This window comes from Delphinus delphis, chromosome 4, assembly GCF_949987515.2.
Source record: "Delphinus delphis chromosome 4, mDelDel1.2, whole genome shotgun sequence".
In the NCBI taxonomy this organism is placed as follows: Eukaryota; Metazoa; Chordata; class Mammalia; order Artiodactyla; family Delphinidae; genus Delphinus; species Delphinus delphis.
This window is the reverse complement of record NC_082686.1, coordinates 65967811-66028758: the sequence shown is the minus strand read 5'-3', so window position 1 is coordinate 66028758 and position 60948 is coordinate 65967811. Positions and strand designations below refer to the sequence as shown.

Below are 60948 nucleotides of genomic sequence, written 5' to 3'. Positions count from 1 at the left end.
TCAAATGTTAACAAATGCCAAATTTAATCATCAAAATAAGCCTATAAAATGGGCACTATTATTATCTCCATTTTTTCTCTTTTTTACTATCTCCATTTTATAAGTGAGGAAAATAAGGCATAGAGAGGGTAAATAATTCATCAGGGGCACACAGAACAAAGACACTCATCTTTCAGGTTAGCCGAAGCCTGTCACGTCACCTAAATTCTGTCTTGACAAACCCCTGCACTGTCGCCACATACCATGGGAAGTCCCATCACCCAGGGTGCCCACCAAAAGAACAGGAAGCTCCTGGCCGATGAAGCAGATGGCTTGTGGAATATTACAATAAGTCTCTTTCCTAGAGGCCTATTGGACCCTGGAGAATATGTGCTCTGTGGGTTGAATATTAACAGATACAGAATTCTTCAGAAGAACAAGAGGATAGAGGAGCCCCTGCCAGCAGATGTCCAAGTAAAGCATTTCTGGGGTCATTGGGACAAGTGGAAAGATTCTTTGCCAAAAGTATATACTCTGACTAGGAATATGACTAGTGATTGACAACAACTAATGATTTAGAAAATATTTCTCTGTGGTATATGTAGGAAAAAATTTTAAAGACATATCTAAAATAATAAAAAATATAAAAGGTAATATGCCAGATAGCAGCTACTAGAGCTACAGATAGTCAATAGAGAGAGACTGTAGTCAAATGTCATAGAGATAAGAAGTTGTAGGAATATAAAATGCCTTTTCAACTCAATGAAATTTCATTATCTATTTTCAAGATTGAAAGTTTTGCATCATTATTAAAGACATAAATCCTAAAGCCTTCCCAATTCCCCCACCTCAGTGAGATATAATCTTTGCTCCTCCATAATTCCACTGTATTTTGTACTTTTATGCAGTACTCTCACACATTTAATAGAGCGTATTTTTTAATGATTCTAGTAGTAACACATACTCATTGTTTTAAAATGTTAGAAAAATGGAAAAGAATAAAGAAGAATACTACAACCACTTTTAAGTCCATCCAGACAACCACTGCTACCATTTTGGTAGTACGTACACATACTCAGTATGTGTAATTTTTTTTTTTTTTTTTTTTTTTTTTTTTTTGCGGTACGCGGGCCTCTCACTGTTGTGGCCTCTCCCGTTGCGGAGCACAGGCTCCGGACGCGCAGGCTCAGTGGCCATGGCTCACGGGCCCAGCCGCTCCGCGGCATGTGGGACCTTCCCGGACCGGGGCACAAACCCGCATCCCCTGCATCGGCAGGCGGACTCTCAACCACTGCACCACCAGGGAAGCCCAGTATGTGTACTTTTTAAGAGAACTAAATTTGTATACAGTTTAGTGTCCAGTTTAATTTTCCTCTTGACACTGTTTTGTGAGCATTTCTTCATCATTAAAAATATCCCTATAATCTGGTCTACTCTGTTTTATAGTTATGTGTATGCATATCTTATCATGCCTACTAGACTGCAAGTTCCCTAAGGGCCTGCCTAGGTCCTCTTTGTCTTTCATATGTCCATCATTGTGTTCCATATGTCGTAGAGGCCCAATACGTGTTTATTGCATTAACTAAATTAAATTTAATTTGGTGTAACATTCTTACAAATTTTCACTCTATAACAGAAAAATGAAAAAAAAAAAGAAATTCATACACTACTAAAGATGAGCATCAACTATGCCAAAGCAGAAAATTCCAGCAGTGCAGCCCGGTATTGTCTCCAGGGCTTGTACCCTTTTCACCTCTCGTCTGCAGAAGAACTATGAGAAGACTATGAACTAGCTTGATATAGAGGCACATGTGTAAAGGGACCACATACAGTTGGAGTAGATACCTAAATACTTCAGTCACATTATCCAACATTTGACTCTCCAGTTCACAAGGCCAACACTTTCTCGCAAATAGTCTATTTATTGAAAGAGCTTACCTGTATCACAGCTGGTCCCTCTGATCAGCCAGGTGAGAAGCAAGTGAGGTGGAGTCAGCATGTCTTTCAGAGGGATGGTTGTGTGGCAGTCCCCAGAGAGAAGGCTTGGTGATTCTGTTATTACCAAGCTGTTGCAGCGAAAGCTCAGCAAAGAACCTTGTGAGATTTAATATTTCTAATGGCTATATTTGTTGGCTAAAAAGTGCTTGCAAGGCATTATGGCTGAAGAGCGGAACTAGTAGAACACCATAATGTCCAATATTGGAGAATCATTCTACACGCAGTTTTTAAAAATCACATTTTTGGAGAATAATAACACGGAAAATGCTCACTATACAATTTTTAGTGAGAAAAATCAAAATACAAAACTTAATATATGTTTATACACATGCATAATTTCAACTTTGTGGGAAAAAGTATGTGCACATAGAAAAGGGAGGAAATACACCAAAACGTCAGCAGTGGCTACTTCTGAATGGTCAGATTATGTGTGATTTTAGTTGTTTTCATTACACAGCTCTGAATTTTCTGTAATGACCTTTTACATTTACATTACAATAAATACTTTATAACTGGAAAAAATAATGAAATGGACAGACAGAACTTACACACATAATGCGGTTCAGAGAGTGAGGGTACAGGAAGGAGAGCAAATTAGATTTACTCTCTATTCTCTTCCCCTTAGGGATGAGTATGGCTTGTGTCTCCTGTTTAAAACCTTTCTGACTAACCTTTAAACTCAAGTTCAGTGGTGGCCAGCTCTTTATTAGGGTGCCTTTCCCTCTCCCATCACCACAGCAAATGAATTACTGGGTCTGGGTCTCAACTGGATTGCCCTAGTTCTTACACTCAGCATGCAACCCAGGTGAACTACAGACAAGGGTTTGAGGGAACACTTGGCAAGTAAGATAAAGACATAAACAGGAGGTCTCCTGCTGGGGATCAGTGCCAGAGGCATCTGGATCCCTGACCTCTTCTGACTGCTAATGAAGCAGTTAGTTCCTCCCTTTGCATCTCCAGAACCTCTCAGTTCTAATCATCTTTAGTGGTTGAGTGAAGGCAACACCCATGAAATGTCGAAGTGAACTTAAAGCTACACCCACAAACATGAACTGTTGAAGAATGTCGTTTTTTTTTTTTTTTTTTTTGAAAGCTCCTACAACATCTAACATAGAGTTTTTACACAGTTGCTCAATAAAATAACCCTGGAATGGAACATAATGGAATGAAATAATTGTAATCAGTTCATATCACTTCTCTAATTCCTGTTATGGGGCTTGAGGCTTGGTCTATTGGGCTGGCCAAAAAGTGCCTTCGGTTTTTAAGTAAAAGTAAAAGACACATTTTTCATTTTCACCAAGAACTTTATTGAACAACATATTCACCCTTTTGTTTCACTACCTTCTGCCATTTTTCAGGCAACTTCAAAATTCCATCTTCCCAAAACTTTTTACCTTTTTGAGCAAAGAACTGTCCCAGGTGCCTTTTACAGTCTTCCAGGGAATTGGAATTTTTCCATTAACAAAATTTTGTAAAGACTGAAGTAAATGGAAATCCGAAGGTGCAATGTCTGGTGAATATGGCGGATGAATCAGAATTTCCCAGCCAATCTGTAACAGTTTTTGCCTGATCATCAAAGAAACATGCAGTCTTGTGTTATGCTGATGGAAGATTATGTGTTTTCTCTTGACTAATTCTGGATGCTTTTCGTTGAGTGCTGCTTTCAGTTGGTCTAATTGGGAGCAGTACTTGTTGGAATTAATCATTTGGTTTTCTGGAAGGAGCTCATAATAGAGGACTCCCTTCCAATCCCACCATTTACACATCACCTTCTTTGGATGAAGACTGCCTTTGGTGTGGTTGGTAGTGGTTCATTTCGCTTGCCCCACGATCTTTTCTGTTCCACATTATTGTACAGTATCCACTTTTCATTGCCCATCACACATTTGTTTTAAAAATGGAACGTTTTCTTTACATTTCAGTAGAGAATCGCCCTCGGAAGTACAGTCAAGTAGGTTTTTTTCACTTAACTTAGTGGAACCCAAACATCAAAGCAATTAACATAACCAAGCTGGTGCAAATGATTTTCAGCCCTTGATTTGGATAGGATGTTTTGAGTATGTCAGCTATCTCTCACATGGTATAACATTGATTGTTCTCAATTAATGTCTTGATTTGATCACTATCAACTTCAACTTGTCTACCCTAAATCTCCAGCATGAAACTGCACAAACCACTTTTGACACATTCGATCAGTCACAGCACCTTCTCCACACACTGCACAAATCTTTTTTTTTTTGCATTTTGGTTTCATTTTCACCTTTGATGAAATAATAAAGCATAATATGCTGAAATTGTTGCTTTTTATCTTCCATTTTCAAAATGAAAATGGCTACACAAAAATTCACCAATTTTGATGTCTTTTTTTAAATGCACGCTGATATGACAGCTATCACATACAATCTAACAAAATTGTTTTGAATGAAGTTAAAGACAACTAAGTGCTACTAGAGCCATCTTACGGAAAAAAATGAACGAACTTTTCGGCCAACCCAATACATTTGATTTCCCCTCTGCGGCAGAGGAGAAACATCCTGATGTTACTACAGTCTTGAGAAATGGGGAAGAATACTTTGTCTTCATATATAAAGCTCTTTCTACAGGTGCCACACTCCATAGACTCCCCCAAGCCTGGGAGTTTTTCATGCATGTCTACACAAGCTAATAAGGAAATGGGATTTCGAGCTTCCAGTAAGGAAAGAACTAGAGATGCTCTCTTCACCTGGTATTCATACCTCTCCCATCATGATCTAGACCAGCTTATCACTTCAAGCATTACCCTTCCTTTATACAAAATAATAACAGTACACCTTAGATTTGGGGGGCAAAGTTACAATTTAAAATATTTTCTCCCATTATTCTCCAAAGTGCACCAATACCAGGCTATCGAAACCGCCAGCACCAAGCACCTCAGCTGTCAGACGCTTCACCGTTTCCCAGACATAAGCTTTTCTTCTTGTTTTTGCCATTCTTTCTCAGGAAATACCTTCTTCGTTTCTTTCTCTCCAATTTCGTATGCCTCATCCCATCTCTACCAAAACCCCACCACCCAATGAAGGCTTTCCCAACTGCAGGAGCCTGAAATGGTCTCTTTCCTCTGAATTTTCATAGTATTTGTTTATGCCTTTATTCGACAGTTACCAAATGCTACTTAATATTTTAATTGCTTTGGGTTTATAACAGCTTTATTGAGATAAAATCCACATATCATACAATTCATCTAGTTAAAGTGTAGAATTCAATGGTTTTAGTATATTTACAGAGTTGTACGACCACCATCACAATCAACTTTAGAATATTTTTATCACCCCAGAAAGAAACTCTGTACCAGTCACTCTGCATTCCCGCCTCTCTCCAGCCCCTGACAAACATTAATCTATTCTTTGTTTCTATAGATTTGCCTATTTTGGACATTTCATTTAAATGGAATCATACATCATGTGGTCTTTTGTGACTGGTTTCTTCCACTTATGTGTTCTCTCATAATGTTTTCAAGATTTACCCACGTTGTAACACATATCAGTACTTCATGTTTATTGCTAAATAATATTCTATTTTATGGATAAACACGTTTTTTAATCCATTCATCAGTTGATAGAAATTTGGCTTGTTTCCACTTTTTGGCTATGATGAATAATGCTGCTATGAACATTTGTGCACAAGTTTTTGTTGGATATATTTTTTTCAGTTCTCTGGGATACATACCTAAGAGTGGGATTGCTGGGTCATACAGTAATTCTATTTTTTTAACCTTTTGAGGAACTATAAGACTGTTTTCCGAAGTGGCTGCACCATTTTACATCCCCACCAGCGGTGTATGAGGATTCCAATTTCTCCACATCCTCGTGAGCACTCATTATCTATCTTTTGGTTTTAGCCATCCTAATAACTGTGAGTGGTATCTCTTTGTGGTTTTGAAACCGTGCACCTCAGATTGGGACTTGAACCCGTGTGCTGGGACTTGAACCCGGCCAAAACTCACAGTCTTCCTACTGAGATCACACACCTGGTTTCAGGACTTAATGAAGCTCAGGCTCTTGATGTCTCATTGCAGAAAGAATTCGGAGAGAGACAAAGTGATAGGTAAGAAGTGGATTTATTTAGATAGAAACACACTCCACAGACAGAGTGTGGGCCACCTCAGAAGGTGAGAAAGGCACCAGGGTATGGGGTTTTCAGTTTTCATAGGGATGGGTAATCTCATAGGCTAATGAGTGAGAAGAGTATTCCAGCTATTTTGGGAAGAGGCGGGCATTTCCAGGAATTGGGCCACTGCCCACTGTTTGATCAAGGTTGGTCTTGGAACTGTCATGGTGCCTGTGGGTCATTTAGTGTGCTGATGTGTTACAGTGAGGTATACTGAGGCTCAAGACCTAGTGGAAGTTGACTTGTCTGCCATCTTGGACCCATTTGGTTCTAATCAGTTTATGTCATGTCCTTGGGCTATGTCATTCTTTCAATGCCCTGCCCCCTTCCCTCCTGTTTCAGTTTTGATTTGCATTTGCTAATGATATTGAGCATCTTTTCATGTACTTATTGGCTATCTGCAAATCTTCTTTGGAGAAATGTCTATAGATTTTTTGCCCGATTTTAAATTGGATTATTTGGGATTTTATGGGTTCATGTTTAGTCTGTTACTATACTATAAATCCCTTGAAGGCAGTGATTGTATTTCAACAAAATCATAAACTTTGGAGTCATATTCTACTATGCTGGTATCCAGCCCCTTCATAACTGTGACGTGGCAAGTTACTTAATTTTTCCACACCTCAGTTTTCTTGTCTGTAAAATGGGGATAATACCTTACAGAATGAGTATGAGAATTAAATAAAATAATGACTACAAAGCCTCTAGGACAGTGCCTGGCACTGAGAAAACACTCAATAAATGTTAGCCATTATTTTTGGATATACATCTTTAATGCATAGTTCAGCTTCTTACACATAAGACGTGCTCAATAAGTATTTACAAATGAATAAATTGGGGACTAGAAGTACTTTAGCTTGTTTATAGTTGTTGTTATGACTAGCTATCTATGAAAAGGTAAAACAACCCAATTATGGAACATAGGCTGAACAAGTGGATAAAATTTAAAAGATGTATATACACTACCAAATGTAAAATAGCTAGCTAGTGGGAAGCAGCTGCATAGCACAGGGAGATTAGCTCTGTGCTTTGTGACCACCTAGAGGGGTGGGATAGGGAGGATGGGATGGAGACACAAGAGGGAGGAGATATGGGGATATATGTATATGTATAGCTGATTCACTTTGTTATACGGCGGAAACTAACACACCATTGTAAAGCAATTATACTCCAATAAAGATGTTAAAAATAAATAAAAGATGCATAGCTACTCAAATTCCCAAAACAATCACCAAGGAAAACACCTCAACTGGTGTGAGAAAACCCCTACATGAAGTGAATTCAATGGAAGTAGTCATGAGGATGCTTTTATATCTCTCACTGAAAGACACCCAGATCCAAAAATGTCATGTCATTATTTGAATCTTCAAAATAAAGAGAGCCCATACTTCAGTAAAGACTCATTTGGGGAAAGGTATTGAGGAAAGCTTAATCTACCAGTTAATACTGATCTGTCAATTCTATAGCAAGAATACACTGAAGCAGAGGAAGGAACCTGCTAATAACCAAACTGTAGACCTTAAATTACAAAACTGTCTGCAGATTCACTCTAGGCTGCTGTAAACATAGAGGCGGACTCCTCCTCATGATGGATTGAAAGATTACAGCTCCCTCTGCCTTCAATGCTGCCTGGAACAGAGAGTAACTGTTGTTTGATATTTGGACTACAGCTGGTAGGAAGATGGCAGAACTTTAAACCATCCCAGGCCAGACTGGATAAGCCACTCTGAGAGTGACTCAGCAATAGTAATAATCCAAAACCCTGCATGCCAGGATAAGCAATTGTCCTTCATCTGATAATGAAGAGACATGGGGTTAGGAGAGGTAGGAGAAAGATGGCTTGAAATAATAAACGCAGTGCTTCATCAGAGGTAGCTGGAATGGAGGTAGGAGTCCAGTTTAGGAGGGATGAGGTCTTGATATATAACTTGAAGATAGACAGGGTAATAGGCATAAATCTTGGATGTCAAGACCAAGGGCAAGGAGAGTTCACACCAACCTCTCAAATTCTAATCCCCCAAACACTGCCTGGCCCAGAACAGAAAGCCACGGTTTATGCAGTAAATTGTGCCATCATAGTAAAGGTTGTTCTCAACTTCGTTCATCTTTACCCTGATCATGATCTAAAAAGGGGGAGAGGGTAATAGTTATAACAATAACTGCTATTACTATTATTGCTAATATAGTCACTACTTACGGATTATTTACTTCATGCTACATACCTACTAAGCTAAACTCTTTAGATTTAACCCATATAATGACCCCACAAAACAGACAATAATCAGATAATGAGATCAAGGCTTAAAGAGATTAAGTAACAAAATCAAGATTAAATAAGAGAAATTTGATTTCCAGAGGTGGGATTTGAAACCTATATCTGATAAAAGCCAAAGCCCACGCTTTATATACTTAGTACACTGCCTCCTGGCTAGTATGGTTTATGAAAGGATTCTTCACTCAGCTTATTCTTGTTTCTTTTGCAGTCAGTTGGGCAATAGTGGCCATCCTAGTCAGGTATACCAAAGCCTATTCATGCATTTATTTTCTTCACTTACTATTTACTGAGTGTCTACTATGCCTCAGGGGGTGGTGCCAAGGTAAATAGACACAGCTCCTGCCCTCAGGAAACCTGGACAGGGTGGCTGAAGGAGGACCTGCTCTTCATTTGGTCTCCCTTTTTTTCAGTAACACTCTAGTCAGGAGACTTATCCTGAAACAGTCAATTTGACCCAAAAGTGACTCAATGGTGAAGTTTTGATAAGTGTGCAAGTATGCCATGTTTCTTCCCAACTCCCTGTAATCCATCTCCCTTTCCCTAGATAACTCATCATGTCTCCTTTTCCCTTTACACTTTCTGGTGCCCCAACTGCATCCATCACTGTGAAGGTTCACAAGCCACCAAAGCTCCTTCACCTCCCAGGGAGTTTTCAAAACTCTCCAAGCTCACTGGACAGTTTCAAGGCCCACTGTAGTGTTGAGGGATGCTGCTTTATTTAGACCCACCTGGCTTCAACAAAGAGATGCACCCATGGTAGCTGAGATAGAGAGGGTTCTTATAATGAGCAATGGGGGGGGGGGGGTCCTCCCATCACTCTCAACATATCTCCAAAACTTTCTACCAGGTAGCTTTATTCTCTAATACTGAGACTATTTCTATCTCTTCCCCCTTAATTTCACCAATTTGTGACCTTAACTCTATTTCTGAATCATATTTGAATTATGTTTTCTCATTTTACATTACATTCCCGTCAGTTTATTTTTATCACAGACACATACACATTTTTAAAAGCATAAAACTGGGGCTTCCCTGGTGGCGCAGTGGTTGAGAGTCCGCCTGCCCATGCAGGGGACGCGGGTTCGTGCCCCGATCCGCGAAGATCCCACATGCCGCGGAGCAGCTGGGCCCGTGAGCCATGGCCGCTGAGCCTGCGCGTCTGGAGCCTGTGCTCCGCAACGGGAGAGGCCACAACAGTGAGAGGCCCGCGTACCGCAAAAAAAAAGCATAAAACTGTATTACTTTACACATTTGCAATTTTCACATATTAGTTTCCTGCAAGAATGTAATCTTGATCCAAAATAAGGAAGGTCTCATTTTTAAAAGGGCCCTTTCAAAACAGGCTTCAAATTCAAGACACTCCAGCGGTTTTAAAAACATTCCATCCCTGGTTTAAACTCACAATGTGTAACCTCCCACAGCTATAACTCAATCAGAAATTAAGGTGAAGTTTGGCAGGGGGTGGGGGGCGGTAAGAAGCATAAAGTTTCTCACACTAACTGGAAAGAAAAAAGTTACTTTATTCTCCTTTTTAGGAAGAAAGCAATTTAATGGCATCGGTTATACACAATCTTTTAACGTTTTTGTGCATGACTTTGTAAAAAATACGCTGAATATTTTCATTTCTATTAATGACTTTTCAAAATTATAAAAAGTAATTTCAGAAAAGACTGAATTTAGGGCAAGGCAAAAAATATGTTAATTAGAAGTACTGAGTTAAAGCCAGAGTGTGGATTTTCCCAGTTACATTGTAGTTTTTTTTTTGTTTTTATTTTTTTATTTTTTTACATTGTAGTTTTAAACTGAACTAAAATCTCAATGCTTTCTGCCTTCTTAAACTGATCAATTAATCTGAGCTATCTCAAATTAACGAAAATTTCTCCATGGCCCCCAAATTCATTTCTAGCCACTAAAACAAACCAAAAAACCACAGAAGTGCTTCTACAGCTAAAATGGCGAAACGTCCTTATTTGACACCTCCTTTTAAAACGGTTTTTTAAAAAAAATGCTGTAGGGCAAGCAGGGCAACGATTATCCACATTTTATGGATGGAGAAACTGAAATCAAATCCTATATCCGAGGAAACAAGGCTATTTAACAGCTGAACCCGAGGTAAGATCCAAGAGTTCTGATTTCTAGTACAGCTGCCTTCGCACTTCAAAGTCGGCTTGGTTAATCCCGGGACTTGAAATTCCTGGGGCTTGCTGTCATGGAGCTGAATCACCACTAAATTCCTGTGTTTTTGCTTAATCCCTCAGACCAGGGGCCCCACTCCTAAACTGGAAACCAAGAGGGCGGGGCACCGTGACGCGCGAATCCTCAACGCCAAATAGCAAAACTGTCCTCGGGCTGTTTACCGAGGCGGTCCTGGACTCCGGGGACAGGTCACCAGACTCCAGGGACCGTAAGCCGCGGCTGCCCAAACCCGGCCGCGTTCAGAGAGTAACTGGGGTCCGCCTGGTCTCCGCCCCGCCGGCAAGCCCGGTCCGCGCTGCGGGCCGCGTGAAGCGAAGCCCAGCCCCCGAGCAGCGCAGCCCGGCCCCCGAGCGGCGCGCGCACCCCGCCGCCTCGCGTCGCGTGACTCGGCGGGCGCGCGCGGGCTTAGCGCGCGCGCGTCCGCCCGCCCGCGCCACTTCCGACGCGGCGCTCGGTTCAGGTTCCGGGGCGCCGCGGAGCTCCCGGCCTGTGGGTAGCGCGCGGCGCTCTGTGGCGGCCGGGATGGAGGAGGCCGGAGCGGTGGTGGCCACGGCCGGGGAGTCCGAACTGAACTTGTCCCGCCTCAGCGTGTCCCCCGAGACCCTGGAGTCGGAGCTGGAGGCGCGGGGCGAGGAGCGGCGCGGCGCGCGGGAGGCGCTGCTGCGGCTGCTGCTGCCGCACAACCGTCTGGTGTCGCTGCCGCGGGCGCTGGGCAGCGGCTTTCCGCACCTCCAGCTGTTGGACGTGAGCGGCAACGCGTTGACCGCGTTGGGGCCGGAGCTGCTGGCGCTGCGCGGCCTGCGCACGCTGCTGGCCAAGAACAACCGGCTCGGCGGGCCCGGCTCACTGCCCAAGGGCCTGGCCCAGTCGCCGCTCTGCCGCAGCCTCCACGTGCTCAACCTTAGCGGGAACTGCTTCCAAGAGGTTCCAGCCTCGCTGCTGGACCTGCGCGCGCTGCACACCCTCAGCCTCGGTGGCAACCAGCTTCAGAACATCCCAGCCGAGATCGAGAACTTGAGGAGGTGAGCGGGTGCCTGCCTGAGAGTAGGGAGGCCCGGGGCGGTGTCCGGGAGTCCTGGGGCCCCGCGCCAGGTCTTGGGGCGCCGTTCGGTTGTCACGTACCTGTCTTAGTCTAGGCTCTTCTTCAACTCTTTGGCTGTGAGTATTGCCCTGCCAACTCAGGGAGTTGTAGTGAAGATCTAATAAGATCGTGGTCGTGACAGCATTTGGTTTGTTGTGTTTGCCCTGTGCAGATCTTCCAGGCAGTTTTTCTGTCGTCTCCTGGGGTCTGGGGGAGTGATCCCAACTGAGTACATACTCAAACAAATGTAAATCTGAGGTTGCCTGTTGCAACATTGCTCCGAAGGTTCCTTCCTTGCTCCGAAGTCTTGGGTGGTTTTCCATGCCTGTAGATCAAATTTATGTCTTGTAGCGTGACAGACAAGGTACTCCGATCTGATCCTTGCTTTCCACTACATTTCCTGCTCCATCTTTTCTGTAGCGATACCAACAAAACTATTTATGGAATTCACTGAGCTGTGCACTTTACCGGTACCTTGTAAGCACTGACTAAATATGTGTTGAATGGATACAGTGCCTCTGTGTTGCTGTTACCTTTGTCTGGAATGTTGCTTGCATCTGGCAAACTCGTGTTCATCCTTCAAAACCTGTTTTGAGGGTCATTTCTTTGTTTCCTTTCTTTACTGCTTCTTGGACAACAGTTAATTATTGTCTAAACTGTACTTCTTCTGTACCTCATTCACTCTGCCATTGCACTTATTGATTATAATTATTGCCTGCAGATCTGCCTCATCTACTAGATTGTTCGGTAAATATATGTTAAATTAAATGGAAGAAGGAAGCAGAGAAGCAGGGTAACAAAAGTCCCCTAAAGGTGCCCTGCAGGGGAGTGAGAAATAAAGTAAGAGCAAGTGTATTGTCCAAAGTGAAAAAAAAGAATCTTCTATCTGTAAAATATTTTCACATCCTTTCTTGAATTTTCTGAGATAACAGAATATTAGAGCTGAAAGGGACCTCAGAGTTAAGTGTAGTGAAAAGAACATTGACCTGAGAATAAGAGCAAAGGAAACCATAAGCAAGACAAAAAGACAATCCTCAGAATGGGAGAAAATATTTGCAAATGAAGCAACTGACAAAGGATTAATCTCCAAAATTTACAAGCAGCTTATGCAGCTCAATATCAAAAAAACAACCCAATCAAAAAATGGGCAGAAGACCTAAATAGACATTTCTCCAAAGAAGATATACAGACTGCCAACAAACACATGAAAGAATGCTCAACATCATTAATCATTAGAGAAATGCAAATCAAAACTACAATGAGATATCATCTCACACAGGTCAGAATGGCCATCATCAAAAAATCTACAAACAGTAAATGCTGGAGAGTGTGTGGAGAAAAGGGAACCCTCTTGCACTGTTGGTGGGAATGTAAATTGATACAGCCACTATGGAGAACAGTATGGAGGTTCCTTAAAAAACTAAAAATAGAACTACCGTACGACCCAGCATTCCCACTACTGGGCGTATACCCTGAGAAAACCATAATTCAAAGAGAGTCATGTACCAAACTGTTCATTGCAGCTCTGTTTACAATAGCCAGGACATGGAAGCAACCTAAGTGTCCATCAACATATAAATGGATAAAGAAGATGTGGCACATATATACAATGGAATATTACTCAGCCATAAAAAGAAACGAATTGAGTTATTTGTAATGAGGTGGATGGACCTAGAGTCTGTCATACAGAGTGAAGTAAGTTAGAAAGAGAAAACAAATACCGTATGCTAACACATATATATGGAATCTTAAAAAAAAAAAAAAAGGTCTTGAAGAACCTAGGGGCAAGACGGGAGTAAAGACACAGACCTACTAGAGAATGGACTTGAGGATATGGGGAGGGGGAAGGGTAAGCTGTGACAAAGTGAGAGAGTGGCATGGACATATATACACTACCAGATGTAAAATAGATAGCAAGTGGGAAGCAGCCACATAGCACAGGGAGATCAGCTGCGTGCTTTGTGACCACCTAGAGGGGTGGGATAGGGAGGGTGGGAGGGAGGGAGACACAAGAGGGAAGAGATATGGGAACATATGTATATGTATAACTGATTCACTTTGTTATAAAGCAGAAACTAACATACCATTTTAAAGCAATTATACTCCAATAAAGATGTTAAAAAAAAAAAGTAATGAGCCTAAATCTATGCTTGACATGTAATAAGCACTAAATAAATGTTTATTATTGTTAAAAAAAAAAAAAAGAACTCTTGGTGTCCCAGCCTTATGCAAGTCACTTTAACATATCCTGACTACAACTTCCTAATCAGCTAAATGAGGCATTTGGACAAGATGTCCCTTTGTTTACTCACCAACAGATTGTTATTGAGTACCTACCCAGTGTCAGGCACTGTCCTAGATGCTGGGGTGGGGATACAGTGGTGAACAGGATCCTTCCCTCATGGAGCATTCTAACAGAGGAGACATTAAACACCTGTTAACTTCATTATTTAATTACAGTTGTTATAAGTTCTGTGAAGAAGTACAGAGTGCCTTGAAACAAAGTAACTTAGTTTGGTCTTTGAGCAAGTAACATTTGAATTGAGCTTTTAAAGGAAGAGTAAGAATTAACCAGGAGAGGGTGGGATGGGATCAGTCCAGATTGAAGGAACAGCATGCATGAAAACCCAGAAAGAAGGACTGAAGGCCAAAATTTTGAAAGGAAGACATTGTACTAGAGCATAGTGAGGAAGTGACCAACAGGGAAAGTGGCAAATATAAATTTGGACCAGGCCATGTCATATCTTGAAGGCCATGGTAAAGCTTGAATTTTATTCTAAGTACGCATGGAAGAGTTTTTAAAAAGCACATCTGTCTTGTTGCTGTGCAAGAATGGAGCGGGGAGCAGGTGGAGAGATGAGAAGACATTTTGAAGGCTGGATGGAAGGAGGCTATTCTAGTAGAATGAGAGATGATGGTAGCTTATACCAGGGTGATGCTAGGAGAGATAGTAAGAAATATTGATAGAAGGGTTGGAGAGAGATTTAGATGTAAAATTGTCAAGCCTTAGTTCCTTCTAATTTTGATGTTAATTCCAGCATTCTCATTTGAATTTTTTTAATGTACTAAGAAAAACTTAGAGCAAATATTACCATCACATGGGGAGAAAGGTAGGCAAAAATGCCATTTATTGAATCCTTACAATGCAGTAAGCCCTGTGGTAGGTTCTCTAAATATGCTTTTTAATTTTCACAATGACTCTGTGATATGAGAAGAAGAAACTGAAGCCCTAAGAAGTAAAGTCTTAAGATCACAAAGCCAATGAGTGGTAGAACTGGATTTGACCTTTGGATCAAACTGGATCTCTGACTTCAAATCCATGAATTTTCCACAGTGACAGAGTAAGGGCTAGAACCTAATTCTTCTGACTTCTGTTCTGTTGAATATGTGATCAGGAGGATTGGCTAAAGCCATTTTCCTGATTGACCTGATTTTCTGGGCTGTTTACTATGGTTTTTGGACATTGTACCTTTGTCTCCAATTGTATGTAGGCTCTTTTATGTCATTGTTTTCATTCTTCAGTTGTCTGCTGTATTTCTCTTTACTGATAAGAATCAGTAAAGGTTTAGGTTATATGCTCCAAATATAAACTGTAGTTGAATGTAGGCTGAAAGGGTCATGTAGGAATATACTCTTAGAAGTAGAGACAGCCTAGGCAATTGGCCTGAGTCACCCCCTTCTTTTTACAGATGAAGAAACTGAGATTTAGTATCAGTGACTTGCTTGAGGCCAGATAGCGACAGGGAGATTCATGTGCTTCAACCCTCAAAGGCTGCTTACTACTTACTACTTACTACTAAAATAATACATTAAAGCTTCAAAAATGTAGAGGTAGAGGTTCAGTTACTCAAACCCTAAGGTACCTGCCCAAGAGCACCATCTTCTCTTAGAATATACATGGACTCCCTAGACCTCATTGGTAACATTGATGTATATTGTTTACTATGCCATGTTGCTTTTAAAACCAAGTGAGGTGTTTCTGGGCATTTGGAATCTATCTACCCTCTTTAACAGAAGTTTAAAAAATAATGCAGACTATATAATCCATATAGAGGTCCCCTTTCTCCCCACCCTCCATCCTTCCAGGAGGGAATAACAAATAAATACTCCTAGCTTAATTGGTGTATTTGATCCTCCAGATTTAGCAGGGTATTTTCATGTATATTTTCTGTATTCTGTTGATCCTTTTCCCTGGTGATAAAATTTTTGAAAAGTGGTTTTTGAAAGATGATTTTAAAGTATAACAAATAAGTAGATGGTGAAAATCTTATTTTTATGATTAACTTCATTCCCCTGGAGTAAATTAGGCTCAGTGTGAATCGTGAGGTTGTGGGTGTAGATTCTTTCCATCAAAATATGAGGTTCTTCTTCAACAAGTAGGTATAATAACTTGCTAGTAGATGGACAAAATTGGTTTTGTCTTACAGTGTTGGAAAAGTAGGTGTAATTCATATTTTGACCTGTTTCTTTTTCTGAACTCTTAACTTTTATTCCTCTCAACTAGCTCAGACATTAACTGAGGAAGAGCTTAATAACTTATCACCCAACGGGTAATAGACTTTGTTAAAGAAAACAAAAGCTCCAGGATTCTTTGGCATCCAGGATGCTAGACACTGGGAGAGTAGGTTTGAGCACAAGTGAGTTTCGTTGGCTCCATTCCCCACAGTCTTTTCTTCTCAGGTAAGAAAAGATTTCCTTCCTTTTTCTGTTCATGATGCCTCTTTCACTGTCTGCCTGATGTGGTTTTAGAAATTAAAGATATGAGAATTGTGATGGAAATAAAAGCTAAATATTAATGTCCTGGACTGTTTTGAAGCTAGTGTGCAATAGGTTGATATCTTACAAAAGAGACGACCTAACCAGATGATAAATAGAATGCAGCAGTAAAGTTTAAATAAAAACTCTTTTCCCCATTTAGAGTCATATTGAGTTTTTCTCTGGCTCTCAATTCTTCCTTCTGACTTCTTCCAATGCCTTAGTCTGGGGCAAGAACCAAGAGATGATTCCTCCATTTGTGCTTCTACTTTTGAACATATAACGGACTTTAAAATCCTGTAGTGAGTATATTTGAAAATGATTTAGTATGGGGATGCTGTCTCAAGAAAACTACTTTCTTTATCCACAGACGTATGGTTCTTATCTTTCTGTGTTTCTCTTATTTTCTATTTTCTGCCTCTTTAGGTACAAACCTGTCTCACTTTAATTCCATCTCCCTTTAACCAATCATAACATGGGACTAATGTATATTTTTGTTATATTGAATGTCATTTTTGTTTGGGTGGAGAAGCAAAACATTTCCTACTTACACCTGTGGTTAAGTTGATTGGCACTAAGTGGACCCTAGTGTATTTTTCCAGTGGGTCACTGGCCCTTCCTATAGGAAGGGTACCCACTTCAGTATCCCTAAGGATTGGAGAGGTGAGATACTTTTCAGGAAACAAATTTAAGGTTGGTCTGTTAACCTTAGACAAAAAAGAAAGGAAGAATTCTTCTCTAAATTTTGTGAATGATTTTCATGTTTTTTGTATTTGTCAAACATCAAAAGAATAGAATTGTTTAACGTCTGATTAACAGGTGTAATTTTGACAAATACAAGAACTTTTAAACACTACGGTTTTGCTTTAAATTCAACAATAGTTTCATTTCTCCTTATAGAAAAGCGTGTTTGGAAACAGTAGAGTGTGTTTTAGAAATTTAATTCCCACAAATCATTGAAAGGCTTTAAGTCCAAGAACTTTGGAAATTATTTGAGTTTCAAAGTGGTACATAAGCCTGAAAATGTAAATTGAATATGCTGGTTGTATACTCTAATTAATGATACCCATCAGCTGCAAAAGAGATTTATATGGTTTTGAAGTCATGAACTTGGTTATATTTTAAAACATCAGATCTTTCTCTGCCAAAGTCACAGTAACAACTAAGGTTTGGCGTCCTTTCTGTCTGTTTACCTCCCCACCAACTCCAAAACACTGAGAGAAGACATTGAGTAGTGACTGACCACCAGACACTAATTTCTCTTGGTTCCTGACTTAACCATATAGGAAGGGCAATATTTATATTTGCTCTCAGACTCACTCTTCCCTTTCATCACTTTCTTTTCTTTTCTCCCTCACTAGACTAAATTGCAAGTTGTTATGTAACTATTGAATCCTTTATAAAAGAACTTCCAAGTTTGCTAAAAATTTTTCCCAACTGTCTCATTAAAATTGTTTTTTTTCCAGAGAAGTTTCTGTTTTGGACTCCAAATATTTTCTACTCTCTTCTATTCTGTTCTAGTAGCTCTCATCATTGAAAAATAGAAACTTCTCAGTAGCTGAGCAGTAACTTATAATCTGTAAGCTCAAACAATCCTGCCTAGGAACCTTTTTCACCAGTGTTTAAACACTTACATGTAGGGGAATTCAGTTTTGTATCCAGACCATTGATTTTTGCCACAAGGTAATCCTTAAAGGAGAAAAAAATAGCCTATCAGGGTTAAGTGTTCTGCTTACTTTTACTGAGCATTGTAAATCTAAAGAGAGAAATGCAGTCTTGAAAAGATTTACACAATAAGAAATAGAGAGTAGCATTAATATATTTTTATTTTTTTTCATTAATATATTTTTAGAATGACAAAACTTCGATTCAAATTGGCTTTTTGAATCACCACACATCAAGGAAGGCTGAGATTATGAAATACAGATAAGAAAGTCAACAAATGGAAGAAATTGTATCTGAGAAACTATGTATAAAGGCCATCTGTAAAGGACTTTAAAATAAGTTTGTTTCCTAACTTCAGAGAGATAAAGGAGGGAACTTCATCAGTGAAAGAAGAATAAGAAGTTTTAAAACTGACAACTATGAAAACCCCAATCGGAATTTCTAGAAATAAAAATATATAATTAGGAACTCAGTGGGCTGAATGGTAGACTGGAGTCAGCTGATGCGTAGTGAATCAGTAAGCTAAAAGATCTTACTGAGGCATTCTGGAATGCAGCACAAAAAAATAAAGAAACGGAACGTATGAAAGAAATGTTAAGAGAAATGGAAAATAGACTCTGAAGTTCAAAGTGCTGTTTGCTAGGAATTCCAGAAGGAGAATAGAGAGAATGTAGGAAAGGCAATGCCAGAAGTAATAGTAGCTGAGAATTTCCCACGATTAAAGAAAGAGAGCACTCTGAACTGGTATCTTGACACATCATAATAAAACTGTAGAACAAGAAGGATAAAGAAAAAAGACCCTAAAAATTCCTAATAAGAAAAAAAACAGATTACCTACAAAGGAATATGGGCTGTAATAAGATAGTAGAACAGTATCTTCCTCCTGGTAAGGAAAAGTAACTGTCAACCTAGAATTTTATGCCCAGCCAAGCTATTACTCAGGTGTGAAGGGAAAAAATAAGAACATCAGAGACAAAGGACTCAAACATTAACAACTGTAAGTCCTTACTGAAAGAACTTCTACAGGCTGTACTCCAAGAAGAATGAACTTTAAAAGAAATAGCAAGTGCCCAGAACAGTGGTGAGCAGAGAATTTGGTAAAACATATTGATGACTGAGTAATTATTGATTGGGAATAAATAAGTTTCAATTTATTTTCAAATCAAGGTAGAACTAATCCTGGATGATGATATGAAGATGACAGAGAAGTGAGCATGGTTGTATATTTGGGAGTGAGAGGGAGAGCAAAGGAAATTGAAGGGGCAACTACTAGCAAAATACATGTAGCATGTGCAGTTCAAAATAATGGAGTGGGACAAAAGGAAACTTGATGAACACAACAGAAGGCAGACAGAAGAGAAAAAGATATTGAGATATACCATGGTAAAGAAAACACAAGTGCAAATATATCAACAATCAGGTTGTGCACTGTTTGCAAGAGTTACACTTAAAATAGAAATACCCCAATGTGTTTAAAGTTAAGGTGTAGAAAAAGATGTATGAAGCAAATCTCTATCATTTCATACCTGGATTCAACTGCCTTAGGCTCCAGTCTGGTCTTCCTGCTTCCACTCCTCCCATTGCACTCGCCTGTCCCTGCCACTTCTCCTGCTGTTTTCCAAACAATAACCAAAGTGACCCTTCTAAAGTGTAAGTCAAGTTACACAACTGGCCTTTGTTCAAACCCCTTCTACCTAGGATAAATTCAGAATCCTTGCTAAGGCCTGAAGGGCCCTCTGTGATCTGGCTTTCCCAGGCTACCTTTCTGACTTCTCTGACCACCACTCTCCCCACCTGTCACCCTGATGTACCCACACTGGCTGTGTTGCTCTTTCACAGCACACCAAGCTTTTTTCCACTGCAGGGATTTGTACTCACTCAGTCATTCCATTCAGATCTCTGTTAAAGTGTCATCTCCTAAGAGAAACCTTTTCTGACCACCTTATCTACAGTATCACTTCCATCAACATCTGATTACCTGTTTTCCTTTGTAGCACTTAAAGCTATCTGGCATAATATATATACATTCATTGACTTACTGTCTCTCTCACTAAAATGTAGGCTTCTTAAGGTCAAGAACTTGGTCTTATTTACATTATATTCCCTGGAATAGTGCCTGGCACATGGTCGGTGCCTAGTTCATATTTATTGCCTATATGATATATAGTAATGTTATTCAATTTTAAAGAAGAGGAAACTGGGGCATAATTAGATTTAGTAATGGGCCCAAGTTCTCGTACTGGTAAATGGTGGGGCTAGGATTAAATAAATACTAACAAAAACAGGTAGGCAGTATTGATAATCAGAGGCGATAGATTTTACGGCAAAATGGATTAGAAGGAAGAATGAGAAATGCTTCATGTGAATTAAGGAACGATGCAACAAGAAGTTTTAACCATCATGAACCTGAATGTATCTTCAATATAGCTTCCATATTTTGAGGAGAAAGAGAGCAAAAATTGACAGAACTATAAAGGGAAAACCATGGTTCAGGTAGGAAACTAACCACCAGAGTAAGAAGGTGAAATGATGAGACACTATAAAAAATTTAAATTGCACAGCTAACAAGCTCAATCCTAATAACTGCACATTCTTTTTACACATATAAAATGTGAACAAAAATAGACCATGCTCTAGACCACAGAGGAACAAGGTTATGCAGAACATATGTTTAACAACAACAAAGCTCTCAACAAGCTAAGAGAAAGCCATATAACCCATGAGAAAAATGGGTAAAGGATAGAAACGCAATTCTCTAAAGATGTACGAATGGTCAAAACATAAAAAGATGCTAAACGTCACTAATAATTAGAGATTACTAGTACAGAATGGTATCATTTTTCACACCAGCTAAATAGTAAAAAGTAGAATAAAAACGTTAAAGCAGGTGATGATATTAAGTGTTGGCAGGGCTGTAGGGTAAAGAGTGCTCTTAAATGCTAATTGTGGATTGTAATTAGCTATAACTCTGCAGGGTAATTTGGCTTTTTCTTTTAACATTACAGCTTGTACCCTAAAATCTGCCACTTCTCAGGCCCTTCCCCTGGAACTCTGATTTACTGGATCTGAGCAGGGCCTAGATTTTGTAGCTTTAAAAGTATCCCAGTTAATTCTTATCCTGGAAGTTTGGGTAACAGTTTAGTAGGCTGTTTTTCCCTACATTTAAAGGTGTCTTAAAAGAATGATAATGTCTACTGAGCAGATTTAACAGGAAGACAAAAGTAACATAGTTATGGGAAAGATCTATATGTATACATTTCATTGATATTTATATAGTAAGAACTGATTCTGCCACCCCCCCATCAACTGAAAAAAATCTTTTGGAGAGAGTCTTTCTACAGTCATCACCACAAGGAGCAGCAGTACATTTTGGTGCAATATATGCTATGTCTAAAATGTTAACTTATTATTAGAAAACTGGATAATTATCTAGAACTTTAATTTCATAATAGTGGTCAGTTTTACATAATTTAGTTAGCCTCTTAAAGACTGCATTTGCCATAATAAGAGCAAAGAAGAAACATAAACTTGAGCTGTGTTTTTCCACTCTTCAAAAAAAAGCTAGTGGTTTTCGCCTTCCCATTGCCTAGTAATGCATTGAATCCAAACCCACCAGCGCGAATACAGGGCTCCTGTAATTTGGCCTTTATCCGGCTGTATCTCTGGGTTCCTCAACATGAATTCTCTTCTTATGTGTTAAAAGGTATACTCATTATCCCATAAAAACCCTTCTTCCGACCTGAAGGTCCTCTTTCCTCCTACCCTAAATGGGCTAAATTCATAGTCCAGCTGAAATCACAACACTTTTGGGAGCCTTTCCAATCAGAACTAATGTCTTTTTTTTTAATTTCTCTACTTTTAAAACTCCTATATCATTTATGGATTGTTCTGCTTATTTTGGTATTTTAATCATGTTATGCTTATTTGGGATCTTGTTTTGCATTTAATTATAAATGTGGTGTGTCTTGTCTGCTTACCTATAATATAAGCTCCCTGAAGATTGCATTATTCCTCCAGAGACTGTATAGCACATAGAAAGCCTGAGTAAAACATTTGTGGAATGAATAAACGATATATGTTCATTGTAATAAAGATAATGGGGTACTTGTTCAAATTTTGGTTTTTTTGTTTTTTTCATTTATTTTTGCAGTTTAGAGTGTTTATATCTTGGAGGAAACTTCATCAAAGAAATCCCGCCAGAATTAGGAAATTTGCCTTCTCTAAATTACTTGGTATTATGTGACAACAAAATCCAAAGTGTGCCTCCTCAGCTTTCACAGTGAGTATTTTCAGGCAGTTTATGTACACACAGAGATACGTGCTTAGGAATTATCATCCTGCATTCACCCACATGATTTGTATGTGGAAAAGAATTAAGTGTTCTCAAAGTAAATGATACATGAGAATGAAAGTTCTGAGGTGTGTTATGAATTGGGTGGCTTATTTTTAATTTTACTTTTAAATGCTCTGATATATTCCTCAAAATCGTTGAGCCTCTTTTCTTTTTTTTAATTATCTTCTTAAAATTTTATTGACGTATAGTTGATTTACAATGTTGTATTAATTTCTGCTGTACAGTAAAGTGATTCAGTTATACATACATTTTTTTTTCATATTCTATTCTGTTATGGTTTAGCACAGAATATTGAATATAGCTCCCTGTGCTATACAGTATGACTTTGTTGTTTATCCATCCTATATATAATAGTTTGCATCTGCTAATCCCAAACTCCCAATCCTTCCCTCCCTCACCCCTCCTTCCCCTTGGCAACCAGAAGTCTGTTCTCTGTCTGTGAGTCTGTTTCTGTTTTGTAGATAGGTTCATTTGTGTCGTATTTTAGATTCCACATATAAGTGATATCATACGGTGTTTGTCTTTCTGTTTGTCTTACTTCACTTAGTATGATAATGTCTAGGTCCATCCATGTTGCTGCAAATGGCATTATTTCATTCTTTTATAGGGCTGAGTAGTATTCCACTGTGTATATATACCACATCTTCTTTATCCAGTCATCTGTTGATGGACATTTAGGTTGTTTCCATGTCTTGGCTATTGCAAATAGTGCTACTATGAACATAGAGGTGCATGTATCTTTTTGAATTATAGTTTTGTCTGAATATATGTTCAGGAGTGTGATTGTTGGATCATATGGCAACTCTATTTTTAGTTTTTTGAGGAACCTCCATACTGTTTTCCATAGTTGTTGAGCCTCTTTTCTGTAACCAAAAATAGAGTATTACTTTGGCATAGATTCCCCAAGGTTTTATGGGATTTTATTGATTTATATTTGATATGAAGCATTCCTATCCTAATGAGATAATGTGAAGGATCTTTATTCCTGTTGCATTTGAAATCTTTCCTTTTTTAGGTATCTGAATGATAAAGCATGCCAAAAAAAAAAACCCTTTAAATCTAGCATTTAAATCAGCTAACACATCAGAATACTCTCTAAGTATTTTAAGCTCTCTAAGATTCCATGGGCAAAAGTCCTTCATGATATATACAAGTATGGGCTCTAATTTAGTTTCAGCACCTTTTAATTTTACTTCCATTGACCTTAATCTTAATTGCTCATTCTTGCGGGGAAATTGAGTCCTTCCCTTAACTTTCTGAGTAGTTTTCTTGCTTATGGTGGTTGATTTTTGTATTGCATTCATTCTAGGTTGCATTCACTTCGTTCCCTCAGTCTTCACAATAACTTGCTGACATACCTGCCTCGAGAGATCCTCAACCTTATTCATTTGGAAGAATTGAGTTTGCGAGGAAATCCATTGGTTGTTCGTTTTGTTAGAGATTTAACGTATGATCCTCCAACTCTCCTGGAGTTAGCTGCACGGACCATTAAAATTCGAAATATTTCCTATACTCCCTATGATCTTCCTGGGAATCTTCTTAGATACTTGAGTTTAGCCAGCAATTGCCCAAACCCAAAGTGTGGAGGTAAGTTAATTCAGTGTCCTTGTTTCCCATTCATTTAGTTACTTTTAAATTATGATCTAAATGTTGTTTTAATTAGCTGTCTTCTTTCAGAGAAAGGCAGTTTGTTTGTTTGCCTTATTTCACCCTTTTACCAGAAAGTAAGACATTTCACCCTCTCTGGATTCCTTCCTTCCTTCCTTACTTCCTTCCTCCCTCCCTCCCTCCCTCCCTCCCTCCTTCCTTCCCTCCCTCCTTTTCTTCTTTCTTTCCTTATTTCTTCTTTTCATGGTACTTCAGGATTCATACACAGGGAAAATACCCAGAAAGTCTCGTCTTTCTTGGAACTGTCATAGGATAAGGTAAATTGGTAACATGAGAGGAAACAGAAAGAAAGCATAAACAGTTCTAATTGCTTTAGAAGAGTCTCTAAAATGTTTGGCCACCTTTCATATTTATTTGAAGGACATTTTCTTAGACTCACCATTCTGAGTGTCAGGTACCTTTTTAGAGTACAATTCAAGGTGTACAAGAATAGGCTGAATGTGTGCCAGTTTCAGAATGTACCCTGGAATTCTCCATTCTTTTAAATCCATGCTTCAAAATTTCTTGAGTTTAGAGCATTTAGAGAGAACTAAACAAATAATATAATGTAAGACAGTGTAAAGTAGGAATCCAAAATACTGTTGGAAACCAAAGGAGGGAGAGAGCACATTTATTAGATCTGGAAAAGATGAGACAATTCTTGAAGTATGAGTTGAATTTTGATATGGTTTGATTGAGGATAGAAGACTTTTCAGATGGAGAGAGTAAAATAGGAAACAAAACAATATGGGGCAGAATGTTGGTTGAGTAATAATTTGGTTCAAATGTACAGTTAAGGGAGTAATGAGAGCAGAGTAAAAGATACATTGAGGCCAGATTTTGAAGGGCCTGAAGTGCCAGTGTGTGGAGGGGAGTTGGTGAATGATAGCAGGTCATTCTATCTTGGCTCTCTCATAAAAGACTACTTTTTTAAAAATCCAATTTAATGGGGGTACAGAAAGGTTTTTATTATTGTAGGATAATTGTAGGTGCCAGGGAAATGCTGCATAAATATGATCAGAGCCAGCTGAGGTTTTCCCCAGATGTCCCATCAGGCCTTGAAAACGGTTATAATGTTAAACAGAGAGAAGGTGATTTAAGTTTCTCAAAGAATATTAAAAGGTAAAAAAGATACTACTAGTTTAAAAAAGAAAAATGACACTACTCTGAGCCATTTCTGGCCACTTACTTTTACAAGTAGAGACTGCCGTGCCAAGTTAGAAGTACTTAGATTTTCTCTGTGAACTCTCCTTCTGAAGTTGGCTTTAACAGTGGCAAGAGACAACACTCTCACCAGACCTTCAGGCTTCATAGTCTGTATCTAATCTCTTGGAATCTATCCTTTTCTAGAAATAGACCTCTACAAGAAGTCTCTTTTCTCTCTTAAATGGTTTCTTTCTTTCTTAAATGAGTTCTTTAGTATACTGCTGTGTTATTTGTCTTAGGAACTAAAATACTTTTTAAATTATTAGCTTAAAATTTTGTAATATCTAAAGTGAATTCCCCCTCAGATTCCCTAGTTACTGAACTCTAAGTTAAACAAAAGTAATTTTCTATTTTGTGAGATATTGCCTTTGTATAGTCTGAGATCTTACAGATGACAAGTTAGTATTATACTATTTTAGCTCTTGGTAACTATAATTATTTTATTACTTCCATTTGTTTCAGAAAGCTAACTCATTTGGGGGGATTTATTGTTAATGATTGATCAGTTTACTGAATCTGTCTACTTTTCTGAATTGTTCGAAGTAACATACCATGAATTTCCCTTTTTAAACTACGAATTATACTTACTACAGGATCAAAAAATTAGAAAGTTAATGGAGAAGTAACAGGAAAAAAAATTAATAGGAGAAAAATTGTTTCTCCTTTGCTTGGACCACATCTTTTTATTTTGTTCCCTTATGTGATATACAGGGTAGTTGGTGCCAGAGGAATCCTAGGTAGAGTATAAAGGTTGAGATTCTTCTCCAGAGAGGTGATGGGACGCAGGGGTCTAGGGGTTCCGGTTATACTGCAACCATTGTGACAGCCTTCATGGATTAGAGATGTGCAATATCTAGTAGGAGGAGCAGCTAGAAGCCCACGAAACAGCAACCTCTGCTTTCCTGTCATCTCTAGCTGTATTTTTACTTAGCTGAAGGGCCACAGTTCAGGAGCACTAAATTAGGACTCAAAAGAGCTGAATACTAGTTTCAGTTTACTTAGCAATATATAATTGCATGAAAGTCAAGTGAGATCAGTAGTGAAACAGCTTTGAAGCTGTAGATTTAGACCCTATGGAAATAGGATGGCATTTTGTTACTTTTAATTTTTCCTTCCCAATACATAAAGACAGGGGTACTAAAAGTCGTCTCCTTTCTGCAAATTTTGGGTATAACAACTAATTCTTTAGATCATTATCAAGACTCTAGGGTAGTACCAAGGAGGGGCTTGGGGGATGGAGAAAGGGCACTTTAGATATCCTGTAATCTCCATCAACCACTGTCCACCAAGTCACCCAGAGAAAACAAGCCAAGTAAATAGTGTCCTTTTTGTTTGTTTGTTTTTTGTTTTATGCAGTACGCGGGCCTCTCACTGTTGTGGCCTCTCCCGTTGCGGAGCACAGGCTCCGGACGCGCAAGCTCAGCAGCCATGGTTGACGGGCCCAGCCGCTCCATGGCATGTGGGATCTTCCCGGACCAGGGCACGAACCTGTGTCCCCTGCATCGGCAGGCGGACTCTCAACCACTGCGCCACCAGGGAAGCCCAATAGTGTCCTTTTAACGCCAGCTCTCTTTAAGATAAATCTCCTAGCCTTCTCTTTGTAGTCCATCCCTAAGACCTTCCAGTATTTCTATAAACAATTATGGGAGCAGCCACTACCTCTGCTTAAGATTCTCAAAAGAGAAGACTATAAGACATTTCTTCAGAATGCTGGAGATAGGATTGAAAAAGAAAATGTGGGTCTTTGCTTTGTAATGATTACTTTGTCCTCATTCCTTCTTCTCTCCAGGAGTCTACTTTGATTGCTGCGTCAGACAAATTAAATTTGTGGACTTCTGTGGGAAATACCGTCTCCCCCTGATGCACTACCTGTGTTCACCGGAATGCTCTTCCCCTTGCAGCTCTGCCTCTCACAGCTCCACATCCCAGAGCGAATCTGACTCAGAAGATGAAGCCAGTGTGGCTGCACACAGAATGCAGAAAGTTCTTCTTGGTTGAAAAGGGAAGCAGGGCGGTGTGAAACACTAAAAGACTGAGCAGAGGTGGTTAGAAAAGAGAATAGACTTGGAAGTTCACTAGAAACCGTACCTTCATCTTAAATGTCCATGCCGGAGTTGGAGATGGTGTAAAAGATTTTGTGTTTCTAGCCATTCAGCAGGAATGAGTCCAGTTCCATGTTTGGATTCTTTTAAATTCACTCTGAATGGCAGTTTCAGATTTAACTGATTGTTTGCAGTTTTCACTCAAGTTTTGCATGAATCACACAGCAGAATGGAACATCCTGAAGAGCAGTGCTATAATAAACCATGAGTGTTAACTTGTGATAGTTGATATGAAGATAGAAATGATCAAAGATGTCATTTTTACCAGAGTTGTCCTTGAGTTTAGGTTGAACACTATACCGTAACAGGATTAGCCCTACATTCTTGTATTGCCCATATGTCTAGATTACAGAGTTATTCAGATAAGCTCACAGATGGTTACATAGGACCTAAACCTTTCTCAGCTACTGACTGGTAAAGTAAGGGATATAACTTTCATGTGGGGTTTTAAAACTCTTCACTTCTGCTCCTTTGTTCTATACGATTGTTGTTACCCTTGTATAATCCAGCAATGACTGTAATAGTGCCTTAATCATAACAAGGATTTAGAAATTTATTCAAGAAATGATACCAGAGCAGCCTATAACCTGACATACTATGCAGAACACTTTAAAATATGCTTTAATGGGACTAGGTAAACAGCTGTATATCTGACATCTGAGCTCATAGCCACCTTAACCTCATTTTTTGTTTAAACAAATCACTTTTATAATTAATGGGAGGCCACGATCTTGATCAGTCTGTTCATCATAAGACAGAATAATAGTTTTGTTTTGTTTTGTTTTTGTGGTACGCGGGCCTCTCACTGTTGTGGCCTCTCCCGTTGCAGAGCACAGGTTCCGGACGCACAGGCTCAGCGGCCATGGCTCACGGGCCCAGCCGCTCCGCGGCGTGTGGGATCTTCCCGGACCGGGGCACGAACCCGTGTTCCCTGCATCGGCATGCAGACTCTCAACCACTGCGCCACCAGGGAAGCCCAGAATAATAGTTTTTAATGGAAAAATCTGTCAGATTTCTTTTAACAGAAAAGAGATGTAAGATAGGAAACTTCTTTATGTCTTGCGTTAAAGCAGTGGGAAAATGATTTTAAAGGTTTTAGCAGTCCAGTATGACTCCTTTGCCTGTGTGTACTGAACTGTAACTTCCTCTAATTTTAAAGAAAAACTAGAGAAACATTACAAGTGAAATAAAATTGGGCACAGCAGTCATTGTGTTTTTACACAATAGAACAGTTTCCAAAACAAGTTTAACCATGGAGTAGTTTTTGAAAATAATATATTGATAAAATATTTTAAATGTAAATATACCCTTAAAGTACAGCAGAAAAATGGTTTCACAAATTGCCAGTAGAAATGACAAATGTTTACTAACTAGTATGCAGTAAAAATCGAGTAACAGTACAACTGTAAGTTGACATTGTAAAATAAAATACATAGCACACATTAGCAATCGTTAGCTAACTAATCTGTAATAACGTAATGGTTTGTTGGTAAATACTACCTGTAGAGTAATACAAAGGTCAGAAACACATTGGAACATCAGATGATCTCCCTTCTGACTTCTGGCATTCATGACTGGGGCACACCATTTCCTAAAAGCAAGTTGTATAATAATGATATGTACATATGTTAGGTTTTTGTCACATATATTTTTTATTTTAGAAGAAAATATACTGTAGGATAGTTTGTTTATTATATGTTAATTCATGAAACATCATGAGAGTTTCATGACTGCAGTTGTGAAACGCTGCTATAGAGTGAATCCCTTCACTCTGTTGTAATAAGATTCTTTTTTCCTTTTGATCCAGAAATTTTCTGACTGTGTCTGTAGAAGTAATGTAGTATCTTTCTACTGCCTAGCAGAGTAGTACATGGGTGATTATATCATAAAATGGAAGTAATAAAAAGTCTTTGTTTACTTCTCCATTTGAGCCACAGCAGGCTGCGTATTACAAAATTATAAAAGATAAAAGATGATTTAGGCAGTGCCTAAATGGCAAGCCCAAAGTGTTTTGTAAGTAAGTGATTTAGGTAAGATACATAAAATATTTTCATAGAAAATAATGTATTCATAGTAAAATAAATTGAGAGGACCAAATTTTTCTGGCTTAAATTCCTCGGTTTCCTTCCTAATTAATTACCAGTTTGATCTAAGTAACAGCTTGGGTAATCTTCTAAGAGTTAGTCTTTGTGAAATAAACAGGTAGATATGTAAATAGATGCTTAACCTTGCCAGAAGATACACTGATTGATCTTTTACAGATGTAAATAGATCCAACCAGAAACAGTTTCTAGCCTTTGCTGTGTAATGTAGATATATACATTGTATACAGCAAAATGTCTTTCAACAAAATGTTTGTTATGCTTCTCCATGTGTACATTTGAAAATCTCTGATCAGTATGCAGCTCTCTTTGGTGACTTTTACTGAAGTCTACATTTTAGCTGTTAGTTCTATCTTTTTTTTTTATCTTTGACCTAACCTTTTATAAGAGCTGCTAATAATTTCTAAGCTTTTCCTGAGCTGCTAATAATTTCTAAGCTTTCCCGTTTCTTTTCTCTACCTTCCCTGTTTTCATAACTGGTGACTGTAGAAATTAACCAGAAGTGAGTTACAGTTCCAGAGTCATATAGCTAACTATGTATTTAAATTGAAAGTCTCTCTAGTTGCTGAGTCACTTGTTTGTGTGTAAGTTTTTGATACTGCTCTACTTGGACAATTTTAGTGACCAAAACTTCTGTGGATAAAACTACTTAACCAAAGCATAAATGGGTTTAGAATGGAATTCTTCAGTGCTAATATTTGGAATTGAAATGGAACATTGAATATTCTTAGTAATCTTTATTCCTAGAATCCAATTCTCTCAGTGTCACCAAACTGAGTCAGTGAAATGGTCCTAGGATTTTAGGAAATAGGAAGATTAGCTCCTATAACGTTTTGCTTCCATGGTGCCAGGGATTGGCTGACCTGAGGACAAGCTAGTCAGGGTTCTCAGCATTCTCTGTATTTGTGTAGTAGAGGTAGATCTGAGGGTTACTGTTCATATTTTACTTCTAAATGCTTCCTGGGGTAGTCTCTTACTCTAAAATTCTTGATATTTGGAACTTAAAGTTAACAAATGTAAAAGTAAAGACTTGTATTATAAACTGTACCTCAAACTTGAGAAATTTTTGTACTAATGTAAAGTTAAAAGCAGTCCACACTAGTGCAGGGTAATACTGCAGACCAGTTCTACCAAACATTGTAAATACCAATTTAAACAAAAGAAGACAAGGGAAAGGCTGATGGTTGGAGTGTAAAATGAAAGAAATCTTTAAAAACCACAAAAGGCAGGGAAAGAGAAGTCACCAGACACCCAAGGAGATCCCTGAGCCAAGAAAGTTTTTTAAAGTAATACTGAATTGTTTTGAAATTAAGTGGCCCACTACCTACCATCTGAAAGCCTGTTTATCACTAAATTTCTTCAGTTTCTGCTAGTGGGAGATTGTCCACATCCCTCCATAATGAAGGGCTAGCAAATAATTGGATTTTCTTACACCCAGCCTTCCTCTTTCCAAAGGGAGAAAGTAATACCTTGTTAACCTGGAATTTGTGGTACACCTTTGGTTAATGTTTACCTTTTCACTATGTAAAAGAGAAAAAATACTAAGCAAATGATTACTGCAAATTAAGTTTGATCTTAAAAAACATTTTAGCAGTAGCTATTTATAAAAAAAAGTTATTCTAAATAAGACCCTTTGTGGGCAGAACTTTTTATCAGTTATAATATGTATATATAGTATATAAAATTAGTTAAGCTGCATTTATTTAGAAATACCTAATTTTTACCTAAATGACTCCCTTTATTCTCATCCAAAGTAGAGATTTTATTATGACAGTATAACTATCACTCCCCATTTAGTCCAAAATAGTCAGTTTTGAAGTTATGTTGAGCATTAACAACAGTAAAGGCTGCTGTATAGGTTTTAGGCAACGTGACCTGGAATTCATAGTTCTGATCCCCGCTGTACAGAAAAGAAGTATTTGACCTTCACTGTTCCTGTATTAAGCACTATACTCTATAACATTAATCTGATGAATTTAATAGCATCCAATTTTGTATTTTATAGTCATGATCTTTTTAAAGGTAGCAGTGCCTTCAGTTGTGCTTTGAAAGTATGTGCCTTAAATCTTCCTTGCTGGAGCCAAAGTTTGGGGAACTATGTCATTTAATAAGTTGTGTGTGACAGCCTCATGACGCTTTGCTTTGAGTTGAAGGAGAATGACTGTGATCCTGAAGGACTCCTTCCACTAAAACTAGACCTAATGTCTCTGAGTCTAGGGCTTTTGGAGAGGGAATCCCAATCATACATACTGTCATAGAAGAATTAGAGTCCCTGAAATAAAATCAGTGAAAAAGTATATTCTCTTTCATATAAAGAAAATATATCTGCTACCACTAAGGGATGACAAGTTCCTAACGAATTCATATTAATAGCATCATATAAAGATATTATTGCCATGAAGCCTAGCACGTTTTGTGCTTTCTTTGTAATACCGGGTTAAAAAGGGGGTATGGTTTAATATTTTTGCATGTAAATATCCCCATTCGTTTTATGTCTCTACTTGGTTCATATTTGCTAAGAATTGATGTAGAAAATAACAGTTCACTAACAACAAACATGACACATTATTGAACACTCACAGGGTAATATTGATTTGGGTGCTACTAGACTTTTACCTAGCACTTGCTGGTCAGTCTCAGTTTATCGTAAGGGACAGTATTCAATCTAGTTAATATTAAAATTTGTTAGTATGAAGAAGATTATTTATATACCATTATACTAGAAAGCCATGGTTGGAGAGACCATCTGCATTCAACAGAAGTTACTTTCTTCCTTTTGCTGTGAATAAATTGGGTAAAACTCTTATTTTCAATTCCAGTTTTGGGAAGAAACTGGGGATAAGCTTGACATCACTATTGCTGGTACTACAAAAGCATTACTAAATTGGTTAATTCTGTCTACAACTGGTGTTTTAAGAGAATCCTTTCACTAACTTAAATGGTTGACAATGATGTGTTACTGAGAAGGATTATTAACCTCAACAATCACTTTACAACAATTATGGAGCAAATGGTGTGCCTGCAATTGGTGTCTGTTGCATTTCTGAGCCCACTTTGTATTCATGAGAAACAAAAATATAATGGGAGAAATATTTTAACCAGTATTTTAACTTTTTATAAAGTTTGGGACTTTAAAGTATCAACAAAGGATATCAAAAATATATGTACTTTTACTTTAGTCAAATTATTTTTTATTACCTGATTTCTTAATTTTCTGTATTTGCATTCTTGTGACTTAAGAATACCTATATCTGTAGGTATATATATATATTTAAAACAATGGTTACAATAAATGTAATTCAGCAGTGTGACTCAATTACATTTTATTTTGGGACAAGATATAGTTTATTGCATCAAATTTATGTATTACCTTGTAATGGTAAATGCTCTAAAAAGAGTATTTAAGCTACTTCAATTCTATACCTCCTTTTTTTCCCCCAGGACACACAAAAGAATGTGATCTAATATTAACTGTCTGTGTGAATTTTGCCTTATCAAACATTGTGCCTTATTTTATTAAAAGTGTTTTGTTGGAATCTAATTCTGTATTCTGGAAAAGCAAAAGTATTTTAGTTTTAATTGGCAAGCATTTACTTAAAAAATCTAAAATCCTTATACTGTTGGTTTTTGCCTGATTACTTGCTATACCATTGCTCATCTATTCATTGAATTTTTTCAATACATGAATAATACATTAAGCGTGTATTAGTATTTATACTCTCTGTGCTAGATGCAAAGGATGAAAGATGAACTAGACCAGATCCTTTCTACCATAGTTCCTTCTGCTTCCACAGTCTTAACAGGCTTACGGATACATACTCTAAAAAAAAATTGGTGAGGTCACATTGCTACTGAGGGTCAGTTACTTCTTGCATTTAGTCCAGAATCATACAATCTTGATGCAAAATAGTATAGTATTAACTGAGCACGTTGATATTGCAGTACTTATTTAGTGCCATTATTTTGGTGACCCTAGAACACTTGACATATTTCTAGATTCCAGAATTTGGAAGAATATCATGGTTGGTTATGAGTTGAGGTAAACAGAGTGGGTAGGAAAGACACACTCTGCAAAACAGCTGATGTTTCAGAATTGCTGAAATGGAAAAAGCTCAGCACTTCCCTGGTTGGTATATAGGAAGTCCTCTTGATGAAGATGGGCTCAGAAATTTGAGGGCACAAGAGAAGAAACATTGGGTGTAACTGATCTTTCCTGAGAATAAAACTGCTCCCTAACCTGCCCTGTTGTGGATGTTCTCCTTAGAACAAGTGTTGGAAGAAACTTCTTTAATGGCTTGTCTAACTCTGTAGAATACTACATGGGACGCCAGAACATTTCAGGGGCTATGTAAGACTTGGATGTGTCCCGTTCATAACATCAGTCATTGCCAGCTTCATGAGCAGTTCCATCAGCATGCCCTAGAATGTTAGAGCTTAAGGAAACGTCAAAGGTCTGAAGGTAACTCATGTTTGAGAGATGAAAAAATTTAAGCCCAGAGAGATGTGTTCAAGACTTCACATGGTGGACTAGAGGGGTGGGATAGGGAGGGTGGGAGGAAGACGTAAGAGGGAGGAGATATGGGGATATATGTATACGTATAACTGGTTCACTTTGTCATAGAGCAGAAACTAACACACCATTGTAAAGCAATTATACTCCAATAAAGATGTTAAAAAGAAAAGACTTCACATGGTGGAATCTTGAATCCAAGCCTCTGGATTCCCAGGTCAGTGCTGTCTCCACTACAGTATGCTGCTTTCTTTAATACTCTGTCGTGTGACAGGAAATCAGTAACAGCACTGGTACCGCATTGTAATTTGCCAACGGGCATCAAAGTGATGCTGTCCGCACCATCTCTTCAGAACTTTACATCTAGTGGGAAACCTTAGATAAGAGTAGATATCTGGGTAGCTCATTATGTTTACAAAGCATACTCAAGAGTCTACCTTATTTTAATCGTCATGACACTGTGAGGTAGGACTAGACTTGGTGAAATTTGTTGGTGTGGTTTTGTCACACCCTTTCCCCTCCTCTGAGTTTGAAATCAATTAAGAAATTGACATAGATTTGAGGAAGGGATATAAATATCAGCTTTATCAAATCCAAATTGAACTTCTATGTAAATTGAGTATTACCAACCAAAATCAGACTCCCTCTACTCCCAGATAGCATTTCACAAGACTGACCCTAACACACCACAGATCCAAAGGAGGTCTAGTCAAATCTTAAGCCTTGTAGTGCTGCCCAATTGGTATTTCTCCCACAGGGTGGAAAAAGATCTAAAAAGATTTCTTCTGGGCAGCTGTTCTCAACCCTGGTTGCACTTTAGAATCACTATGGGAGCTTTCACAATATACAAAAGTTGGGCCCATCCCCAGACCAATTGAAACCTGATCTCTAGAGGTGGAGTCTGGGCATCAATAATTATTGATGCCCACTGAACTCTTCTCTGTGACTCAGTTACCCAGCAAGGATGATGATTCTTCTGTGAAAATCCCTTCATGATAACTTGAGGTCAGTGAAGTAGGATTTTTACAGATGAAGAAATGGGCCCAAAGTGATGAAGTGACTTGCCCAGGTTCTCTTAAGGTAAATCGTGACAGAGTTGGAGCTAGAATCCATTCATCTATTTTTAAAAAATAATTTTTTTAATTGAATGCCTACTTCAGACCAGGCGCTGATTACTAACCCAATGTTCTTTGCTTCTCCCTGTCAGTTACCTTTTCTTGAACCGAAATGTAAGATGGATGTACGTTTGCTGGACATAAGATGGTATGTTCAAGTGGAATACTGAATTGGCTGTATTGAAGCCAGCTTCAACTAAATCGGAGTACCTGCCGAATCATGGAGCACAAAAGCAGCAAAACAGATCAACGTGACTGAAACATTCGTAAAAGGATGGCTTGGTCAAATATTTCAGGATAAAGCCACAAGGCAGGAGACAGCCTTTCCATGGGCGAGGAAAACCTCATCAAGTCACTACACACTGCTTCTTTTGACCACAGGTAAACAAATGGCTAACATCCTAAGCAGCAGTGATGAACAAGTTGACATTACCACGAAAGATAAGAAAATGTAGACATCTGCCTAGAAGAAAACACTATAGTTCATCCATAAACATAGATTCTCTTGCTAAGAAACAGTAAGAAAAGCTCAACTACACATTTTTATAAGCACTATGCATAATTTCTACCCCAGTTTCTTTTAGGTCTAGCTATAAGATTACATGATTATTTCATTGCTTAAATCTGAATAGTATTGCAATCTTAAGACCTCTGTAAATATATGGAAAACTTAAATGGAAAAGTAAACTTGCTCATGATGCCATGGAAACTCAAAGAAAAAATATTCTTAAAATGTTACTATGGGTATTTTCTTTCTATGAATAAAGACAGGATTTAATGTTGCTTTGGGTTTTTTTTAAGCTGAATTAAATAAAGATTTGTGAAATAAGTGTAACTTCTTGGAAATTAAGCTTATGTAACAGCTAGAAAGCTTCTACAATTTTAGAACTTTGTCATTATTTGTAATTTTAACCTGTTTGTTAACTCAACAATGATCTCTGAGTTTTTTCCTTACTTTGAGTCTACAATTATCTGTGTTCAAAACTCCTTTCCATTTTTGTAGCTCTCAAATATTTATAAGTTCTTGGCTTCACTCACCCCACCCTTTTTAATCACCTCTATTTGGGTCTTTTAATCTTTCCTCCTAAACCAGTGCACAAGCAGCCAGGGGCAGTGTTAGTGGAATAATGAGAACTTTGCCCCTGAATCTGCAATTAAAATTCTACCCTTTAGATTACTTCCAGGGGTTCGTTGTAGTGGATAAGTCAATAGGCAGCTTTGAAACAAACTATCTGTTTTTTATTTCTGCTGAGGGCAGCATCTTATAAAAGAAAGATGTGTGTAAATGACCAATGGATAAAAACGAACCAGATGATTGCTAGATCCCTATGACAAGCTTTGGTATGACTGTAATTACATTTTTAACCCTGGCTGAAATTGAACAGTACCGCCTGCAGAGGGAGAAGGAGTTCAAGGCTAAGGAAGCTGCAGCTCTGGGATCCCACGGCAGTTGCAGCACTGAAGTGGAGAAGGACACCCAGGAGAAGATGACCATCCTTCAGACCTACTTCTGGCAGAACAAGGATGACGTCCTGGATAACCTCACCAGGGAAGCCCATACCACATCTTCTTTATCCATTCGGCTGTCGATGGGCATTTAGGTTGCTTCCATGACCTGGCTATTGCAAATAGTGCTGCAATGAACATTGGGGTGCATGTGTCTTTTTGAATTATGGTTTTCTCTGGGTATATGCCCAGTAGTGGGATTGCTGGGTCATATAGTAATTCTATTTTTAGTTTTTTAAGGAACCTCCGTACTGTTCTCCATAGTGGCTGTATCAATTTACATTCCCACCAACAGTGTAAGAGGGTTCCCTTTTCTCCACACCCTCTCCAACATTTGTGGTTTGTAGATTTTCTGATGATGCCCATTCTAACCGGTGTGAGGTGATACCGCATGGTAGTTTTGATTTGCATTTCTCTAATAATTAGTGATGTTGAGCAGCTTTTCATGTGCTTCTTGGCCATCTGTATGTCCTCTTTGGAGAAATGTCTATTTAGGTATTCTGCCCATTTTTGGATTGGGTTGTTTGTTTTTTAATATTGAGCTGCATGAGCTGTTTATATATTTTGAAGATTAATCCTTTGTCCATTGATTCATTTGTAAATAGTTTCTCCCATTCTGAAGGTTGTCTTTTCGTCTTGTTTATGGTTTCCTTTGCTGTGCAAAAGCTTTGAAGTTTCATTAGGTCCCATTTGTTTATTTTTCTTTTTATTTCCATTACTCTAGGAGGTGGATCAAAAAAGATCTTGCTGTGATTTATATCAAAGAGTGTTCTTCCTATGTTTTCCTCTAAGAGTTTTATAGTGTCTGGCCTTACATGTAGGTCTCTAATCCATTTGGAGTTTATTTTTGTGTATGGTGTTAAGGAGTGTTCTAATTTCATTCTTTTACATGTAGCTGTCCAGTTTTCCCAGCACCACTTATTGAAGAGACTGTCTTTTCTCCATTGTATATCCTTGCCTCCTTTGTCACAGATTAGGACCATAGGTGCATGGGTTTATCTCTGGGCTTTCTATCCTGTTCCATTGATCTATAGTTCTGTTTCTGTGCCAGTAACATATTGTTTTGATTACTGTAGCTTTGTAGTATAGTCTGAAGTCAGGGAGCCTGATTCCTCCAGCTCCGTTTTTTTCCCTCAAGACTGCTTTGATTATTCGGGGTCTTTTGTGTCTCCATACAAATTTTAAGATTTTCTGTTCTAGTTCTGTAAAAAATGCCATTGGAAATTTGATAGGGATTGCATTGAATCTGTGGATTGCTTTGGGTATTATAGTCATTTCCACAGTATTGATTCTTCCAGTCCACGAACTTGGTATATCTCTCCATCTGTTGGTATCATCTTTAATTTCTTTCAACAGTGTCTTATAGTTTTCTGATAGGTCTTTTGTCTCCCTAGGTAGGTTTATTCCTAGGTACTTTATTCTTTTTGTTGCAATGGTAAATGGGAGTGTTTCCTTAATTTCTCTTTCAGATTTTTCATCATTAGTGTATAGGAATGCAAGAGATTTCTCCGCATTAATTTTGTATCCTGCAGCTTTACCAAATTCATTGATTACCTCTAGTAGTTTTCTGGTGACATCTTTAGGATTCTCTATGTATAGTATCACGTCATCTGCAAACAGTGACAGTTTTACTTCTTCTTTTCCAATTTATATTCCTTTTATTTCTTTTTCTACTCTGATTGCCATGGCTAGGACTTCCAAAACTATGTTGAATAATAGTGGTGAGAATGGACATCTTTGTCTTGTTTCTGATCTTAGAGGAAATGCTTTCAGTTTTTCACCATTGAGAATGATGTTGGCTGTGGGTTTGTCATATATGACCTTTATTATGTTGAGGTAGGTTCCCTCTATGCCCACTTTCTGGAGAGTTTTTATCATAAACGGGTGTTGAATTTTGTCAAAAGCTTTTTCTGCATCTATTGAAATGATCATATGGTTTTTATCCTTCAGTTTGTTAAAATGGTTTATCACATTGATTGATTTGCATATATTGAAGAATCCTTGCATCCCTGGGATAAATCCCACTTGATCATGGTATAGGATCCTTTTAATGTGTTGTTGGATTCTGTTGCTAGTATTTTGTTGAGGATTTTTGTATCTATATTCATCAGTGGTATTGGTCTATAATTTTCTTTTCTTGTGATATATTTTTCTGGTTGTGGTATCAGGGTGATGGTGGCCTCGTAGAATGAGTTTGGGAGTGTTCCTTCCTTTGCAAGTTTTTGGAAGAGTTTGAGAAAGATGGGTGTTAGCTCTTCTCTAAATGTTTGATAGAATTCACCTGTGAAGCCATCTGGTCCTGAACTATTGTTTGTTGAGAGATTTTTAATCAAAGTTTCAATTTCATTACTTCTGATTGATCTGTTCATATTTTCTATTTCTTCTTGGTTCAGTCTTGAAAGGTAATACTTTTCTAAGAATTTTTCCATTTCTTCCAACTTGTCCATTTTATTGGCATAGAGTTGTTTGTAGTAGTCTCTTAGGATGCTTTGTATTTCTGTGGTGTCTGTTGTAACTTCTCCTGCTTCATTTCTAATTTTATTGATTTGAGTCCTCTCCCTCTTTTTCTTGATCAGTCTGGTTAATGGTTTATCAATTTTGTTATCTTCTCAAATAACCAGCTTTTAGTTTTATTGATCTTTGCTATTCTTTTCTTTGTTTCTATTGCATTTTTTTGTGCTCTGATATTTATGATTTCTTTCCTTCTGCCAACTTTGGGTTTTGCTTTTTCTTCTTTCTCTAGTTCCTTTAGGTAAGGTTAGATTGTTTATTTGAGATTTTTCTTGTTTCTTGAGGTAAGCTTATATATCTATAAACTTCCCTCTTAGAACTGCTTTTGCTGCATCCCATAGGTTTTGGATCATCGTGTTTTCATTGTAATTTGTCTCCAGGTATTTTTTGATTTCCTCTTCGATTTCTTCAGTGATCTCTTGGTTATTTAGTAACGTATTGTTTAGCCTTCATGTGGTTATGTTTTTTACAGTTTTTTCCCTGTAATTGATTTCTAATCTCATAGCGTTGTAGTCAGAAAAGATGCTTGGTCTGATTTCAATTTTCTTAAATTTACTGAGGCTTGATTTGTGACCCAAGATGTGATCTATCCTGGAGAATGTTCCATGTGCACTTGAGAAGAAAGTGTAATCTGCTGTTTTTGGATGGAATGTCCTATAAATATCAGTTAAATCTGTGTGGTCTATTGTGTCATTTAAAGCTTGTGTTTCCTTATTAATTTTCTGTTTGGATGATATGTCCATTGGTGTAAGTGAGGTGTTAAAGTCACCCACTATTACTGTGTTACTGTTGATTTCCTCTTTTATAGTTGCTAGCAGTTGCCTTATGTATTGAGGTGCTCCTATGTTGGATGCATATATACTTATAATTGTTATATCTTCTTCTTGGATTGATCCCTTGGTCATTATGTAGTGTCCTTCCTTGTCTCTTGTAATATTCTTTACTTTAAAGTGTATTTGATCTGATATGAGTATTGCTACTCCAGCTTTCTTTTGATTTCCATTTGCATGGAATATATTTTTCCATCCCCTCACTTTCAGTCTGCATGTGTCCCTAGATATGAAGTGGGTCTCTTGTAGACAGCATATATATGGGTCTTGTTTTTGTATCCATTCAGCAAGCCTGTGTCTTTTGGTTGGAGCATTTAATCCATTCATGTTTAAGGTAATTATCGATATGTTATGTTCCTATTCCCATTTTCTTAATTGTTATGGGTTTGTTTTTGTAGATCCTTTTCTTCTTCTTGTGTTTCCCACTTAGAGAAGTTCCTTTTAGCATTTGTTGTAGAGTTGGTTTGGTGGTGCTGAATTCTCTTAGCTTTTGCTTGTCTGTAAAGCTTTTGATTTCTCCATTGTATCTGAATGAGATCCTTGCTGGGTAGAGTAATCTTGGTTGTAGGTTCTTCCCTTTCATCACTTTAAGTATATCATGCCACTCCCTTCTGGCTTGTAGAGTTTCTGCTGAGAAATCAGCTGTTAACCTTATGAGAATTCCCTTGTATGTTATTTGTCATTTTTCCCTTGTTGTTTTCAATAATTGATCTTTGTCTTTAATTTTTGCCAATTTGATTACTATGTGTCTTGGCGTGTTTCTCCTTGGGTTTGTCCTGTAAGGGACTCACTGTACTTCCTGGATTTGGGTGGTTATTTCCTTTCCCATGTTAGAGAAGTTTTGACTATAATCTCTTCAAATATTTTCTTGGGTCCTTTCTCTCTCTCTTGTCCTTCTTGGACCCCTATAATGTGAATGTTTTTGCATTTAATGTTGTCCCAGAGGTCTCTTAGGCTGTCTTCATTTCTTTTCATTCTTTTTTCTTTATTCCGTTCTGCAGCAGTGAATTCCACCATTCTGTCTTCCAGGTCACTTATCCATTCTTCTGCCTCAGTTATTCTGCTATTGATTCCTTCTAGTCTATTTTTCATTTCAGTTATTGTGTTGTTCATCTCTGTTTGTTTGTTCTTGAATTCTTCTAGATCTTTGTTAAACATTGCTTGCAACTTCTCGACCTTTGCCTCCATTCTTTTTCCAAGGTCCTGGATCATCTTCACTATCATTATTCTGAATTCTTTTTCCTGAAGGTTGCCTATCTCCACTTCATTTAGTTGTTTTTCTGGGATTTTATCTTGTTCCTTCATCTGGTACATAGCGCTCTGCCTTTTCATCTTGTCTATCTTTCTGTGAATATGGTTTTTGTTCCACAGGCTGCAGGATTGTAGTTCTTCTTGCTTCTGCTATCTGTCCTCTGGTGGATGAGGCTATCTAAGAAGCTTATGCAATTTTCCTGATGGGAGGGACTGTCGGTGGGTAGAGCTGGCTGTTGCTTTGGTGGGCAGTGCTCAGTAAAACTTTAATCCACTTGTCTGCTGATGGGTGGGGCTGGGTTCCCTCCCTGTTGGTTGTTTGGCCTGAGGCGACCCAACACTGGAGCTTACCCGGGCTCCCTTGTGGGGCTAATGGCAGACTCTCTGAGGGCTCATGCCAAGGAGTACCTCCCAGAACCTCTGCTGCCAGTGTCCTCGTCCCCACAATGAGAGACAGCCACCCCCTGCCTCCGCAGGAGACCCTCTAACACCAGCAGGTAGGTCTGGTTCAATCTCCTATGGGGTCACTGCTCCTTCCCCTGGGTCCTGATGCGTACACTACTTTGTGTGTCCCCTCCAAGAATGGAGTCTCTGTTTCCCCCAGTCCTGTCAAAGTCCTGCAGTCAAGTCCCGCTAGCCTTCAAAGTCTGATTCTTTAGGAATTCCTACTCCCACTGCCGGACCCCCAAATTGGGATGCCTGATGTGTGGCTCAGAACCTTCATTCCAGTGGGTGGACTTCTGTGGTATAAATGTTCTCCAGTTTGTGAGTCACCCACGCAGCAGTTATGGGATTTGATTTTATTGTGATTGCGCCCCTCCTACCGTCTCATTGTGGCTTCTCCTTTGTCTTTGGATATGGGGTATCTTTTTTGGTGAGTTCCAATGTCTTCCTGTCAATGATTGTTCAGCAGTTAGTTGTGATTCTGGTGTTCTCACAAGAGGGGGTGAGAGCACATCCTTCTACTCCGCTATCTTGAACCAATCTTGGTAGGATTTTTTTTCACTGATTTATTATTTTAATGTCTGGATGTCAGAACACGAGACCAGGTTGGCAGGGCTGGAATCTCCGGGAGAGAGTCCATTTCCTTACCTTTTCTCACTTCTAGAGGTTGCCTGTGATGCCACATCACTCTGACCTCTCCTTTCATCCTCACATTGTCTTCTCTCACCAGTATCCAATTGATAGCATCATATTGTTTCTAGTTTTTTGTTGCTATTGTTTTTTTTTCTTTTTGTTACTGCTCTCTTTGCTATTACAAATAATGCTGCAGTAACCATCCTTGTATATATAATGTGTCATACATTAGCTACTATATCTTTAGTCTCAATTCCTAACTGTGGAATTCCAGAATCAAAGAGCATATGCATGTAACTGGTTTATTTAAAAGACTCTCTTCTTTGTAGAGTCTAAACGTGAAATGGTTTTGTTTCTCAAACGATCATTTTCAACTGTGTTATTTTGAATACCCTTCAGGCTTTTAAGGCATCTTGAGCAGATTCCATAACTTTCCAGTCCATTTAAAACTTCAAAGTTGATTCAAAGCTCTCCGTTTCCCTTGAGATACTTGGAAGGGCTCCTTCAATGAGAGAAGCAGAGGAGGAATGGTGGTGGGAACAAAGCAAACACTTCTTGACTTTAATTGTATCTTGTTGGCTGTGCTGTTTCTCTGGCTGACCAGGCAGATAGTTGATGTTATTTGTATGGCAGGCATCAAGATTTTTGTGTGTCTTGTGTCTTGTGAGGCCTCCTTCTCTGTTGCACATTCCCCAGTGTGGGCGACATGGCTCTAGCTCAGCTTCTTCCTGAGCTCCCACCACTGGACCACTAGGGTCCACTTCACCGCTGTTGCTCCCTGAATGGGTAACCTTCTTGGATGCAGTACTGGAAAGATATTTCAAGCCCAGAAACCTTGTGTAGGGTCCTCTCCTCTCAATCCATAGAACAATAAAGTCCCCTTGCCACCCTTGGGGTCCACACTCATTTGGATTCAGGAAGGGGAAACCATCCCTCCTTTCCTCTCACAAAGAAGGGAAAAGACTCTCATGGTGATTATGGTAGTCTTTTCTCACAAGACCACCACTCATCATTCATCCCACTCTTTTCCAGTCTTCTTAACTTGACTCAGCATGGTTGTTGAGGTGTGTTGATGATAGTATTGCCAGTTTTGCTTCCTTCCAGAAGCCCTAGGGAGGTATTTGACCCCATCTTAAGGTGATCAGTTGATGGCTGTCTTAAAAATGTATATATAGATAGATAGATATAGTTTTTCTTACCTAGTGTCTAATAGGGTAAGCTTTCAGTTTTAAATGCAATTTAGGAAGGGAAAAAGTCCCTCTCAATTTCTTGTTACATGCATTTAGCTACTTACAAATTACTCTCCAAAAAGGTTATATTGATCTACACTACCATCAACAGCAAATGGGAATGCCTGTTTACCAAACCCTCCCTAATACTCCCTTCAACATCTTTGAAGACCAAAACTCCTGGTAGAACAAAACTTCTCAGTTTACTTTGTCTTCTGCAGGAGCAGGAAGAAAAAGAAATCGGAGTGGGAATACACAGTCCCAATTCCCCTGCTATCATATGAGTATTTGCTGTGTAGATGTTGGACTATTTTATGTGGATATACTTGACCTCTAATAATTAGCTACAGAGTAATGTCTTGCCTCTGTCAGCCCTGAGAACAGGTACTACCAGAAGGCAGTGGATCTGTTGTGAATACTGAGCCTGGAGGGTAGAGGAGAAGCTAGCACCCCTTGAGGCTAATGTTTAGTTGCCTAGGGAGAGACCCCAAGGGGGTTGTATTTTTAAAAATTTAACTGGCCTTTTTCCCCAGGTCCTGGGAATCCACCTCCAAATCCTTGAAATTTTCAGTCATAAAAGTGTCTTTGTTATTTGTGGTTGGCTCCCCAGATCACACCTGATAGTTTATGCTAATGAACACCAATTTGCAGCTGGTGTTTGTAGTAAAGACAGTCTTATGGAGGACTGTACCCTTAACCTGTGAAGTTTGCACTAACTCTAGGTAGTTGGTGTCAGAACTCCTTACACCGAGGGAGAATCTCTAGGCAAAACTAGAACTGAGACGCAAGAGGGAAGAGATATGGGAACATATGTATATGTATAACTGATTCACTTTGTTATAAAGCAGAAACTAACACACCATTGTAAAGCAATTATACTCCAATAAAGATGTAAAAAAAAAAACAACAAAACTAGAACTGTGAGGTCTAATAACCCTCACCCTTGCAGAGAATCTACTTCCATGACAAAAAGAGTTAAGAAAATTAATTTCTATTTATGTTCATTACTAAAGAGTCAAACAGCCCTGTGGCCTAGAAAGAGATTATCCCCCTAGAATGTCTTCTTTGATCTCTGCTCTAAACACTTGGCCCAGCGGGCTACTTCTACAGGCCAAGCAAAGAGAATAGTAGGTTCATCAGGGATCATAAGTTATTCAACTATGTGTCCCTCTCTGAGAACCTACAATGGTGCTTCCCTATGGTAGATACTTAAAATAATAATAGTGTTGGTAATAATCACAATAATAATTTAGTGAAACAGGAAGGTCCACCTCTGGTAGCCAAAAGGCTTGAGAATCATCCATCTAATGGGTTAAAAAGAAATAGACCAGGGGCTTCTCTGGTGGTCCACTGGCTAGACTCCACACTTGCACTGCAGGTGGCATGGGTTCGATCCCTGGTCGGGGAATTAAGATCCCACATGCCACACACCTTGGCCAAAAGATAAAAAATAAATTAAAAAAAAAAAAAAGGAATCGACCAGGCCAAAACAATGAAGACTGAAAGGAGATGTGATAAAATGTTTATGAAATCATGAAGGGTGTGGATGAGATAACCAGACAATGATTACTCTCCATTATAACCAGACAATGCTTACTCTCCATTATAACCAGACAATGCTTACTCTCCATTACATTTCAAAGTATTTAAAGCTTGAAGCGGAAAAATTGAAAACATGAAGTACACACTGTGGGAAATGGAATGAGAGAATCCATTACTCAGTGAAATAGTGCAAGCTAAAAATATCTATAAGGTTTAGAGGAAACTTAAGAGGGACAAACCAAAATAGATTATTTCTTTTATTTTTTAACTTAATTTTTATTTTATATTGGGGTATAGTTGATTTACAATGCTGTGTTAGTTTCAGGTGTACAGCAAAGTGATTCAGTTATACATATACATATAGCCATTCTTTTTCAGATTCTTTTCCCATGTAGGTTATTACAGAATACTGAATAGAGTTCTTCCCTGTGCTATACAGTAGATACTGGTTGATTATCTATTTTATTTATTTTATTTTTTTTAAACATCTTTATTGGAGTACAATTGTTTTACTATGGCGTGTTAGTTTCTGCTTTATAACAAAGTGAATCAGCTATACATATACATATATTCCCATATCTCCTCCCCCTTGCATCTCCCTCCAACCCTCCCTATCCCACCCCCCTAGGTGGTCACAAAGCACCGAGCTGATCTCCCTGTGCTATGTGGATGCTTCCCACTAGCTATCTATTTTACATTTGGTAGTGTATATATGTCCATGCCACTCTCTCACTTCATCCCAGCTTACCCTTCCCCCTCCCCATGTCCTCAAGTCCATTCGCTACGTCAGCCCCTACGTTCTTCTTAAGAAAAAATAAAAATTTAGGAAATTTATCATCACTTTCTGAGGTCACGGAGCAGAGCCAAGCATTCACACAACATGTGCTTAGAATTCACTCCAAAAGTAGAGCCCTCGGCTGAGTGGACAATGGAGACGACTCAGTCTCATCTCCCAAAAGGAGTGGACCCGTTACATCAGATCCTGGTTCAGCCTGCTTAGGATTCTTGGGCTCATCCCATTGCCCAGTCGTGCTGGAACTCTTTGTCCTGCCCTCAGATGTCAGTTTATCCACCCCAAAAGAAATCATTTCAGTCTTCTCTACTGGGTCCCTGACAAACTACCATTTCTACTGGCACTCTCGCATACTCTGGTGGGAAGGGATACTGGACAAGTTTCGGCAGTTTGTCATTATTTATTGAAGAGTCCAGCTCCAGGCCAAAATCGTATGTGTGATCGTTTAGAACTGATCATTGAAAATTACAGGGCTTTGCCTGGCAGGCCTCAGGGGGCGAAGCTGCCCTCCCCACACCAGACTTGATGCACTGCCAATCCATTGCAATTTTCTGGAGGGGTTGTGGTCCAGGACTCAGCCTGCCTTCTCCCTAATCCAACCAGCCATGGTCATACACATATCTACCTTCCTAACCCAGATGTCTCCATTCAGAGGCTTCCTTGTTGGGGGCCTTGGCTGAAGCACTTTTCTCTACTTCGAGTCAGTACCTTTGCACTGATAGCCCTTCTCTCTCTCTCCTTCCCCCTGGCTCACAGATCCACAAAAAGGCAGGAACCTTTTGCTCAGGGCTTCTTGACAGTGAGATGGTTGCCCCTGTATGTACTGCATTCACCTGAAAAGTTTTCAAAATATGTACATTAAGAACCTAAATGCCCAGCAATAAGGACTGTGCAAATACATTTTGGCCCATTTATAAGCTAGAACACTGTGCAGATGTTAAAAGTGATAATGGAGATAAATGAAAGCATGCTTATCATAGGTAGTTCAAAGCAGCATATACTCTCTATTTGCATTTGTGTAAAGAAAAAGTATGCAGACAAAATAGTTACCAATGGTTACCTCTGGGTGATGAGGTTATTCATGTTTGATTTTCTTGCCTATCAATATTTTTCTAATCTAGAATGACTATGTATTATTTCTGTAATGTACATACTCCTTGAATGAGCAATTCTATACCTAAGAATTCATCTTAAGAGTATAATTTTAAGCTGCGTGCAAAGATTTAGCTAAAGTAATGTTTAAAGCAAAGTTGTTTTTTTGTTCTTTTTTTTTTGCGGTACGCGGGCCTCTCACTGTTGTGGCCTCTCCCGTTGCAGAGCACAGGCTCCAGATGCGCAGGCTCAGCGGCCATGGCTCACGGGACCAGCCGCTCCGCGGCATGTGGGATCTTCCCGGACCAGGGCACGAACCCGTGTCCCCTGCATCGGCAGGCGGACTCTCAACCACTGCGCCGCCAGGGAAGCCCCTAAAGCAAAGTTTTTTATAATCAAACAATCTAGTGAAGATCTAGAAATAACTCAATTTCTAATGTTAGGAGATTGGAAAAATAAAATTTAATACATCCATAAATTATATTAGGCAGCTAAATTAAATATTTAATGACCTGAAAAGAGGATCATAATATATTAATAGGTTTTTTAAAAAAAGCAGGTTACACACCACTGTATTTCCATAACCTTTGACTCAGAAATCCCACTTCCAGGAAACACTAGCACAAAGAAACAGTGTAAATATCTTGATTGTGTCATTTCAGTGAAAAAGTAGAAGCTACACAAATTTTATCAATGGAGAATGCTAAAACAAATAATGGCACATTCATATAATGGACTACAGTACTGAGCAACTGTTAAAAACAATGAAATAAATTCTTGTGAGCTAACATGAAAAATGTCGTGATATATTCTTAAGTGAAGATATATCTGTATGAGGAATTAGGAAATACATTCTAAATTTTATATTTCCATACTGTTTCAGTAACCTTACCACAAGCACCTGTCATCATTCTACTTCTGTCTCTATGAACTTGACTATGCTAGATCCTGCATATAAGTAAAATCACACAATATTTGTCATTTTGTAACTGGCTAATTTCCCTTAGCATAATATTTTCATCCATGTTGTAGCATGTATCAGACTTTTATTCTTTTATAAGGCTGTTGTATGTGTATACAATATTTTGTTTATCCATTCATTTGCTGATGGACATTTAGGTTGCTTCCACCTTTTGCCTCATGTGAATAATGCTACTATGAACAGGAATATACAAATATCTGTTCGAGTTCCTGCTTTCAATTCATTTGGGCATATACACAGAATTGCAATTGCTGGATCATATAGTAATTCTACATTTCATTCTCATCATCTAGGGTTTCTTTCTGAGGTAATAAAATTATTCTAAAATTGACTATGATGATATGATGGTTGTACATATCTGTGGATATACTAAAAACTACTGAACTGTAAAGTTTGAATGGGTAAATTGTATGTGATGTGAATTAATAAATTTGTTTTTTAAAAAAGCAAAAAATACATTTGCCTAAGAGCACTAAGGATGAGCCCTTCTCAACTTCTATCCCCAAGAAGTACTGGACAACCAGAAAGCTTCTCAACCTCGAAGGACTGGCAGCTTGCGTCAACTGTGTTGGATTCTGGACATCTAGTTTCAAGGAGTCTTATGCTCATTAAAACTCTCCCTCTGGCTATGTGGGGCCACAGTGCATTAAACATTTGGGGACAAAAGTAGTTTGCAGAATGTCCATTTTATTAATTTAATTATTCTTAATATAGTGTTTACTTCTGTTTCCCACAGGTGTTCCTCTCTGTATCTTGTTCCTGCCTGTTCCACAGAACTGACTGTTTGACAAGTAAGGCCTAGGAGACAGGTTCCCTGCTAAGACTCATAATGGCAACCCTTTCCAGTGGCCACCCATCATCCCAGCAAGCACCAACAAAAGACGTCTATTACCTTTTAAAGGCTTACTGGAGATTGAAAAGTTAACCTAAGAGTCATTTAGGGGCATGACTATAACATGAAAAAAAAAAAAAACTAAAAATAATCTACTAATTACTGTGACTCGGTCCCTCTGGTTCACACAAGACCAGTATCCACAAATGTAAGGACCAGAAATCTTCCCACTTACTTTATAGGAAATTATTCAAGTTGTGTTCCTGAAACAGTTCTTACCTGTTGTGTTATTGGAATTCTGGAGAGCATCTGCCCTTCTTTTTCAATAATGATGCTGTCGCTGCTTTTATTTCTTGGGATAGATTTCTGACATTAGCATCGTCTTTAAGGTTTTTAGGTATGAATATTTACTTCATCTCTCTGAGCTTCTTTATTCATTTTAAAAATGAGAATGTTGAACTAGCATATTTCTAAAGTCATTGCCAGTTTTGATATTCTGTAACTGTGTACCAAGTAAATTGTAGAGGAAAGTATTTATTTGGGGGACATCTTCCTCCTCTTAAGACATTTAGAGCCTCTATTGGGAGCCTTTCTTTCTACCTGGAGGCACTGACACTTAACCGTTAGGCTCTAATGCCTCTGATTAGGCCAGAAATCAAGAAACCACACAATCTAGTTCCAATTACCTGTCTAGTTATCTTCCATTGCTTTGCTCAAAGATCCCTCCAGTTTTAACAAAAATGGACTGCTTGCCTTGATTCCTGCCTCTGAGTTCGTGCTCGTGTTATTTCCTCTACCCGGCATATCTTCTCCCATCTCTGCCCTTTGAAATCTTATCCTTCTTAAATGAGGTCAAATTCCCTTTTCTCTGTGAAGATTGCTCTGTGTGGTCTTCGAAAGCAGAAACCATAACATATCTGTATCCTTAGTACCTATCACAAAACCTTAAACCAGAAAATGATTCCAAAATATTTTATGATGATATTCTCATTTGAATTGTTATTATTTGTTTATGTCTTAGATCTACAGTACTACAAAACTACAAATTTCTTAAAGGGCAGGGACCATGTACATAATCCTTTGAATTCCTCATAGCTCCTAGAAATATATTGTACAAAACGAACACCGATAATTGGAGTGCTAGAAGGAGAATCATATCCCTTTTGCCTCTGAGTTCTGAAAAATAGAAATATAAATCCAGGAACCAGACTATAATTCAAATATCAGCTTTTTTTTTGGCTGTGCTGTGCAGCTTGTGGGATCTTAGTTTCCCAACCGGAGATGAAACCCAGGCCCTCAGCAGTGAACGTGTGGAGCCCTAACCACTGGACCACCAGGAAATTCCCCAAATTTAAGCTTTTTATGGTAATGTTAGATTGGAGAACACAGCCTGGATTAGAAATCAAAATGTGTTTCACACTCCTTCCTCCCAAACTGAACTGAACCACCCAAGCACAGGCAGAACTTGTACAAACACAGGCCATCTAAAGAAGCAGGGTCTGTTCTAGTTAGTCTACCATATGAAGAAGAACGTATACCTCCTGCGAGCAGGATCATTCCACAGAAAGTCAAAGAAGGACTTGGCTATGTAAATGCAAAGATCCTTTTTCTAAAATAACAATCACACAAATCATTGTATTTCCCGTAAGAAACAAGTGGGAGGTGAAAGAACAAAGGATTGACACTTTCTCCTTAACACTTCCGAGAAAGCAGAACTATGTTTTGGACCAAGGCAAGAAGTTATGGAAAGGGAGAGGCTGTTATCTCCTACACTTGATAGGTAGTTGTTGAAAAAATAATAACAAAAGTATGCATGGGGCTTCCCTGGTGGCACAGTGGTTGAGAGTCCGTCTGCTGATGCAGAGGACATGGGTTCGTGCCCCGGTCCGGGAAGATCCCACATGCTGCAGAGTGGCTGGGCCCATGAGCCATGGCCGCTGAGCCTGCGCGTCCGGAGCCTGTGCTCTGCAACGGGAGAGGCCACAAGAGAGAGAGGCCTGCGTACCGCAAAAAAAAAAAAAGTATGCATGCCATTCTGATAATAGTCCATTTTTAGAATGTACCATTCACAAACCAGCCACAGCCCTCTACATGGTAGAGCAAATTGGAGCCAACCCTTGGAGGTCAATTTGAGGTCAGGCAGGGAGCATCTTAGGGAACTGAGCTGGATGCTGAGTCTTAATTCTTTTTTTTTTTTTTTTTTTTTTCTGAGTCTTAATTCCTGATGCTACTAGTTGGTTAAAGTGTGGGAAGCCTGGAAATTCTGGTGGCTTTCAAGTCAATTTCAAGGTAAAAATTCTGGGACCTTATTTTAAATTCCTTGTGGAACAAAATTAAAAGGGAGTCAAGATGAGGAGCCTAGAGGGTGAAGTATGGAGGGTATCTTTTTCTTAAGAAGGATTAGCATGAACGACCTTTAGGGGCTTAACTTGGTCAGAGTTCCAGTGCTAACTTTAATCCATTTTGGATTTACTAGACAAAGTTTTCAAGTCAGCTATTATAAATATGTTCAAAGAATTAAAAGAAATCACACATAAAGATTTTAAAAAAAGAATGAGATTGGTGTCTCACAAAACCTAGAATATCAATAAGGAGACAGAAGTTATTAAAATAAAAGAACCAAGTTGAAATTCTGAAGTTGAAAATTACAAATGAAATAACAAATTAGAGGGGCTTAACAGCAGATTTAATAGGTAGAAGAAAGAGTCAGCACACTTGAAGGTCAGTCACTTGAGATAATGCAATCTGAAGAACAAAAAGAAGAAAAGAGAAAAATGAAGAAAGCCTCAAAGACTTGTGCAACACCATCAAGTGTACCAACATAAGCATAATGGGAGTCCCAGAAGGAGAGGAGAGGGAGAAAAAGGGCAAAAACAATATTTGAAGAAATGATGGCTTAAAATTTCCCAAATTTGATGAAAAGAATTAACCTACACATCCAAGAGGATCAACACACTGTAAGTAGGATAAACACAAAGAGAGCCATACCTGGACACATCATAGTCAAACTTTAGAAAACCAAAGACAGAATCTTTAAAGCAGAAAGAGAAAAATGGCTCTTCACATCCAAGGGATCCTCAATAAAAATTAACAGCTGACTTTTCATCAGAAACTATGGAGACCAGAAGGAAGTGGGACAACATATTCAAAGTAATAAAAGGAAAAAACTGTCAACCAAAAATTCTATATCCAGCAAAACTGTCCTTAAAAGTGAAGGAGAAATTCAATCATTCCAAGAAAACAAAAACTGAAAGAGTTTGTGGTTAGCACACCTGACCTCAACAAATGCTAAAAGAAGTCCTTTAAGCTATAATAAAAGGACACTAGACAGTAGCTCAAATCCACACGGAGAAATAAAGAGCACTGGTAAACATACTACACAAATAAATACAAAAGACGGTATAAATATATTTTTGTTTGTAACTCTCTTTTCCTATTTGATTTTTAAATAAACTGCATGAAAAAAGTAATTAATTTAAAACTGTGTTGATGAGCTTATAGTACAAAAAGGATACAAATACTTGTGTGAAAATAATATCACAAAAGTGGGAATGGAGCTATACTGGAGCAAAACTTTGTATGCTATTGAAATTAAGTTGGTCTTACTCCAAATTAGATTATTTTAAGCACAGATGTTAACTACAATGCCAGGGCACCCACTAAGAAAATTACTGAATACATACAATCGAAAGAAGCAAGGCAGATCTGAAGATTTTAGTGGCTGGGATTAAGGACAGTTATTTTAAGAGAGTGTCAATCTAAAATTCAAGATTCAAAAAATAAATAAATAAAATAAAAAATAAAATTCAAGATTCAAATTCCTGGGACATAGAGTCTATCTGTTCTAGTGTGGGTCATGCCCACTATTATGTTCAAAAGAGTGGGGTTGCCAGATTGGCAGACCTCTAGAATTACATGGGAGGCATTTTCCCAAATAAGTAGGTTTGGGCAAAAATAAATAAGTGATGACCACTAAATGAGTTAACATTTTGTTAACCATAATTTTAGTGAATCAAAATGGTCTATTTAATGTGACTCTGCCAGATAATAATATATAGCAAATTTGTATTATACTATAAACAGAATTATATTTGTGAATGGGGCAATGTGATTAATAGTGACTGAGTATGGGATTACAGAGTAGGATGGTATGTCAAATTTTTTAAATACTGAAATAGAAGATTGGTTTCCCAAGGAAGTTTGAAACAGCAAAATCTATTTTAGTTTCCTAAGTGCTATGTTGACTTGTTATAAGACATGTGATATTAACTTGACACCAACTGGAATTAGTTGTAGTTGGTTTTTAAATTCCAAACAAAGTTAAAAGATAAATGAGAGATTGGGGAAAGTACAATACTTTCAAAACATACAACATATTAACATACAACATATATAGGATTACTATCTATAATATACAAGAAATTCTTACACTTTGAAAAGACCAGTAACTCAAAAAGAAAAATGAACTAAGTATATGATTAGCAATTTACAGAACAGAAAATCCAAAAGGGGAAAGAAAGAGAAAACATGAACAGCTTCACTAGTAGTCAGTGAAATAAAAATTAAAGGAACAACAAATTATCACTATTCACTTACCAGAATGGCTAAATTATGCAAAGTACATTGTTACAGTCTTTAAGAAGGCAATCTATTAACATTTTAAATAGACCAATCTCATACCTGGGAATCAGTCCCTCAGAAATTAAAGTACCAGGGCATTTGGATATACACATAAGGATGTTTATTGAAATGTTGGTGGCAGTGACAATTTTTTTTAAAAGAATTTGAATGTCATGAATAGGGAAACTTGAAAAAATTTTGGTACATCCATACTGTGGAACATTATGCAGTCTCTAAAATAAAAGAACGAATCAGAGCTATACCAGTTGAACTGGAAGGATTTATATAACATTGTTTAATGAGAAAAGCAAGAAGCAGAGAAATGTTTACACTATAATTACTCACTTTGTAAAATATATAGATAGATAGATATCAATATATATGGTTATATTAGCATGCTTAACTTTTTAAATAGTTGAGAATGAGGGAGAGTAGTGAGGGGAGAAAACTAAAACAGAGGGTGTCCTAAACATAGTATACATGAAATCATTCCATTTGTGCATATATGGTGGAGGGACATATGCATAAAGATATTCATGAAAATACGATCATCAAAACATTAACAGTGGTTATTTCAGTGTGTTGCGGGTTAATTTCTTTCCTTATACATTTAAATATTTGAATTTTTACAATAAGCACAGTTTATATACAACCAAAGAATGGTTATTTATTTTAAAACGTGTGTGGCCAATCGCCATGGGGGATGAAGTTGAGTCAGAAGCACCTCCTGCCTTGCAAGCTCTGACAGTGGGGAGACAAGAAAACACGGCCAGCTGTAGCATACAGACCAACTTAGTGAGTGCTGTAACAGAAGCACAGAGTGCTGGGAAAGGGAATTATTTGATCTCCCAGATCTGACTGGGAAGATCTGGAAGAACTTCGTTAAAGGAGAAGGCAGCTGGGTCTTGAAGGCTTGGGAGCAATTCAGCAGGTAAAGAAGGGGTTAAAGAGAAATCCAGGATAAGGGAACAGAGTGACCAAAACACACAGGGGCATTAAACAACCAGGGTATATTCAAAGAATGGCAATTGGTGCAACTCAGCATAACTGGAACACAGGTGTTGAGTGGACCGAAGGTTGGAAAGGTAAGCTGGTTTCCAATTGGGAAAGTAGTTTGGACTGTATTCCAATTGCAGAGGGGGTTTACTGCAGGTCTGTGGCAGAGGAGGGGAGGTATGTTTTGCTTATTTTGTCAGGAGAGCAACATTCTTAGTTCTCTTTTGGGAGTGGGGAGAGACAGGAGGCAAGGAAACTTAAAATGATTCGGGCCAAGGTAATCAAAGTCTAACAGGAGCAGCAATATGGGAATGCAGAGGAGGGGAAAGGTTCCAGAAACATTTCTGAGGTAAATAGGGCAGGCCTTGGTGGAAGATGGAAAACCTTCTGCGCCTGGCCAACTGAGGGCTTGGGGATACTTCAATTTGAGAAAAAGAACACTGGGACTGAAGGTGGGGACCACGTTGGAAGAAAAATTCCAATATCTTGCAGAATATGGTGAGAATAATGGGCTAAAATCAAGGAGAAATTCTGAGGAAAAATAAAAGCCCCACAGAGATGGGAAGGACAAATCCTCAATCTGAACCACAGAAGTGAAGCCCTGGTTCTGGTCTCGTAAGTCAGCTGTCCTAAGGAGAAGATAAACCCACGTGCCTTCTTAACTAAAGAAGCCCCCAAGGAGGAGGATCACATTGGTTCCGCTCAGTGTCCGCATGTTCCAAATGAAAGGGCCTGGCTGTATCGAATGAGAGATCTGGGAAGCGTCCTGGATAAAATCTCGGACATAATTCCTGCTCCTGGGAAATAGAGCCTAAGCGTCCTCCTCCCCGCTCCGCCGCGGAGTCCCCAGGGGAACCGCTGCTCACGCGCAGCCCGGCGCGGCACACGGGTCCGCGTGGCCCCGTGGCGTACGGGCCCATAAGGGGCCGACCCGCCCTCCCGGCCAGAGCGGCGGGTTCGGCGCGGCGCGCGGGGCGGTGCCAGGGGAGGGGCAGGAGGCCCGGCCCCGCCCTAGCCGGCCAGGGGCGGCCCCGAAGGCACCGCGCGCCCAGTGCAGATATCAGGGCCCCGCGCCGCTGTCCCGCCGTCCCGCCGTCCCGCCGCCTCCGCGCCCGCCTCCTGGCTCCTGGCTCGGAGATGGGCGCGGCGCCCTGCGGTGCTGCCCCCGCCCCTCCCCATCCCTTCCGGCCCCGCGAACCCGCGAGAGACCCGGGCGCCGCGGGCGTCCCGCCGCCGGCCGTGGGCTAGGCGCTCCTCGGCGGTCCGGGACCTGGTGAGGTGAGCAGCGCGCCCTGGAGGATCCCAAATTCGGGAGTTTGCAGGACCTCTCTGTGGACACGATATATCCACAAAGCATTAAACACTTAAATTCTAAAGTAAAATGTGGAAAGGGGGGAAGGGCGTTCTCTCCTCTCCAGAATCTGGGCAGCGTCTTTGGAAACGGTAAAGAAACTATCTTAGAAATTGGAGGCGAGCCGTGGTCCCTGACCAGGGATGCCCGTGGCAGCTTCCTGAGAAGGGTTACTGGTATTTGTCGGGAAGAGGGGTTGCGGCTGTTTGTTTTGTTAAACGAACGACAGTCTACTGAATCGGAGGGATCCGGGAACAGCGTGTAGACCTCCCAGAGCCTCCTCACCGAGCTTGTCCCAAAACCTGCCTGGTGGCGGAGGGCGGGGGCACGTGCACCCCAGGGTGCCGGGTGGCGGATAGGGTGGACTCTCTCACGGGCACTGTGAGGTCCTGAACAGAGGAAGTTTTATTGTACTGCGGTCTGTCGAACTGCCTTGTTCTGGGCAGAGGAGAGTCGCCCGGGAGCTGCCGCATCCTTGTAGCTCTCTCCGAAACTAGAGGCCACTTGTTAGAACTTGGATGGTGTATGTCTAGTTATACGTGCTACGCTGCGGAATATGAACCGTGAGGTTTTTCTTTAAAATTGAGATTTGTTGTTAACATTTTCGAATAGGAATCTGTGGGAGAGAGACGTCATTACTTGCTCTCTTACTCTTCCCTTTGTTGGTTTCCTAGGTACATGCGTGCATGAATAATAGGCAAATTATGTCCTAGCCTATAATGAAATGTCTTTGCTGGTGTAGTCCTTTACCAGGATATGGAGGGCAACATTAAATTATTGCACCCCTAAGTGAAAGATTTTCAGGTGGGGATTAAAAGCTGGGAAATTTGTTGATATAATTGTATGAGGCAGCAAGGCCTGCAAAGGAAAACTAATTTTTCTCCACCAATGGCTAAATGCAGCATAGAAGGCCTCCCTGCAGGCTGGGTAGCAGCCAGGCTTGCAAAACAGTAGCTTCTTCCCCTGCTGCAGTTGTAGCAAATGTGTAAATGGCTAAATAAATGGAGATAAATGGCTGAGGAAGTGGTTGTACATAGTGTAAGGCAGTTTGAGTCTGGAGAAGAAAATGCCTTGGCAGGCTTTGCTTGAGTTAGGGATCTCTTGGGAGGGGACTGGTGCCTCTCTGGTCCCCATTTTGCCAACCTAATTCCACTTCAGGGCCACCACTGTCTCTGGAGTGCTCCCTGTATTCCCCTTTCTCTTTCCCCTCCAGCTTTTAGCTTTCCCCTGTTCCCCAGTAAAGGCTAGCAATGAGCTTGGCAGAGGCAGAGTTATGGTGGCCTGGGGATAGAGAACTTACAAGTCTAGTGAAAGCAGAGTTGTGGCCTAGGGGAGACTTGGGGTGGGTGGGGTGAAGCAACTTCCAGCCTAGACTTCCAGCCTAGAAGGCTCTCAAAAGAGTGGGAGGGTAATGATGGAGGGAAAGAGATTCTCTGGGGAGGAGAGTAGGTGCTTGACAGTTTGTTTCCTGCTGAGGGTTTTACTATTTCCTTTTTGTTGTTTGACCATAAGGGCATTTCCAGATGGAGTTGGGGGAGTATAGAACTTCTCTGAAAAGTCCCTCCTTTTCCCAAATTTGTATTTCTTTCAACTCCCTTGTAGGTTTTCAGAGAGTAAGTGAGGGCAGGGGGAGAGAGAAGAAGCACTGAGGCTCTGCCTTTCCACAGAGACAATGGAACGTGGACTGACTTGGGCCCAGAAGGTGGATTTGAAAGTTGAAAAGAATGTTCCACATTTAGTTAAAAGTCAGAGCCTTTATTTTGCAGAAGGACATTGAGAACCATAACATTCACCTTTAGTTACTGATGAGTTTTGCCTGATAAAGGATCCAAGTTCCTACCTCTCTTTTTTTTTTCTCCAGCATTTTATTGTGAAAAATTTCAGACGTACAGAACTCGAATCAGAAGGTGGTTAAGAAATAGATGAGTGAAAGATATTGACATTTCGGGGTAGGGGGAGGATCTTATTCTTCTGACTCTTCCCTAAGAATCCTAGGCACATCTCTTCATTGCTTCCTTTTTCCCATTCTTAAAACATCAGTTGGATGATCTCACTCCCCTGCTTAACACCCTCCAATGGAATAAAATCCCTCACACTTGGAAGAAAATCCAACTCTCTACCAGGACTTAGCAAAGCCCTATGTGATCTGGCCTCTTTGCCCTTCTATTCTGTCACTCTCCCCTCACTTTACTGTCTTCCTTGCTTTTCTTTGCCTGAACACTCTTCCCTCAAATACTGGCAGTGCTTCTTTCCTTAGTTCATTTAGGGCTCTTTTCAAATGTGACCTCCTCCATCAGGTCTTCCTTGACCACCTGATCCCAAGCCGTACTTTGTCACTCCCTGTCCTCTGACCCTGCTTTAGCTTTTTTCACTGTACTTACCATTACCCAGCATTAAATAGTATATGTTTCTTTGTTAATCATCCATATATCCCCCACTCAAGTGTAAGCTTCAGTAAGGACAAGAAATTTTTTGTTTTATTCATGGCGATGTTCCTGTTTGGCATATTGTAGGCAATTAATAAATAATTGTTGAATTAATTAGATAATTAAATGACACAGACAAGACATTGCCTCCCATAAGGGTTACAGAACCCTTGGTAAAATATTAGAAGTCCTTGTAAGTAATTCAGGTTAATCAATATTTTATAGGTAGATGGTGATCCTAGAGATCAGTGGCCACTCTTATCTCCACAGTGCTTTGAAGCTGAATCCTGTGTTAGGAGCTGGGCTAGTTTTGACAAACCCTTATCCCAAACAAGATATAAAAAATTTCAATCCTAGAAATTTACCCCTTGCCCCTTTCTAGTTACTCCCAATCCCCAGAAGCAACTTTTGTTATGATTTCTTTTATCATAGATTAGTCTTGCTGGTTCCTGAACATATAAATGCATTCACACTGTATGTACTTTTGTGTCTGGCTTCTTTTTGCTTGGCACAATGTCTGTGAGATTCAGCCATGTGGTTGAGTATAACAGTTGTTTTTTTTTATTTCAAGATAGTATTCCACAATATGAATATCTACCTTCTGTTTATCCATTCTCTTATTGATGGACACTTGGGTTGTTTCCAGTTTGGAGCTATTTTGAATAAAGCTGCCATGAATATTCTTATAGAGTCTGCCTCATTTTGGCTTCTATGTACTTCTTTGAAAATCTTTGTGCCACCAGTGCTGAGAGAAGTATGGCAAGGTTATGGTGGCTATGACTGATGTGGCAGCCTGCCTGCAGCCCAACAGTGCCCTTCCTAGACAGCCCCACTGGGTGCTGACTTCCACTGCAGAGGGAAAGCACTTGGAAAAGGAGTGCGCAGGCAAACTGGGGAGCCCTCCGGTGCACTTTTAGTGTTTCTAGATCCTTAAAAGAGACTGTAGAATGCCTGCCGCCATTGCTGTTGTATTCACCTCCTCCTCTCAGCTCCCCATCCCAGTACAAGTTGACTCTAATTAGCCATCGAGCATTCTGTTCTCGAGGGGTTTAAATATTTATGAGTAAGAGTCTTGTTCAGAGCCTGATAAAATATTTATGTGTTTCCATGGGGCATTGGTTTCCATCTAGACTTCTCAAGGTGTTTTTTTGGAGACACTTGTCATAATTATGAGCTGCTCAGACAGAGATAGATGATACGGCCAGAGAACATTGGTAATGCTGAACCCACCTTGCTTTCTAGGGATGGGGACAAATGAGGCTTCAGAAGAATGAGCATTAATAATATCTGGATCGGGAGAAAGACTGACAACAATGACTTGGGAAAAGCAGGGCCTGTTAATGGAGTGCCCCTGAGGGTGTGAGTCCAGAGGGGATGGTGGAAAAGAGCTTGTCAGCGTGAGGAGGGATTAATTAAGATGGAATGCATTCGTTCCAAATAGAAGAATAAAGAAATCAGCCTTTAAAGGACACAGTTCCTTTGACAGCAATGTAGACAAGGCCTGTATAAGGCAGCTGTGCTGAGTGCTATAATTATCACACCTGCTATGAAAATATGGGAGAAGGAGTGGAGGCTAGCCAGCGTTTCCAGGGGTGGGGGGGCCGGGGGAGAAAACTAGCTATTTCAGGAGGAGTTGTTATTTTCATCCAAGGAAGAAGTGCGTTTTGAGTCAAGTTTTGAAGGAGGTGTGGCTCTCTGACTGGCAGCTGTGGTGTGGAAGGGCATTTCCAGACAGACAGAGTAACTTAAGCAGACGTTTGAGTCAGGGCCAAAGTGCTGGTGTGGCTTTGAGTGAGGTGAAGACGGGGGTCAGGGAGGGGTAGGGCAGGTTGCAGTAAGAGGTAGAGCAGGAGAGCTAAAGGCCAATGGTAAAGGACACAGGGGCCTGGACTTTAGTTCATTGTAGGGAGCCATGTAACTTTTGATTGGGTCGGATTTTGAGCAATTCTTGGGCAGTGCCTCCAGCCCAAGCAAGGCCTTGAGGTCTGTTTATGTCCAAGTCACTTCCAGAATATTCTCCTGTGTCCAATCCAGTCTAGAGACTTTGTACAATCTACTCTAAGGGATGTAAACAAGAGGAGGTCAGATTCATTCAGTATACTCCTGGGATTAACCAGAGACAGATCTCACCCATCACACAAATACTGGGAACGCTCCAAGTCACACTGAATTCATGGGCTGTATGCTGCATCCTCTGATCTCTTTCATGGCCACTTTGCCTCAATGGGAGGGAATTGAGAGGGTCTAAGTACCCCTTTATCACCTGAACCTATATCTGGGTCAGTATACTTCAGGCTGGGTTGCCAAGCAACAGAGGACCAAGCGATGAGGCCGGCAGACCATCTCTGCAAGATTAAGGCCTGCTTCAACCCGGTTCCTGGGCTGTGACTAGAGAGGCAACTGGCAGTAGAGGGTTGAGGCCATGCAGATTGACAAACCATAGACAGGACTGCTCGGCCACCTTCCACATGTGTTCTCCCGTCAGATCACAGATTCCTATTCAAAAGTGCCTCAGGATGTTTATTTTTAATCCATAATAAAAATAAGGAGGTCAGGAGGGGTGTGAAACCTCTCGGTCATCTCCACTTTATGGTGTTTGTGATAAGGAAGAGAGAATTGTAGACGTGATGGTCTGGGGATAGTCAGTCTTCAGTGTTGTGGTGAGGAACTTTGCATATGTGTAGATTAGCTGGAGAGCTCTGGATGGGGAGAAGCGATTTCTTGGTGTGAGGACAGAGTAAGGCATGGGAGGACCTCTTAGAGAAACTTCATGATTCTG

General features: G+C 39.4%; 1 protein-coding gene across 2 annotated transcripts; it reads left to right on the top strand.

Moving 5' to 3' along the window:
• Positions 1 to 11045: 11045 nt before the first annotated feature.
• On the top strand, positions 11046 to 33121 carry LRRC58 (leucine rich repeat containing 58). Of its 2 annotated transcripts, XM_060010719.1 has the most exons (4): positions 11046 to 11616; positions 22246 to 22374; positions 23759 to 24036; positions 27092 to 33121. In XM_060010719.1, the coding sequence occupies exons 1-4, from the start codon at positions 11117 to 11119 to the stop codon at positions 27298 to 27300; spliced, it is 1116 nt and encodes a 371-aa protein (XP_059866702.1). In that variant the 5' UTR covers positions 11046 to 11116; the 3' UTR covers positions 27301 to 33121. The 2 variants fall into 2 exon arrangements, with proteins under 2 accessions (XP_059866702.1, XP_059866703.1); XM_060010720.1 differs by lacking the exon at positions 22246 to 22374.
• Positions 33122 to 60948: the final 27827 nt, after the last annotated feature.

Bases quoted from the DNA above. Each gene is read 5' to 3' on its own strand.
- LRRC58 (XM_060010719.1), top strand. From the start codon at position 11,117: ATGGAGGAGGCCGGAGCGGTGGTGGCCACGGCCGGGGAGTCCGAACTG. The intron at 22,375-23,758 runs GTGAGTATTTTC...CATTCATTCTAG, and splicing joins GTGCCTCCTCAGCTTTCACA to GTTGCATTCACTTCGTTCCC. The intron at 24,037-27,091 runs GTAAGTTAATTC...TCTTCTCTCCAG, and splicing joins CCCAAACCCAAAGTGTGGAG to GAGTCTACTTTGATTGCTGC.